Here is a 72,089-nt window from a genome sequence, read left to right as displayed (position 1 = left end):
AAGCTGTGTCAGAATAAATATTCAACTTCTCTCCAGAGGCATAATTTGTTCATTCTCCCATGAAACATTTCTGCCCCATGAACTGTATATAGTCAACTTTTTTAGATGGAGGAAAAATTCTTTCACTCTAGCAAAACTTGTATAGAGCTCAGGTAGGGCCCCATTTTAATGAAAACACTTTAACATCCAGTTCTTTGCAAATGGACCATTTTCATAAGCCAGATGCCCAGAAGCAATAACCCTTTGTTATTTGTTCACAATCAATTTTATTAAGGGAAAAATTCCAAGTGACAGATATCACCAGTGAATGTTTACATCAGTTTGATGAAGACATGGCTTTGAAATGTATCATTGAAGGGTAACTGTTTCAATGTAAAGCCTATCCTGTTACAATCTGACAAGATGAGATGTGCAGATTTACAGAAATAGGCACTGCCCATTTCCTAGTGGTAGAGAATATACTGTATCCTTCTTCAACTCCAAACCTCCCTAACCCCACCATAGTGCTTGAATATAATAGCTACTCAGGAGATGCTTGATAATGAAAGAGATGATGACTACAACCCAGTTCTTTTTATGGGGTCATTTGGCTGACTGAAGACAAAAACTAGGGTGATTGGTAATGAGAAGTAAGAACAGGCTGGAAGGTACTATCGAGAAAAAACAAAACTTCTCATGAAAATGTGAAAATCCATTTATTCCCTCTAATAATAGTATCTCTAACTAGGTATAAAAGTTCTAAGTGATAGAAAGTCACTCTGTGATGACTTGGATTTCTTGATGTGGCTTGGACTATGGATGGTGGCATTGTCTTTCTCTGTATGTATTGAAATTTAAGGTCTATCAACTATGGGCTTCCAGTTAACAAAAGGTCTTAATATTGGCTTATAACAATTTGTAAATGAGGTCATTAGTGTTGTCCCTAAAGTGGAGCCCTTTGGTCTGGCTTCTTCCATTGGACTGAGAGTTAGGCAACAGGAATCCCAGGATATTAAAGATGATCTTGGGAGCATTTACCTAGGTCATTCTCAGCACCACCACCACTATGTGTGTGAAAAGTAAACACTGAGGGTGTTTAAGGCTTATATCGTATTCCTGTGTCCATTGACTCTGTTTAGAAATGTCAATGCCATTATTTGTTTGAGGTAGCCACCATTTGTACATGTCAAGCTGGGACACCCTCTCCTGTGGGCCTCATAAAGTAATGCTCCTTGTCTGAGACACGTCTCCTCATTTCCTGTGCTTGACTAATTCCATGTCCTCAATTTGAAGTCATCAGTTAGAAACATGTCTAGTCCTTTTTCTTTTCCTTTGCCCTGACCCGCTGACACAGATATTCCTATCTTTTAATAGAGATTATTTTTTCTCTTTAAACTTTCTAATCTTTTAAACATTTAATGTATTAAATTGAATGTTACAGCCTAGCTTGATCTTTTACTGGTATCCAGGGGTAATACTAGGATAATACTGGATAGTGTTAGAAATATCTCCTTTTCAAAGAAAAATTTCAAATATCTTTGAAATTATTTACATATTAAATTCAGTATCTGATTAAATCAGTGCTTCCAATTTATCATACCACATTGGTAACGAAACCAGTCAATTTTAGCCAGGACCACTCCATGTTCTAGTAAAGTCTCTAGGACACAAAGAGTGCATTTATCACGATGGGATTATAAAGGGTCACTTTGACATCCCAAGGGAGACTGATTATATGTATTCTTTTCATGAGATACTGAAAATCTATGTGTCTATCAGTTATGCCCAAGGAACTATCAGATTTTGACAACTTTCCTACCTCCAAAACTAGAGTCTTGGCTCTCACAGTTAGGAGTGTTTTTCACTTTTCAGTTTGCTATGAACTGAATATTTGTGCTCCCCGTTCCCAATTCATATGTTGAAACCTAACACCCAAGGTGTTGTTATTAGGGGGTGGGGTCTTTCAGAGGTACTTAAGTTGTGAAGGCGGGGTTAAGTGCCTTTATAAAAGACACTACAGGGATCAAGATTGTTTTCTTCCACTGTGTGAGGTTACAGTAAAAAGGTAAAATCTATGAACCAGGAAGTGACAAATCTGTGTATAGTAAAGAAGGGGTGATACCAAATTTGCTGGTCCCGTGATCTTGGACTTCACTAAATCCAGAGCTGTGAGAAATAAATGTTTGTTCCTATGAGCCACCCAGTTTATAGTGTCTTTGTTATAGCAGCTCCAATTGATTAAGATGTAACTTAAATATGGTTCTTAGAGCATTGTAAAGAAAAGGAATTTTGAGAGCTTTAAGCACATTTATAATATACAGATAACAGGGAAAGTAAACTTTTTAACAATTTTTATTATAGAAATTTAAAGTTGTCAAAGGTAGAGAATATAGTATAGCAAACCTATGTGTACTGCAGCAATTATCCACACTTGGATAATTAGGCTTACTTCCCTTCACCTTTCTTTTGCTGTAGTATTTTAAAGCAAATCCCACTGTTATTTCGTATCTAACACTTTAGTATGCATTTCTAACTAAGAAGATCTTCCCATTTAAAAAAAGAAGCATAACTATTATATCATTATTATAGATAATAAAATTAACAATAATTTCTTTAATTTTATTAAAATGCAGACAGTATTTGAACTTCCATGATTATCTCAACAATGTGTTTTAACAGTTGGTTTAGCAGGTTCCACACAAGGTCCACACTCTGCATTTAATTAGATGTTTGGTCTTTTTAATCTTGTAACCATACACACCCCCTCCCTTTCCTTTTGTTCATGCCATTAGGTCATTAGAGAAACTGAGCCATTTATCTTTAGAGTTTCATATTCCGGACTGGGCCAATTGCTTCCTTATCATGTCAACTAACTTGCTCTTCTCTCCTCTATACTTCCTGTAACTAAAAATTAGGTCTAGAAAAATGACTAGATTCAGGTTTAATTTTCTTAGACAAGATTACTTCACAGGTGGTGCACAGTGCTTCTATTGCCTTTTGTCACAAGGTATGTAAAATAACTGGTTGTAACAGTTATTTTCCCACTGCTAAGGCTATGCAGTATGTTTAGGTGGTATCAGTTTAATGTCTCTACTATAAAGTTAGCCATCAACCTTCCTCCAAATGACAAATGAATGCCTTTTAATTATGTGTTTATTGACAACAGATTTATTGTCAAAAAGTAAAGTACTCAAGACTTCTTGACCAATGCTCCCTTCAAATGCATCCTTGGCTCCTATGTCTCTCCTTATCCCTAGTTTTGACAATAATTTTTGTGCTCTAAAAAAGGCACTGTTTTTTGAACAGTTCTTTACTCTCCATCCCCCCCCCCCACCGTGTGCTCACACAATTCTCTTTTTCATTGCACCTTTTTTCACCCCCTTCTTTACTATACACAGATTTGTCAGTGTTTTAGACATAGATCCTTCAATAAAGTCTAGGATGCATTTTAACTTACTCTCTGCTGCAAAATTGCAAAATTTCAAAGCAATGTGGTATCATCTATTTGATAGGCCTGGCAGGCTTTCATATGTAAGGTCCTTCAGTTCCAATAGGCTATTTGGAGGAACAGCAGTGATTTGCCAGTGACCTGGCAATATAGAACCACCTAGAACTTTCCAGGTAATGAATGTTATTGAATGAATAATTTCTAATTAATTATGCTTGAATTTTCAAATTCCCATTGTTTTTGTGATAAACAGTAAATGCCATATATTCTTATATTACTCACTGAGTCCCAGTCTTGGGAACAAATGATTCCTCTGCAAGGAAAAATATTTACAATGGATACAGAAGATATTTAGGGTAAAGCAAGAAAACTTTACCCTAAATTTACTGAGGAAAATAATTTCAAGTAAGGAGAAATGTTCTTTAGGCAGAAATTCAACAGAACAATATTTATTATTCAACTAAACCCACAATTTTTTTTATTAAGTTTTCCCCACCAATCCATGAAGAAATATTCTCAAGAATTAATGGTAATAGCTACCATTTCTTGATTGTTTATTGGATGTCACTCACAGTAGCAGATTCCAGATTCCCATGGCTCTGAGAGATTATATAATTTCTGTAAAATCACACAGGCAGTAACTGTCAACAATTATGAAACAGAATGCAACCCTACATTGTTCTCTTGCTGAAAAATCCTGAGAAAAATCTCAACTTTGCCAGTTTCTACATTGCAAAGATTTGTGCAATAGTCATTAGTAAAAGCAAGAACTCTCAAGGCATGATTGTACTCTGTGGGCTAAACTTTGGACAATTGCAGATAATGAAACAGAACTATTTGCAATGACATATCAATGACAGGGCCAGAAAGCCGCCAGACCAGCGTTCCTCAGTCAGGCATGTGATTAAAGAATGTGAGTTGAAGTGCTAGCTGATGTGGCTCAGTGGATTGAGCGCCAGCCTGTGAACCAAAGGGTTGCTGGTTAGATTCTCAGTGCAGGGCACATGCCTGGGTTGCAGGCCAGGTCCCCAGCAGGGGGCATGTGAGATGCAACCATACACTGAGGTTTCTCTCCTTCTCTTTTTCCCTTTTTTCCCCCTCTCTAAAAATAAATAAATAAAATCTTTAAAAAAAAAATAACCAGAATGTGAGTTGAGGATGGGGAAGCAGGGATAGAAAATGAGATGGGGCAGTGAGGACACGACAGTCTACACTCCTTGACCTGCACTCCTCTTGGCCAAGGTCTTCACTAATGTGAGTCGATTATCTCACATGTAGGCTGGACTTTTACTGATGTTATTTGTAATTTTCTTCCTATATTTGTGGTAACATAATTAGGTTTAATTATTCTTAACCAAAAGTTGTTTTTATACATTTTCATATTTGAAGACTCTTCAGCTGTGAAGGGCAGTGTCTGGAGCAGGAGAACTTGACCCATCACTGTCAGTGCTCTAGTAAGGTAATCAGGTGAGTTGCATTTAAAAAATAGTTTCCAAAAAGGGTTAATGTTTGAAAGTACCAACTGTTACACCCCCATTAGACCAACACACACAAGACTTATTGAATTGCTATTCTTAGTATTAACAAACAATGTAACCATCACAAAATGTGCGATTCACGATTCACGTAAAACTTCCTCATGTGACTACTGCAAAGACAATCCTGACTATGTAACTCCTACCCTTTTAAAACCAATGTTTAATTATATCTGTGATAAAGAAATATGTTCCACCTCTAAAAAAAACAAAGCATGATTGACAAGGCAAAAATTTAATATTTATTCTGGGGTTATAAAGTAATTTCTTCTGCAAAGTTCTCCAAAAGTAAAGGAAAGCAAATAATTCAAATGAGTTTTCTCTTTGTGGCCATTAAAGGGAAAGTGCTGAGGATGAATCCTCTGGAATTTGCCCAATTGTCTGTTTGCTTCTCAGGGGAGCCCGACCTTGTGTTGCATTAGTGAACAACTCTTGTCTGAGGCTCCCTGAAAGGAATTTCAGGGGTCACTTAGTTTATCACCCGTCTGGAAGCAAGACCCAAAGGGATTTCATTCCTCAGGGGTTTGGCAATGCCACATACATAAAAAGAGAGCAAAGAGATATTTTGTTTTGTTTATCTAAGATTATTTCCCTTTCTGCAGATTCTATAACCAGAATACTATTCATTCTACTATTTAAAAAACAGTAAAATTTCTGTCATGATTCTAAAAACTGTTTTTAGCTTTGTTTTTGTTTTCTTTTCCTGTAGGACTCCCATTAAAGCATGTCAATAAGAAGAAAAACAAAATTAAAAGCTGTTCTGATAAATGAGAAGTTAACATTTTTCAAGGCATTTTTTTTTCATGTGGAAGAAAAATTAAGGATTTGAGGTTATTTTCATATTTCTTTTCAAAAAATCACAAATAGCTTTTACCTTTTTCTCTCTTTTTTAAAGCAGGTCAGGCATTTTTATTTAAAAATAACAATCATTTTGGAAAAAAGGCAATGTTAGACTTCAGTATGACAGAAGAGCCTAGAAAATGTATGAGGGCAGTTATTCCCTGGGGAGATGGAACACTAGGATTAGCTCCTATATCAGAATTACCAGTGGGTTTTTCTAAACTGTGGTTGCTTCATATGGGCAAGACCTAATTTGAGGAAGTTGAAGGTGATGTAGATGGGGCAGTGACCCCTTTCACGTGGAAACTGGTCTGTGCTTCATTTTACCAGAATTGTTGAGAGGTTATCAAGTAGACAAACATTTGCCCAGATCCTGCCATCTCTTATTTCTTTCCTCCTTTCTCCTTCCATTCACTCACTCACTCACTCACTCACTCACTCACTCACTCAGAGATTGTGTTGATGAGTATCTAAACTCACTTTCTTTACACAAACAAAACTGAAGAAAGTCGGGTACTTGCTGCCACCCCCTACCCAAACAAAGTGAGACTATGATTTGGCCTGACCCATTACATTTTCTCATTGGAGCTTTGACTAGGAGCCAGTGACATGCAGAAGCAGGGCAACTCCAGTTCTGAAAGGCAGTGCTGCCCATAATGGCTGGGCTCAGTGTCCAGAGCTGGGGAAGAGTGCACAGCAGAAGCTGAGGAACACACACAGATTTCCAGTCCTGGTTCCTTGACCTTGTTGGCCAATTTAGGGAATTACTCAGTGTGCTTCCAGCATGTTCTTTTACTGCTTCAGTCACTCAGAGTGGGTTTTTGTCACTAAGAAAACAATCCTCATTGACACAGTTTCTTTCTGAGAGTTGGACCTGGAGATCTAGATATTAACCCGAAGTCCTGCTGTATAGCACAGAAAGATTCATTTGTGGAGGTGACCCTTGTAACACCAGACCTGCTCCCTCCCACCTGATATCTCTCAGGGCATTTTCCTTGCCCAAGTCAAACCCCAACAGAGAGTGGTGTAATCACCAACAGTGCACAGAGAACAGAGTCAAAGAAGCATAATTTCGAGAAAGAGATTAATGTCATTCTTTCCAGCCCTTTTAACACTGGTTGAATTCCTATTCTTGCATGGAGAGTAATAGCTAAGGAAAAGACACTGGTGTCTTGAGGTATCATATTGGGTTCACTTAGCTAAGTCTTGTCAAAGATAAACTTATCAGTACCTAACAGCTACCTTTTCCTTATCCCTTCCCACCCACCCATTGAATTCACTTATGGGTGCTAGCCAAGAGCTAAGGACAGCTATTACCTTCTAAGACATTCTGAGATGGAGCCTCTGAAAATGAGAATATAATTTATCAAGCAGTGTGTGTTCAATGATTCAGAAAGATCCATATGTGTTTTTGTTCCAGCCGCTGTAATGAGAATGTGTCAAGTTCAGTTATATTCTTCTATTATCAGGCTCATTCCTGAATAAACCCGAGTGGCTGCTTTCCAGGAAGACATGGTCTTACTGCAGAGATACGCTAGCTTTGCAGGGAGGCATTCTTCATCAAATGGGATTTTTGGGTTAGGACCAAGCCCCTTCAATTGTCAAAAATAAATATATTATTTCTAGAAGGAATTTGGCAACATCCCAGCATTATTATACACTACTGATTTTTAGAAAGGGAATAAAAAAGGCTAAGGCTATATCTTCAAGAGTGAGTGGTTTCTAGGGGTGTGGGGTGGGCAGAAGCAGAGGCCAGTGCAGGACAAGATGTCTCATTATCTAACAGACAATGGCATTCCTTCCAGTTTCCTGTTGAAATGAAGGTCAAGTCTTCTGCTTTGGAGACAACTGGTGTACCAAAGGGACAGAATATTTTATGGTCACAGAAATGTGTTTTCCAACAAGTAGGTTGTGAAATACCTGAACAGCCAAGGCTTAGGATACATATTCCACTACAGGAAAGTGATCCTCACCAAATCCAACCAAACCCTTATGCTTTTGTATAGAAAAGGAAACACTGAAGATAAAAATTAAAATTTACTCTAAAGAAAATAATCTGTTTGTTTTTTTTCCCACAACTCAGTATTCCATCTGCCTTAAGGGCAAAAATCACATAAGCAGCTCTGTGGCAGTGGGAATTAAGCAGCGTTTTACCTTTAGCTAAAAATGCTCTGTCTGGGGCAGAACCTACTGCCTTATTTGTAAAGATGATCGAGTAAGGAAAGGGGTATATAGAAAGTAGAAGACAAGGTAACCGGTAAGCATTACTGAGAATTAATTTCTATACCATCACTCTTGAGGTGTCTGAAATCAAGATGCTTCACCTGCTGCTTTGGGCTGAGATTTTTCATGCTGATACCTTTACAGTCAAATTTTAATTCAGGGACAAATCTTCACAAATGAGCTTTGTTTTACTATTTGGTGGATATCTCTCCACCCTGTCATCAGTCTGTTGGGAAACTTTAACTGGCAGCCTTTATGAGGACAACACAACTGACAGCAAAAGCTTTGAGTTCTCCTTGGAAAGAATAATCCCACAGATTCTTGGGTTAAAATTTTATCTGTAATTTACCACGCTTGTTCCTTAACTTTCAGTGATGTCTGTGTTTTCATTGACTAGTTCCTACTGTTTGCTATTTAATAACACCTTGAAAGAAGTCTTGAAATTGTTGACAATTTCAGCAAATTAATAGAATTTTGGTGGCATTTTTGTCACTCAAGTTTTATGTTTCAATAACAAAAAGTTCTATTTATTGAGTACTTACTATGTGCCAAGAACTATGTTTGATACTCTTCATTTATTATCCTTAATTTTTATAATAAGCATGCTCAATGTAAGTGCTATCCTTCTCATTTTAAGGATTATGGAACTATGGTACAGAGATGAGCTAAATAATTTCTGCACACTAGCTGATTTTTTTTGTTTGAAATTATATTTCTGTAAGTTTTTATTGTGTGTGTTGAGGGACAGTCATGCTGGTTTTGCAGGTTAATGCACATTCACTGCTTCATGCATGTCTTCCCTCCATGTCAATAGCACCTTTTCAAGTTAAAGCTGCTTAACTCTCCCTTCAGGAGGTTATCAAAGTTGGCTGCTGGTGGCTGATAGGCATAATCAAAGGCTGCATATCAGAAGATGTTTCATCAAATAGAGTGTGCTTTGCCTGTGAAAACAAGCAACTGGGCATTTCTTCCAATCAGAGTGATGGACTATTAGTAGGAATTAACTAATTTGTTGTCTAAATGGGTGTCTGACTCGAAGCCTTAAAATTATGCTAATATTGCCTATTATCTACTTGAAACCTTGTACTGAAATTTCCAGAAACTTTAAAGGGTATTGCCTTTGAGTGCACAAAAACTGTACTCTTTCTAAATGCTGAGTTAAGTAAGAGTCAAGATACACAGCATACTCACTGAATTTCCTTGATATTTACCAACATGCTATCAAATAAAGGGATACATATCTAAAGTGCATGAAACAGAAATTTAAAAATATGAATACAAAGTAAACAATTTAGGAAACAATGGTAAGATTTCCCAAGTGATGTTAATGTTTCCCAAGATATGTTCCTTGGGACACTAATTTCACAAGTTGCTCCTTGGGGGCGGGGGAGGAGTTAAGTGGTTAAATAAGTTTGGAAGATAGTATGTATGATGTGGTCTGTCCAGAAAGTATCCAGCCACACAATATGAAAAATAGAGACATTTATTTTATTATTTACTTATTAGAGACATTTACTGAAGATACAAGATACAAGAAACATTGTACATAGGACAATGACGCCTCAGTCCCCTTCAAAGTAGGCATCTTGGGACCTCACACAGTTCTCTCAATTGCCATCAGCTGCCTTGTAATAGTTTCCTGAATCTCATCAATGATCTGAAATCTCTTCCCTTTAAAAGCTGATTTTAGTTTTGGGAAAAGCCAGAATACATAGGGCACCACATCTGGTCTGTAGGGGGACTGAGTCACTTGGGTGATGTGATGTTTTGCCAACAATCTCTGCATGAGACATGATGCATGAATGGGCGCATTGTAGTGATGAAGGTGCCAGTCACCAGTTGCCCATAGTGGCGCCTGCTCAATCATCTGAATAATTTCCATGGAGGAATGTTCAAGTTTAATGCAAAATTTGATGCAGACTCATTGCTCTTTTCACTCAGTCCTTTTGAATGAAATGGTCACACAGTACACATGCTCACTCACTAGCATCTACTGCCCCCACTGACTAGTACAGTGAAGTCATCACTGTTCATGCATGTGTATTCTAGTCCACTCTCCTTGGCTGCTAGGATACACTGACGTTGTGCAAACTGTTCTCAATATATTAACAATGGTTGGACTTTTTCCAAAAAGACCTCATACTTCAGGTCTTACTTGGAGGATCACAATGCACATTAGCATGTTGTAGGAAATCTATGTCCATTTCCCCTCAAATGTACTTGAGTATGGAAGATTATATTGGGAAATTCCTTTTAATATCCCAGAGACCATCCTTTGGGAATTGCTGGATGGCAAAAATCAAAGAAAGAGACAAGCTTAAGATTTTCATTTGTGGAATCTCTTCTCTGACCCATGTGGCTCAGCTGTTTGGGCACTGTCCCACAAAGAAGTAAGTCACTGGTTTGATTTCAGTTGGGGCACATGCTTGGGTTGCAGGTTCCGTCCCCAGACAGGGATCATAGATGAGGCAACTGATCAATGTTTCTCTCTCACATCATTGTTTCTATCCCTATCTTTCTCCCTCTCTTCTCCTCTCTCTAAAAATAAATAAATAAAACCTTTTTAAAAAAATTGGAGTCTCTACCACAGAGATCATAAGAATGCCAATCCCATTGCAGATGCAAGCTTCTGAAACAAAGTTTTGTGTTTCTCAGCAAGGGCAGATTTGTATAAATATGCACATGGTCAGCTGAAGGCCACCCCAACAGTCTGGCATGTAATTTGACTAGCTCTCTGCTTCCCCCTTCCGTTCCTGTGGCACTGTCGTCCATAGTTGGGGAGGGGATCCTGTGTCCACTGTACTTTACAACCAAATGCAAGAGAGAGGATGAGACCTGTGGAAATGGGACAATCACCCTTATTTATTTTTATAAGACATTTAATGCATCAGAGTTTTTTTCCCCAAAAGAATGTCACATCAGTACTTTTTCTAAAAATACTACTTTTGAGTATTCTATAATCAGTCTTAAGGCTTTAAATTTTCTATGTGCTAATTTCTTCAGATCTGTTGAACAAGAAAGAAATTTGCATATGTCACAACCTATGGCATTATATTTGGATGTGAATATTGCATTTCATGTCCTATACGCTTTCCCAGGCCCTATTGTTAAATCATTAGTAGAAACTCTTCCGATTAGACCATGGCCCTTTAATGCTGGCCAAACCTTTTCCAAGAAAGGTGCCAGCATCAGTTTTCATTTGCTCTTTTGCTTATATAACAGCCTTCCAAATGGAAAAGGTAAGGGGGAGACTGTAGGATGGCTTTGCTAACCATAGATCAACAACTTGAATTTTAAAAGAGATTGCATGTCTTTCATCTGTCCTTAGGGGAGGGAAATGGATCAGGGTTTCACATGCTTGAATTCTGGTCCATGGCCTCTCGCCAGCTTGCTTGCAGGACCTTGCCTGGCCTTTGGTCATACCAGCAGGCTTGTGACATGCTACATCTGAAGGGGGCTTTTTAATTTGGATGACTATTGTGTCCCCTTGATAAGATGCTATTTGGAAGGATATTCACGGGCCTCTTAAAATCTCATTCAGTCTAATGTACTTGGAAATGAATTTGCTCATCAGTGAACAACTGACAAAAGAAAGAAAAATCTCGATTAAATTTTTGGTCTAAAAAAAGCTGCTTTTAATCACTTCTTAAAATAGCAGCACTCTGTTTCATCACTGAACCCATGAAAATGTGCAAGCATGAAATTTGGTCAGCCTTGTTTCAAAGGTATGCTTATAAAGTCTATGTATGCAGCAGTCTGCTACCTAAAACAAATCAAACACACACATAAAGTAACTATTAAAAGGTCTTTCTTCATAAGTCCATCCTTATTATTCCAAGTATTATTGTCTCCAGTGAAAATATTTTAAGTACTTTTTAACAGTTAGAGAATTCTTCAGCCAAGAGTCAGTAATGACTATGGTATCATGTCTGTGTCTTCAAGAGAACAGTCTTAGGAGATGGGCATTTAATACCTTTATCAGCTAGGACTGCCAAGTGTGACCCAAGTCCGGGGTTGCTTCTGTTGTCACTTCTACGTGGTCAAGTTAATCAGTCACCTCAAGAGCTCCCAGCCTAAGGGAGAGATTAGAAATCTGCTTACAGGGCCTTGTAATTTATATGTGTATATACTAACACACACAGGGACAGAGAGAGAGAGAGAGAGAGAGAAAGACAGAGAGAGAGAGAGAGAGAGAGAGAAACAATAGTACATCAAAAAAACTTGTTGCAAGTTGAGTTTCCTTGGAAGAGACTCTGAGATGAAGAATAGTTTTAAAAATGCTTATTAGTGCACTTGTCATCAACACCTGCTGAAGGGACAGGACAGCAGCCCGATTGGGCTGAAACAAAGTCTCTACAAAGGCCAACCCCATGGACACCTCTGATGCTGGGTTGGTCCTTCAGTGTTGTCCCAGTTCTTCCCTCTCACCCAGTTCCCACTCCTATTTTTTTTTTTAAATCATATCCCCTTGAAGTGGTTTTCCATTTTCCAGTGAACAAAACTTGCTGTTCTCAGAAATAATCCAAACCAGAACTTCTAACTCCCATGAGAATTCCCTCTGAAATGTTAGTTTCATTTTGTTTCTGTTCTACCATAAAACAGAGTAATGGCATGAAAAAATATGACTTGACAACATCATTTATATCATAATCTTTTTCATATTATGAAATTCACCCCTAAAACAATATCTTTAATGGCAAAAATTAGCTTACTTCTGTTGTATTGCTACCTACAAAAAATTACCCTTTAGTTGTAGGGTTATTTGTGTTCAGATAACTCTTGAGCAAATATCTCTACAGTGAAGAACACCCAAAACTGACACAATTAATTCATAATAAGTCAAATTTTGATGCTAAAATAGTTTGATCTGAGATTACCATTGACTACAAGTTGCCATCTGTGTTTACTTGCTAAAGATGTCAACTGTAATTAATTTCCTGGACCTGCTATTTGATAAACTCTGTTTAGAGGATTTGCAGAATACATAATGGTATGTTAATTTTCAAATTAAACCTGCCAAGTGGTTGTTGGCTTTGTGAAAGTAGCTGCTTCCTTCTGACCAAACTTACAATTTCTTTAAAAATATATTTGTTAAAAATTTCACAGGATGGGGCTAGCTCACCGCTGAGGAAATTTCGAAAGGACAATCAAAAGAATCTAAGAAATTTTCCAGAATAGGACTGTAAAAATTGATGAGTGAAATTAGGTATGGCTCACAAGAGAAGTCATTAAAATTGACCAAAATGGGGGGTGGGGGTGGAGATTGCTTTACTTTCAAACAATGAAATAATTTATAAATTAAGTTAATGCTCAAATTAACTACATTGTTTATTAGTGTTTATCTCAGGTAACAAGTATGTGCCATGAGGTAAAATACACATCAAATATATGAATTTATTTATTAATTTATTTTATTTAAAATTTTATGTATTTATACTAAATACATGTATATGTGCATTACAATTTTTTTCTGAAACAGATTTATACTGGCTTAAATATTGTGTCAAAGTTCTTGAGCTACTAAAACAAATCTCCTATTTTGTATAGTTTTGCAATATCTCACTGGACTTTAACCTTTGTAATTTCTAGTACTGTCTAAACTTATGATTAGTGAGGGTTTTCTTCTATATTCTTATTTCTGGATGTCTGTATTTTATTGGACCTTTAATTTATGTATAGTCATAAACTCAAAAAAAAATTCTTGCATACTTCTAGGCAAGGTTTGGTAGCTGAGAAAACACTTGCTGTTTCTTTAATATTTTTCCTACCTAATTGGCCCTGTTTTAGCACTCTGAGCTATTGCAGCTATTATGAACTGAACAATAGAGAAAGGCCAATTATTCCAAAGCTGCATTTAACAGCTGTTCACCTTGCACAGATATCTCTATTCAAATTCAACTACAATGCAACATGCATTTTCTGAAGGATTCAAGAGGCAGGCTTGATCAACATTATTAAATGGCATCATTTTGAAGTCTAGTGTCAGACACTGAGAATCTTGGAACAATCTGTACTGTTACCTTAGCGTTCTTGGCCAGTTGCAATCTTAACTGTCTGAAAAAATGCAGATTGATGGTTAGGAACTATATCAAAGACTTTTTGTTCATAAAATCTATATGAGAGGGATGATCTCACATGTCCTGTGTTCTTGATATAGATGGGTTCTACCAAAATTAGTCTTACTATTGGTTTGAGAAGCCTTAGGGAAATGTGGCAAGATTAAAATCCAAATAGATGGTAATAATTGGGAGCATAAATTTGGAATCAGATAGGTCTGGGTTCAAATTTTGGCTTGGCTACTTATTAACTGTGAGAAATTTGTGAAGTATTTAACCTTTTTGAGCATCATTATGTTCATAAATAAAATGAGTGTAATAGTAGTAGTATCTGATAAAGTTGTTTTGAGGATTAAAGCATAATGTGTTGTAAATGGCTAATATGTCAGGGGCTCAAAAATTGAAGATATAACTTGTTTGATAGCTCACTAAATTTTTTTTATATTAGTGAAAAACTTAGCAAAAATATACAAAAACTTATAAGGAAAAATATTTAAATAAGAGAAAGTAAGGAAAATCTGAATAAATGGAGTGATATGCCAATATACATGGACTGAAAGAGTCAATATACTAAGGGTTTAAATTTTTCTCAAATTTCCTCAAATCAGTCTACATACTTAATGTAACCCCAATAAAAATCTCAATAAACTGATTTATAATTGGTCAGCTGATATTAACATTTATTTAAAAAGCACAAAAATCACCATAGTATTCAAGGCATTCTTGCAGAAAAGTAAGAGAAAGGATTTGTTCTGCTAAATGTCAAGACTTAACATGAAACTATGTCAGTCATGACTGTGTGATATTGCTACAAATAAAAAGACCCATGGAAAAGAATAGAGATGTCCACAATGGACTCATACATATATTGATATGATTTATGAAAAAGGAGGTATTGCAGAACAGTTGAGGAAATGATGACTTTCTCATTATATGATGCTGGAATAACAAGGCATCTAAGTGGGAAAAGAATGAAACCAGACCCGGCCTTATACCATACACAAAAGTCAACTCTAAGTGGGTTATGCACTTAAATGTGAAAAGAAAAAATTTAAATTGTTTTTATGACTATCAATATCTTTATGACATTGGGCAGGACTTTAAAATATGACAGAAAAAGAAAAGATTGCAATGATATTAAAATTAAGTAATTAAACTAATTAAAAGTATAAAAATACAAACCAAAGAATGAGATATTTACACACATAATCAATTAAAAAACTTGTATTCACAAGTCAATTAGAAGAAGACAGACAATACAATTTAAAAATGTATGGAAGATTTGAAAGAGCACTTCACAAAAAGGAAATCCAAACAACTGATAACAATGTGCCACCATACTCAAGTTCATCAATAATCTGGAAGTACAAGCCAAAACCATACTGAGATCCAGTACATACACCAGATTGGTAAAAGTAACAATTTGAAAATAACAAGTGTTGGTTGGGATGTAGAGTAAGAGATTGCCCCTACATTATTGATGGCAGTAGAAACTGGTACAATTACTTTGGAAAACAGTTAGCATTTCGTAACAAAATTAAAAATACTCATACCTCATCATACAGCAGTCTCACTTCTGTATATATCCCCAAGAGACAATACAAGCATTTTTGTATGAAGAGGCACATATAAGAATCTTCTAAGCAGAATTTTGATAATAGTAATCTTAAATGATAAATCAACCAAATTTGATTTGATTTGATATCTCCCCTATCAAAGGTAAAATGGTCATAATTTTAAGTGGATGAGTAATTGTGGTCCACTCATTAGCACACTGAAATTATTACAATGAAAATGGAGGAGACAGAGTTTTATGTTGTTTTGTAAAGAATCAAACACAACATTGATCAAAAGAAGGAAGGCACATAGCATGCACGCAGTATATTTCTAATTGATATTAGACTGAAAAATAGGAGAAACCATGTTTCCTAGTTGATAAAACTTTAAAGAAAATCTAGGAGAACTAGGATGGTACCACCATAAGAATCGGGGTCATGGCCACCTCTATAGAGGAAAAGAGGGTTTTAATTAGGAAGACACAAGGGATGCTTTGGAGGAGTAACAAGTATTCCATTTTATATCTTGGATATTGGTTATGAACATATTTCCTATATATATATTACACTGTATATTTGAGTGTTTTTGCATTCTTCTATATGTGTGTCATATGTCAAAATAAAATTTTTAAGTATACCCACTAGAAAGAGAATCATACTGGTATCATTTTAGATTCAAAATAAAACAGTTATTTATCCAGCCTTTGTGCCTTGAACATAAAGCCAATGTCACACTGACATCGTAAGTGGCCTCTCAAGTGTCATTGACAAGATGTATTTATTATTAAATAATAATATAACATATCAATGGAGTATTTGCTATGTCCTAGGCAATATGCTAAATGTCTAGCACACACTCCTCAGAACAACCCTGTGAGGTGATCATTTTACAACTAGAGTAATACAAGTGCACCAGGTAAGTACTTGTGTAAAGTCTTACACAGATTAAAGAAATAGATGGACTCCAAACCAGCTCAGGTTGACTGTCCACAGGGCATATTGAGTGGCAGTCCTGTTTTAATCTGTTGTTAATGGTTTGACATGGTCATTAATTACAAAATGTTAAATATACTCAGATGACTAGCATACAGAGCTGGTTCCTACAGCAAAGCTTTTATCCATCCCATAGACCTCTATGCATTATGGTTTCTTTGGACGATGTTCTCTGGGTGCACCTCTCCATTTTTCTTTGCCTCCTATGGCACCGATGCTCCCTGAATGTGTCACATACAAACTCTGTAACAGGGCTGTAAATCGGTGTTTTGTATGGTGCTCTCTCTTCCAGAGAGCTTTCTAACTGGACCCTGGAGGACTGTTGACCAGCCTAGAAAGTTCTGTGGAGTTGGGTATTTGGCCCTGGTTCAGCCATCTACAGCCAAGGCAGCAGTACTACATTTTAGAATGCATGTCATCGGTGCGCAGGGAACCATGGGTGTGACAGTAACTGGCAGGAGCCATGCATGGTTCAATACATGGGTGATGATGCTCCTTTCCTCAGAGTCATTCTCTTTCAGGTTGCTGCTTGAGTTCTGACTTAATCCTTCTGGATCCTGATTCTTTCTTTCTCATATGGTCTTCTACTCCAAACACCCCCCAACCCTTCAACCGCAGAACCACAGTTTATGTACTAAGCCCGCAGTAGGGAGGCCCCACAACTTTTGTCTTCTAATATCCCCTGTAAAGAAACATTTTGTTTGATTCTCAGCTGGTCTGCCCAAGACCCCTGAACACCAACCCTAGTTCCCTATGCAGTCCTGTTTCCTCTCCAACAAGATGAAGGAAACTATCATGAACCAAGAGAAACTCACCAAACTGCAGGCTCTTTTGCAGGAAAGGGGCTGCTCGTAGAAAGATGATGGTTCACAGAACAGCTATAGTGGAAAATAAAACCCTTCAGTTCTCCTTAAAGAGATTAGGCATTAACAGTATCTCTGGTATTGAAGAGTAAATGCATATGTTCACAAACCCAGGAACAGTGTTCCATTTTAACAACTCTAAAGTTCAGGCATCTCCGGCCCTGAAGACTTTTATCATTACAGGCCATGCTGAGACAAGGCAGCTGACAGAAATCCTACCCAGCATCTTAAACCAGCATGGTGCAGTCTGACTGGTTTAAGAAGACTGGCAGAAGCTCTGCCCAAACAATCCATGGACAGGAAAGCACCACTGGCTGCTGGAGAGGAGGGTGAGGATGAAGTTCCAGATCTTGTGGAAAATTTTGATGAGGCTTCCAAGAATGATGCAAAGTTGAACTGAGTCCACTTCTGAAGAAGATAAACTTGAAGAAGTTACTGGGAGCTACTATTTTACAAATATATTACAACTGCTTTTCAGATTTTGTTTATGGACCAGATAAAATCTTGATTTCTAATATTTTTAAGCCCAAGCCCCTTGGACACTGATTGTAGTTCTTTTCAGTTTTTGCATATACACAAATCATTCTTTGCAGTTAATTAAGCTGAAGAAGCCTGGGGATAAAGTTGGAAACAAAGGGTAAAAAAAAACAACTTTCATTTAACACACTCTTTGTTAATAAAAGGCCCTCTCTCAAGGAAGGTAATAGGATTTTTCAGGACAATCTGGCACCTCTCAGAGTGAGTGCCCTCTGCACATGGAACCCTTCCCATGAGGTATAAAGGTGGTGCTTTGCCCACCTCCCCCATTTTTGAGAGTTTTAGATCTAAAAGCAACTAATAGCAATAATTTTTATGGTTCCTCTTTCTTCCCAGAGCCATACAGTATATTTCTAATTGATATTAGACTGAAAAATAGGAGAAACCATGTTTCCTAGTTGATAAAACTTTAAAGAAAATCTAGGAGAACTAGGATGGTACCACCATAAGAATCGGGGTCATGGCCACCTCTATAGAGGAAAAGAGGTGGCCGTGACCCCGGCCAGACCACATCCATGGGACCTGGCACAACATGCCTTCACATGTGATGTGTTCCGGAGGCCAAGAGGAAGGGGTTGCTTCTGGGCCTCACTCCACCTGTGTAAAGCAGCATAGAGTGGGAGCTAAGAAAGAGGAGGGGCTCTGCAGCAGACTGCCTGGGTCCATAGGCTAAGCTTGACCATGTGCTCACAGTGTGATCTGAGCAAATTGCTTAATTTCTTGGTGCCTTGATTTCCTCATCTTTAAAGTGGCAATAATAACAGCACCTGCCTCCTAGGGTTATTGTGAAGATTAGTTGAATTAATATACAAATGCTTATGATAGTTAGCATTCAGTAAGTCCATGTTTTTTTGTTTTGTTTTGTTTTTAAAGGAACACTATACTTCCTGTGATTTTTTAGACTTGTAGGGGTTATCACGCTTCCTGCTGAAACAAGAGAAGGTGAACACTGGATAGGTTTTATTACCTCTGAAACACAAGAATAGCAAGCTTTATGAAGTTTGTGGCCTCTGTGCAGGTCACAAAGTTTTAGGTGGCAGAAAGGGGATTTGAACCAGGGCTACATGGATGGCTGTGAAGTCTGTGACCTTCCTGTGCTGACCTATTTTTACAGTGGTGAGGATGGCTCAGAGGGAGAGCCTCTATATGGTGCCTCAAGCATCCAGAACCTTGAGAGTGAAGAGTCTCTGGGCTGCAGAGTCCTCAGGCTTCCAAGGTAGTCACTTAAACTGCCCACTGTCATTCAGTTCCTGCATTTGTCATCACAATCTGGCATTTATCTGAGTAGAATTAAGAGGCAGACAAATTACTGTATTAAATTCAAATGCTTGATGAATGTCTCACCCTAAGCTTGATTTGTTTGACATTTCTTACTTTTGAAAAAATGGAGAATCTAGCTGGTATATCATGCAAGAAGGATCAGGAACTCAAAGATATAGATAGGAAAGCCAGGAAAAAAACTACAGAATATGTAATGGGGGCAGTTAATTTCAAGTTTTTGCAGAATAAGTTAATGTCTATTTATGTTATTGAAACCAAAGGGGAATTTGCAGGAAGCATTATTTAATTAAGCTTTTTAAAAAATAATTAAGATAAATGCTAAAAAATAGCTAGTCAACAAACCTCTTTTAAATATTTTACCATATTACTATATTTTTAATGTGATTTATATTCAGTTATGCCCTGATTTGGATATTTTATATTTCTAGAGTTTATTTTGTAGCTCCCTAATCAAAATTATATAGTGACTATTTCTTCTTATACAGATAATTTTTCATAGACTGCAAAGAGAATGACAATTTTAAAAATAAATGATTTTGTTCTGAATGAATTCTCTCTGAAATAATTTGTTGCTGAGCAATTTGCTGAGATAGTTATGATATAAGGGGTGATAACTACAAGTAATGGAATGAAATAAAGTGGTGGAAAACTTGGGATAAATATGAAAAAAATATAAGGTTTTAAACTTTTAGACTGTGTGAGACTCTCCTTAGGGAATAGAGAAAAGTCCAGGGTTTTTATATCAGTTAAGCTCCAACATAATTATGAGGCTGTTTATTCAGCATGAAATATTCCAGTGCTTTCTAAATCTTATTCAGGAATATTATTGAGCAAACGATCATTGTTACCCCTAGATCCTAAGCAGTTAGAATTTACTGTCTGTGAGTAAACATTGGATTTTAATTCTACCACAAGTAATAATTCCCCAAAGTCATTTTCTTTAGAAATATAAATTGTCTGACCCTATCTACTTGGAAAGAAGGAGATTTTTATCTTGAACTATGATCTGATCTATTGTGAGTACAGAACCAAAGGCAGAAAACTTGACCTCTCTGGGTGGATCCATTCAAGGTTCTCTTGATGACAATCCTTAAGCAACATAAACATAAATACCCCCAACCCAGATAATAATGTGGTCTTATCCAGCTCAGCTGGTCATTATCCTGGACATGAGAGACAGTTCTCAAGTGCAGCCAAGAGTGAGCACCACTGCCAGAACTGCTGAGACCTACGTCCCATCTCTTACCTGCAGTACCAACATGCTTCTAGTCTTTGCTTCTCCTGAAACTTTGATCATTGTCTCTGTAGTTCACCCGAGCTCAGGAAAATGGCCTGCACCACGTCTACCAGGGTTCTGAATTTTATGTGTAATCTTGGATGGGCCATCAGTGCCCAAGTTAGACATTGTTTCTGGATGGGTCTGTCAAGGTGTTTCTAGATGAGACTAGTACTTAAATCAGTGGACTCAGTAAAGTAGATTGCCCTCCCAAAGTGATTGGGCTTTATGCAATCTACTGAGGAACTGAACAGAACAAAAGCACAGGAAGAAAGAATTTAGCCTCTTTTATTCTGGCCTCATGGTTGAGCCAGGACACTTTATCTCACCTCTTGGTGCCCTCAGACTGGGATCTATACCATTGGTTCCTGTGGTTCTCAGGCCTTCAGACTTGGAATGAATTACATCACCAGCTTTCCTTGGTCTTCAGCTTACAGATGGCAGATTGTAGGATTTATTAGCCTTAATAATTATGTGAGCCAATTCCTCATTATATGCATGTATTTCTTATTAGTTCTGGATCTCTGGAGAAACTTAACATTTTTAATTCATTAACTCCTTAGAGAATTTGATAAAAGCAATAAACCCTCTCCTAGTAAAATGTACTTTATCTTGAATACAATTTAAGCATATTTTATAATCCTAGAATCCTAACTCTAAAATACGAGAGTAGAAGATGGAGGCATAGGTAGACATGCTTTGCTTCCTTGCACAACCACAAAAAGAATTACAACTAAATCTCAAAACAAATAAAAATAACACTCAGAGCTGTCAGAAAATTGAACTGTATGGAAGTCTGAAACCAAGGATTTAAAGAAGCCACATTCATCAAGGTAGAAGAGGTAGAGATACAGAAAGAGGTGAAGAAGCAGTGTGGCATGCAGAAGCAGTGTGGCATGGAGAGGCGGCGGCAGTGGCAGAACAGGCACAATAGGTCCCATATTCACATGTGGTAGATAAAAATCAGTAGGGATACCTTGGGAGCAAGTGATTCCAGCCCCAGGCAAGACCGCACAGCCCAGGGTTCCAGCACCAGGAAGATAAGTCTTCCTAACTTCTGGCTGTAAAAACCAGTGAAGTTTGGGACAGCAGAATGAACTGCCTGATTTTCAAGGAACTCTGTTTAAAGGGCCTGCACAGTCTTAAAAATACATATAAACCCACCCACTCTGGAAATAAACACCAGGCCAACAGTTGGGAGGGTGCCTATCACACACAGGGAGTGGGTGAAGTGACTGGAAACAGGGTGAGTGCTGGGTAAACTCCAGTAAGCAGGCAGTAGCACAGTCCCCTCTCTGAACCAACCCTCTACACAGAGACACAGACTGGTGAAATGGGTTGTCCCACCCTCACGATCACCTAGGGCTCAGCCCCACACAATGTACAGGTACCTTTCTTTAGTAGACCATGCTACTAAGACAGGGAGTCTTACCACCTCTACCTAATACACAGACACAGACACAAGGAGACTGCCAAATTGAGGAGACAAAGAAATATGGCCCAAATGAAAGAGTGGAACAAATCCTCAGAAAAAGAACTAAATGAAATGGAGATAACCAACCCATCAGATGCAGAGTTCAAAACATTGGTGATAGGAATGCTCAAAGAACTCATTGAATACAGCAACGACATAAGAAAAAACAAAAAACAAGAAAAACCAACCCAGGCAGAAATGAAGGTTGCAAGAAGTGAAATAAACAAAAATCTACAGGGAACCAATAGTAGAGGGGATGAAGCTGAGAAACAAATCAGTGATTTGGAACATAAGGAAAAAATAAACATTCAACCAGAGCAGAAAGGAGAAACAAAAGTTCAAAAAAAACGAGGTAAGAAGAAGACTGGGACATCTCCAAAAGTGCCAACATCTGAATCACAGAGATGCCAGAAGGAGAAGAGGGAGAACAAGAAATTGAAAACTTATTTGAAAAAATAATGAAAGAAAATTTTATTAATTTTGTGAAGGAAATAGACATACAAATCCAGGAAGTACAAAGAGTCCCAAACAAGTTGGACCCAAAGAGCACCACACCAAGACACATCATAATTAAAATGCCAAAGATTAAAGATAAAGAGAGAATCTAAAAGCAGCAAGAGAAAAGCAGAGAGTTACCTACAAAGGAGTTCCCATAAGACTGTCAGCTGATTTCTCAAAAGAAACTTTGTAGGCAAGAAGAGACTGGCAAGAAGTGTTCAAAGTGATGAAAAGCAAAGACCTACAATCTAGATACTCTATCCAGAAAAGCTATCATTTAGAATGGAAGGGCAGATAAAGTGCTTCCCAGACAAGGTAAACCTGAAGGAGTTCATCATCACCAAGTCCTCATTACATGAAATGTTAAAGGAACTTATTTAAGGAAAAGAAGATCAAAACTAAGATCATTAAAAAGGCAACAAATTTACAACTGTCAACAACTGAATACAAAAAACAAAACTATGAAAATAATCAGAACAGGAACAGGATCATAGATATGGAAATCATTTGGAGGGTTATCAGCTGTGAGGGAGAAGGGAGAGAATAGGGGAAAAAGTGCAGGGATCAAAAAGCAAAATTGGTAGGTACAAAATAGACAAGGGGATGTTAAGATAGCATGGGAAATGGAGAAGCCAAAGAACTTATATTCATGACCCATGGACATGATGAATTAAGAGGGGACTGCTGGAGGGAAGGGGTACCAGGTGGAGGGGGGGCAAAAGGGGAAAAATTTGGACAACTGTAATAACATAATAAAATATACTTAATTATAAAAACAAAATACCAGGTTACAATCCCTATCTTACCCAGACAGTACCTGAAATCAAATACCCCCATCCTTATCTAATTAGGGATATTGCCTCTGAAGACTGAGCATAGGAGACTAGAGAATTGTCATGTTCTTTCCAAAAGGAACAGAGAACAATAGTAAATCCTGACACTGAACTCTACTGGTATAACCACCCAAAAATTATTTGGATGCATAGAGGTACAGATACAAGATTGTTATTCAAAACTAGAGCAGAATTCTAACAAAGCAACCTCATAATTGTTACATAAGAATGCCATGGAATGATTTGCTTTTGTTTGATTACCAGAACCACTCTTAGCAGCAGAAGAGTTAGGATTAGTTTGATTGGATTAGTTGGGTCTTACCCCGGAAGTCGGAAGTCGGGAGAGAGTGGATGGACAATACAGAAAACACTGTTGAAAGAACCACAAAGTCAACATACGTTCTCTCTGGCTAACCTGCAGCAGTTCTAGGTCATGCACTATTCACTGCAGGACCTCTGACCATGTGCTTTTAGACTTCATGACTCCACTGAGATGTCCACATCTCTAAAACAGTGATCATCATTTCTAAGGAACTCAATATCTGCACCTACTTTCAAGCACCTTTTCATTATTTCTCCTTTACATAAGGGTTTAATTTTTATCTAAAAATCTTAAAACTATATAATAAGTATATTTAGGTTTGCCTTATGACAACTTGAACAAAATTAAGTATTGAGCAAGACACATTTAAAACTGGATTGTTTTGTTTTGTAAGTTGGTTAATAGAAAAATGTGATTTGAATTATAGCTCTTCCAAGTATTCATCTAAACTGTGATGTTTTTGTTGTAAAGAGAAAGAATGTAATCTTTAATCCAAAAAAAAAGAAGTGCTTCTCAGTCCATTTATTTGAAATATTTAGTTTTTGTTTTTTGTCTACCATTCTACTTGACAGCTCTCAAAGTTAGAAAATCCAGGTTAAATAAATGATAACCTAAAAAGATATTGGTTTGAAAAGAGAATATTTGTTTAGATTGTTAACAAATCTAGATAGTAGAGGGTGAAAAGTAGACAACTATGAATACCTCAGACATCACAGACATACAAAGGATCACGCTAAAATACTATGAAAGATCATATGTCACCCAATTCAATAACCTAAAAGAAATGAATAAGTTCTTAGAATGGACAGCCTTCCTAGACCAAATCATTAAAAATTGCAAAATCTAAATAGACCAATTAGAAGTGAGGAAATTGAAACAACTATCAAAAACCTCCCAAAAACTAAAAGTCTAGGACCAGATGTCTTCACTAGTGAATTCTACCAAATATTCAAAGAAGATTTGAAACTATATTTCTCAAACTCCTCCAAAAAATTAAAGAAGAGGCATTATTTCCTAACACATTTTATGAGGTCAACATAACCCTGATACCAAAGCCTAGCAGTGATAACACAAAAAAGGGAACTACAGACCAATATCTCTGATGAACATGATGAACACAGATGCAAAAATCCTAAACAAAATACTAACAAATTCAATATAACAATATACTAAAAAATAATACATCTTGATTAAATGGGGTTCCTTCTAGGGGCACAATGATGGTTCAATATATGAAAATTGGTCAATGTGATACACCACATTAACAAAAGAAAGAATAAAAATTAATAGATTTGAAATATTTAGTTTTTGGTTTTTGTCTACCTTTCTACTTGGTAGCACTCAAAGTTTGAAAATCCAGGTGAAATAAGTGATAACCTAAAAAGATATTGGCTCAAAAAGAGAATATTTGTTTAGAATATTAACTACAGTAGATAGTGAAAAGTAAACAACTACTTTGATTAGATACAATGTTTGTGTGTGATTAAAACACTTAATAAGTGGGCATAGAAGGAAAGCACCTCAACATAATTAAGGCCATATATGATGAACCCTCAGCCAATATCATACTTAATGGTGAAAACTGAAAGCTTTTCCTCCAAAATCAGGAACAAAGCAAGAATTCCAACTCTCACCACTTTTATTCAACATAGTTCTGGAAGTCCTGGCCAGAGCAATCAGGTAAGAGAAACAAATAAAAAGCATTCAAATTGGGAAGGAAGAAGTAAAAGTGTCATTTTTTTCAGATAACATGATTCTGTATACAGAAAACCCTAAAAACTCCACAAAAACTTAGAAAAAATAAACAAATACAGTAAAGTTGTAAGATACAAAATTAATGTACAAAAATCTACTGTTTTCCTATATACTAACAATAAAACTTCTGAAAAAGGAACCAAGAAACTCAGTTCCTTTTGCAATTGCAACCAAAAGAATAAAATAATTAGGAATAAACAAAAGATGTGAAATACCTATATAGTGAAAACTACAAAGCATTATTAAAAGAGCTTGAAAAAGACACAATGAAATGGAAAGATATTGCATGTTCATGGCTTGAAAGACTCAACATAGTTAAAATGGCCATATTACCCAAGCAATATACAGATTAAATGTGATACCATCTAAATATCAATGTCATTTTTAAAGAAATAGAACAAAAATCCTTTATATTTTTATAGAACCACAAGAGACCCTGAATAACTAAAACAATCCTGAGAAAAAAGAAAAAAGTTGGAGATATCACATCACCTAACTTCATATTATATTATAATGCTATTATAATCAAAACAGCATGATTTTGCAGAAAAACAAACACAAGGTAAATGGAACAGAATTGAGAGCCCAGAAATAAAATCACATGTATATGGGCAGATATATAATCTTTGACAAAGGAACCAAAAACACACAGTGGAAAAAAGAAAACCTCTTCAACAAATGGTGCTAAGTGGAAAGCCACATACAAAAGAATAAAAGTAGACTACAGTCTGTCCCCATGTACAGAAATTAATTCAAAATGGGTCAAAGATCTAAATATAAGATCTGGAACAATAAATTATGTAGAAGAAAACATAGGTAATAAACTTATGGACCTTGATCATAGAGAACATGTTATAAATTTGACCCTAAAGGCAAGGGACACAAAGGCAAAAAATAAATGAGTGGGTCTATATCAAACTAAAAAGCTTCTGCACAGCAAAAGAAACTAACAGCAAACCTAAAAGGCAACCGACTAAATGGGAGGATATTTTCAAACAACAGCTCTGACAAAGTGTTAATATCTAAAATATATAAAGAACTCATAAAACTCTACACCAAACAATCTAATTAAAAAATGGGCAGAGAGCCTGAAAAGATACCTCTCCCAAGAAGACAAACACGTGGCCAACAGATATATGAAAAGATATTCAACTTCATTATCTATTAGGGAAATGCAAATTGATGAGATAGCAACTCACACCTGTTAGAATGGCTATTATCAACAAGGCAGGTAATAACAAGTATTGGAGAGGTTGTGGAGAAAAAGGAACACTCATTCACTTCTGGCGGGAATGCAGACTGGTACAGCCACTATGGAAGACAGTCTGGTGGTTTCTCAAAAAATTAAGAATAAAGTTATCATATGACCCAGGAATCCCTCTCTTGGGTATCTACCCCCAAAACTCAAAAATATGTATTTGCAAAGATAGATGCACCCCTACATTCATTGCAGCATTATTCACAGTGGCCAAGATATGGAGACAACCAAAGTGTCCTTTGATAAAGGATTGGATAAAGGAGATGTGGTACATATATGCAATGGAATACTACCCAGCCATAAGAAGAGATGAAATACTGCTATTTGTGACACTGTGGATGGACCTTGAGAATATCATTCTAAATGAAATAAGTCAATCAGAGAAAACTAAGACCATATGATTTCACTCATATGTGGGATATAACCCTGAAACTCATGGGCACAGACAGCAATGTGGTGATTACCAGATGGAATACAGTTTGACTTTGGGTACTGGGCACTCAGTGCAATAAGCATATCTTGTGTATCATAGTAATGAATGCTTGAAGCTTATATGATCTTATTAAGCAATGTCATCCCAATAAATTAATAAAAAAGAAGATAACAATAGGATATTTTGCAGAACTAGAACAAATATTTCAAAAATTTATATGGAATCACAAAGACCCTGAATAGCCACAGCAATCTTGAGAAAGAAGAACAAAATTGGAGGAATCATGCCACCTAATATCAAACTATACTATAAGACCATAACAATCAAAACAGCATGGTACTGGCATAAAAACAGACACATAGATCAATAGAACAGAATAGAGAGCCCAGGAATAAACCCACACCTTTATAGTCAATGAATATTTGATGAAGAAGGCAAAAACATACACTGGGTTAAAAACTGCCCATTCAATAAATGGTGTTGGGAAAATTAAACAGATATGTGCAAAAAATTAAAACTAGACCACCTCCCTATATCATGCATTAGAATAAACTCATAGTGGATTAAAACCTTAAATGTTAGGCTCAAAATCATAAAAAATCCTAGAAGAAATATAGGCAGTAAAATCTTAGACATTTCTCATAGCAATATTTTTTTGACATATTATCCCAGGCAAACCCACTGAATGGAAGAACGTATTTGCCAACAATACATCTGATAAGGAGTTAATGTCCAAAATATAAAAAGAACTCATACAACTCAACACCAGGAAGACAAACAATCCAACTAAAAAATGGGCAAAGGACCTGAATAGACCCCTCTCCAAGAAGGACATACAGATGGCCAATGGAGGTATGAAAAGATACTCAACATCATTAGGCATCAGAGAGATGCAAATTAAAACCACAATGAGATATCATTTCACACTTATCAGAATGTCTATCATCAATAAATCAACAAACAAGTGTTGGTTGAAGAAAAGGGAACCCTCATGCACTGTTAGTGGGAATGCAAATTGGTGCAGCGACTGTGGAAAGTGTATGGAGTTTGCTCAAAAAATATTAAAAATGGAACTGCCTTATGACTCATGATTCCACTTCCGGGAATATATTCAAAGAAACATGGAACACTAATTTAAAAGAATATATGCACCCCTATGTTTATTGCAGCATTATTTAGAATAGCTAAGATTTGGAAGCAGCCCAAGTGCTCATCAGTAGATGAGTGGATAAAAAAAGCTGTGTATATTTATACAATGGAATACTACTTGGTCATAAAAAGGAAGGAAATCTTACCATTTGTGACAGCATAGGTGGACCTGGAAAGCATTATGCTAAGTGAAATAAGCCAGTCAGGGATCAACAAGTACCATAGGATTTCACTTATATGTGGAATCTAATGAACAGGATGAATTATCAGGCAAAATCAAGACAGACCCATAGACAGAAAGCAGGCTGACAGCTGGTGGGGGTGGGGTGTGTAGGGGCCTGGGTGGAGAGGTGAATGGATTAAGAAAAAAAGAAAAAACTCATGGACATGGACAACAGTGTGGGGATTATGAGGAAAGGTGAGCAAGGAGGAGGAGGAAGGTATAGAGGGGATATGTGGTGATGGAAGGAGACTTCTTTTGGGGTAAACATACGAAACAGTGTACAGATGTTGTATTGTGGGCTGTGCACCTGAAACCTTATTTACTTTATATGTTTAGGACAACCCTGATGTCAAAATTGGACATACATGACATTTAAATAAGAGGAAATTACAATCCACTTAGAATATGGAGATACAAGTACATAAATATTAAGAAATGAAATCCAGTAGTTTTTAAGAAATACATGATAATTATATAGGTTTCATCTCATGAATGGAAAGGTGGTTCTACATCAGACTACCTATTAATCTAATTCACTATATTAACTAATGAAAAGAAGATCAAATTCTATCTTCAGTAATGAAAATGATTATTAAAAAATAGTCTTTAATAAAAGAATAGGGGGCAACATCCTTAAATCCCCAATAAACCTGGCAATAAAACATTAAAAGCCATTTCCTCTATAATTGACAAAAAGATGTGGAAAACCAGTGTCATGACACCATTCAATATTTTATGGAGGTTCTAATTATTGGAATAAATCAAGAAAAAAATCAAGTAAATTACCTGGAAAACTATTAGGACTTACAAAATTGATGACATCTACAATGATGTGTAAGAAATTGTAATGAATAAAACAATACCATTTACAATTAGCAGTTCATCTTTAAAATACCTAATAAAAAATGTTAGAATATATGAATAAAACTAAAAAAAAGTTTACAGTACATTTAAGGCATATATATGAGTAATATCCTGGATGAGAATATCTAACATTATAAACACATCAAATCTACTTCAAGTTTATTAATTAAATATAACACTAATCAAAATTCCATCAGAATTTTTGTTAGAAATATAAAGTTTCTTTTAAAAATCCCATGAAAGAGAAAAATGCACAAGAGCAACAAAAATATTTATGAAAAAGAAGAACAGCGGCAAGGCAGGTCTCCCCTGCCAGACAGGAAATCGTACCATAAAGCTGTAGTAAATACAACAGCGAGGCAGCGTCAGAGAAACAGAGCCAGCAGTCAATGAAACACAGGGAGGTATCCAAGACAGGCTCCAGAAAACATGCGGATTTAGTTTTGATACAGGCAGCACTTCAAATATGAGATAAAGCCTGGACAATTTAAAAAGAGCTACTGCATAATTTCCCACACATTCGAAAAACATAAAGCTAGAGTCACCACTATGAAGTCCATGCATTTATCAGCGATATATTTAAGAAAGAAAAAGATCCCTCTTAGAAGCATCTTGTCACTATATAAAAATAAGAAAACAAAATCACAAGAAAAAATGATAAATTGTTAGAAGGAAATATAGGAAAATGTCTTCAATTTGCAGGCCAGCACTCAATCCACCGAGCCACACCAGCCAGGGCTTGAAAATGTCTTTATAATATTAAGTTGAACTAGGCCTTCCTAAAGAAGACAAGTTTCTAGAGACACAAATTTAAATCAAGGAATCTACTTTAAAAAATTAATACAAAAGACAACATAGCAGAATTAAAATATGAGCAATAAGATCGAAAAAATATTTACAATATATTTAATAGGAAAAGGTTATTATCGATAATATATATAAGAGAACATAAAAATTAATAAGAAGCTCAAAATAGTTAAAAGATATAAATAATGTATAAACAATTCATAGAAGAACAGAAACAAATGAAAAGATTCTCAGTGCCATAGGTAATCAAGAAAATACAGATTAAAACCTTAAAATATAGGATAGCCATCCAACTGTTAAAATTAGAGAAAATGCTCATTTTAACTATCGCGTGAGGATGCACAAAAACACATTTCTATAAACTGTAGGTGAAAGCATATCTTGCTTTAGCTTTTCTGGAAGGCAATTGCCACTCTGTGTAACTGACAGAAAGTTCCTCTTATTTGGCCCATGCATTCTGTTTCTGGGATTCAAGTTTCCAGAAATATATATACTTAAATCTAGAAACACATGTACACAGGTGTTCCAGCATTGTTTCTTCACATGAAAAATGGGAAATAATCTAAATATTCAGCAAAACATAGTATTTCTGATACTAGTGAATACTACATAGCCTTTTAAAATCATCACAAAACATATAGTAGTATGATCCTATTTACAAATTTTTCACCACCTAAACATATGTGTGCTGGTGTAAATTCTTTGGAAAGCATTAGGAAGGATTTACCAAGTATTGACAGCCGAGATTACATCATAACTGTAAAAGATGGGAGTTGAATTTTTTATTTTCTTTATTTATTTCTATTTCATTTCAGGTTTTATAATAAAAGTATATTCATATATTTCAATATGAAGAATTTTAATCATACCACATAGACCAATGACAATGGATTCCCACCTCCCACCCTTTTCCACTTGAACCAATAGATATTCTTGACTACCTGGCAGGTGAACCAAAGTGGTTAATCCTCCTGTACATGATGGAATCATTCAGTGTGCGCTGAAGTACAGGATTAGATCCCCAGAGTGAAAAGGCAAGACACCAACTGAGAGAAGATAGTCACAAGGCATGCATTTGACCAAAGAATTGTATCCAGAATTAATTAAAAAGTTAAATGGAAAACTTATATAAATCAATAAGTTAGAATACGAAGTTAAAATGAAATGGCAGAAGCGCTTTTGGAAAGGTAAAGTAAGAATGTCAAAATGTTCTGAACTCCATAAGAGCAGTCAGAACACTGGCAATAATTGTCAAAAATAAACTTTTTCAGAACATTGGAAAATAACCATGGGTTTATAACAACCCAAGGAACATCTATTAAAGAAAAATTGTTTAATTTTGGTAAGAACAGTGAGCTTTGTGGCATTGTAATTCGCCCTATACCCCTCTCCCCAGTTCCACAGTAAACTTAAAAACTAAAAGCCTGTAATTACAATAACTGCAAAAGCCAGCAGCCCAGCAGCCACTGGGGAGATGGGGGTGGAACAAGTTTGGAGCTGCCCCAATAACCCTCTCCCCAGAGAACAGTTTCTATTTGACCTGTCTGGCCGCTCTCTAAGAAAATCCCATTCTCAAGGATTGCCTATATTTCACTAGCCTTAGAGCTTGCTCTATATAAGCAGCCTATCCCTAGGGTGTTTTTCGAAAACAATCAGTGGAAATCATTTAATACCACAATTATCTCAGGTGGAGATACAAGTTGGGATACGCAAGAGGCTGACTGAAAGACTTCAAAGGAAATGCATGGGAATGAGATGTCTACAAGGCACCTGGAGAAACATATTTCCATCCATCTAGAAGTTCACACTCCTGTGCATGGCTCTGCTCTTGCTCTGGGGTAAAAAAAAAAGGACTAATCTCTCACTTCTACCTGACTTTGTGCAAATAGGAAGTGAAGATTAAAGCAGAGTTGTGAATCACTGGAGCACTGAAGGTGTGCTATAACATATACCCTTGAGCGTTTGGCAAAAGCAAAGGCTTACTGGTTCAAAGCTTTTAAGGAAATTTCTGTTTAATCCTCAGGGAACTCAGCAGAGACTTCAGTGGAAACTCTGGAAATCAGGTCACCCTTCACTCACCCCCAAAATTTTGTCATCATTGTTGGTGGTTGTAGTCATTGCTTTTGCAGTTAGTTTGCTTACCAAGTTTTCTGAACTAATTCTGTAAGCCTGTATTCTTTGTTGCAGATATAAAAAAATAAAAATGATATAAAACATATATAATAAAAAGCAAAATGACAGACATAAATCCTACTTTATAATTATACTGAAAGAAAGTAAAACATCCCAATCATAAGGCAGATATTAGAATAATGAGTTTAAAATATATGATCCAAGCATATGTTGTCTACAAAAAACATGCTTTAAAGACTTAAAAGAAACAAAAAAATTAAAAACAAAGAATGAAACAACCTAGATTAGGCAAACAGGAACCAAAAGAGAGCTGGAATGACTCTACGCTAATATAAAACAAACTACCTTTTAAGATGAAGAATTGTTACTAGAGACAAAGAAGGACATTGTATAATGATAAAGGGGTCAATTCATTAAGGAGATATAAGAATTAAAACAACAGAATACCAAAATATAAGAAGCAAAAACTGAGAGGATTGAAGGGAGAAATAAACAATTCAAAAATATAACAGCTGAAGACTTTAACTGAGAGAAGAACTGGGCAAAAGATCAACAAGGAAATAGGACTTGAACAACAGACATGTTCCATCACTGTGAAGAAATGAAATTAGAAATCCGGAATATAAGGAACCAAAATCAGAAAAAAAATTGAGAAATTCACAAATATGTGGAAATTAAATAACACAGTCCTAAATAACCAAAGAAGAAATCAAAAGAGAAATTTTTAAAAAATATATTTTTAGTTAAATAAGATGTCAAAGTTCATGAGCTTAAAGGGAAATTTAAAGTTGTAAATATATACTTAAAAAGAAAAAATTCAAATCAATAATATAACCTTCTACCTTAAGACATTAGAAGGAAAAAAGGGCAAGGTAAACATCAAACAAGCAGAAATAAGGAGATAACAAATATTCTAGTAGAAATAGATAGAAAAATGGGAACAAAACCAACAAAACCAAATGTTGATGAACATTTACTTAGTCTGACCAAGGGGGAAAAAATTCACTCAAATTACTAAAATCAAGAATGAAAAAGAAGATATCATTACCCAGCTTACAGAAACTAAAAAGGTTGTAAAGAGATAGTATGAGTAATTCTATGCCAAAAAGTAGATAACCTAGTTGAAATAGACAAATTCCTAGAAAGCCCAAATTAACTTAAGAATAGAAAATAGCCTTGTCTGGTGTGGCTCAGTGGATTGAATGCGAGCCTGAGAACCAAAGGGTCACTGGTTCAATTCCCAGTCAGGGCACATGCCTGGATTGCAGGCCAGGTCACCAGTAAGGGCAAGCACAAGAGTCAATCACACATGGATGTTTCTCTCCCTCTCTTTCTCCCTCCCTTCCCCTCTCTCTAAAAATAAATAAAAATCCTTAAAAAAGAATAGAAAATAAAAATAAGCCTATAATAAGTAAAGAGATTACACTAATATTTAAAAACTTTTCCAAAAGACAAGCCTAGGACCAGATGGCTTCACTTGTGCATTAGTCAGGGTTCTCCAGAGAAAACAGAACCAATAGTGTGTGTGTAAAGAGGTTTATTATAAGAAATGATTCATACAGTTACAGAGATGGTCACATCCCAAGATTTACATTGTGAGTCAGCCAGCTGTAGACTTAACAGAGCTGATTTAGTTCCAGTCTAGTTTAAGACCCAGGAAGAACCAATGTTTTAGTTAGAAGGCAGTCAAACATGAAATAATTTTTTCTCTTATTTGGGGGAGGGTGAGACTTTTTGTTTGATTCAGGTCTTCAACTGATTGGATGAGGCCCATCCACATTAGGGAGTGTGATCTACTTTACTCAGCTTGCTGATTTAATTGTTAATCTCATTCTAAAATACCCTCACAGAAAGACCCAGGATAAATGTTTGACCAAATATCTGGATACACTGTGGCCCAGTAAAGACACGTAAATTTAATCATTACAACTGGTAAGTTCTACAAAATGTTTAAAGAGGAGTCAACACTAATCCTTTACAAACTCTTCCAGGAGAAGAGCTGAGTATATTATTTTTTACTTTATTCAATGAGACTAGTATTACCCTGATATCACAACCAGACAAAGACACCACAAGAAAAGAAAACTATAGACCAAAAAACCTTATAAATAAGATCCTCAAGAAAATATAAGCAAACATATAAAATTTTACATAATAAATATAAAATAAAAGCAACACATAAAAAGGATTATACACTATGACCAGATGAGACTAGAAGAAATGAAACTATCTCTATACATAGATTTTTTATATACAATAATGTGTCATCTATGTATAGAGATGGTTTCATTTCTTCCATTCTCATCTGGATTTGTCTGGATGTTTTCTTTTCTTTCCTCTTCTTTTCTTTTTTTTAAACAAAATACCTTTTATTATGAGTTACACAAAATCAAAGCTCAAACAAGAACGGCTTATAAGATCCACTGACACTGTATTTTAAAATAACACTATATTTTTTAAATCTGAGTTAGTATATTATTTGTCTTTAGTAATACCAAAAAAACCACCACATTAATACTTGATAGAATTTTGATGTCTAATGATCCCTGTATACCAAAAAGCATCCAATTAAAATATCAGTACAGCTTTCTTTCATCAAAGAAAATATTTTATTCAAGTTTCCAAAACAAATTTGAAGAGCTATGTTGGGATTGAATTGAAGAAAAAGGCCCAGTTAAAATGTGGAAACAAAGCTTTCATTTGGTAGAAGCTGAAATCAAGTATATATATTCTAATCAAAGATCTGTCCCATGTGGCATTTTTCGTTTTTAAAAGTCTACCAGGCCAAACCATTAGCCGCCTTCATGTCTTTTGCTTTGCTTTCCCCCTTCTTTTTCTCTAGCTTTGCCTTCAGCCCTTTTCTCTGCCGATGCTGGTCTATAAGACTCTTTTTGTTTCTCTTAGAATCAGTCTCCATTTTGATTAATTTAGGTTGCAGGTTTGTTCCCCAGTCCAGGCACATATGGGAGGCAACCAATAGATATTTCTCTCTCGCATCAATGTATCTCTCTCTCTTCCTCTCTTTTTCATCTTTCACCGCACAGTGTGTCTTTGCTTCAGAATGTTTGGGCACCACCACAGTTGCTATCTCTTAAACGTCTTTCATTAAAATGTCAGTATCTATTTTAAGAATACTCTTTAGTCTGCTAAGTTCCGTTGGGGCATTCTTTTTTCTCTCTTCAGCACACATCTTACTTTTCCACTTACTTCGTAAGCTTTTAGCTATGTTTTATCTGAAAAGGCTCACCGCTCACACTCCACACTTTCACAAAGACCAGAAGCCTCCTCCTTTTCCTTTTCCTTTTCCTTTTCCTTTTCCTTTTCCTTTTCCTTTCCTTTCCTTTCCTTTCCTTTCCTTTCCTTTCCTTTCCTTTCCTTTCCTTTCCTTTCCTTTCCTTTCCTTTCCTTTCCTTCCCTTCTCTTCCCTTCCCTTCCCTTCCCTTCCTTTCCCTTTCCTCTCCCTTTCCTTTCTTTTTCCTCTTCTTTTGACTAATTGCAGTGACTCAAATCTCTAATGAAATGTTGAATACAAGTGATAAGAGTGGATATCCTGTCTTGTTCCTGACCTGAAGAGGTGTGATGTTAGCTGTGGATTTTTCATAAATGGCTTGATGTATTTTTACATAATTGTGATATTTGTACAGTAAAACTCAAAATTTTGTTGAAAAAATTAAAAAGGACTTAAATAAATAGAAAGATATCCTATGTTTATGGGTAGGGAGTCTTAATACTAAGGTGGCAATATCCCCAAATGGACCTAAGATTCAACGCAATCTCTATCAAAATCCCAGCTGAATTAACAAACTGATCCTAAAGGTCTGACAGAAGTGCCAGGAATCTAGGAGCCAACGACACAATTTTGAAAAATTAGAGGAATTATACTTCCTTGTTTCAAAGCTGATACAATATCACAGTAATAAAAAAAATGTGGTACTAGTGTAAGGATAGATATATAAAGTAATGCAGTAGAATTGAGAATATGGGCCAATTAATTTTTGATAAAGACACTAAAAAAATTCAATAGTTTTTTTTTTTCAACAAATGGAATTAGGGCAGCCAACTGTATATCCACATGTAAAAAATAAAGTTGGATCCCTCATTACACCATATACTATAAAAATTATATCACAATGGATCATAGATTGTATATAAAACTAAAAACTTTAAAATTCTTACAAGAAAAAAAGTCAATTTTCAGACCTTGGATCACACAGTGCTTTCTTAGATATAGTACTCAAAGCACAGATAACAAAAGACTAAATAAATTGGACTACATAAAAATTAAAAACTTTTGTGCATTAAAGGACACTATCAGGTAAGTTGAAAAGACAACTTACAGGATGGGAGAAAAATATTTGCAAAACATTTATTTGTCAGAGGAATTCTATTGAAAATACATGGAAAAGTTTTATAACTCAACATTGGAAAAAAATAAGTTAAAAATAAACAATAAGTTTGAACAGACATTTTTTCCAAGAAGGTATACAAATAGCCAATAAACATATGAAAAGATTCTCAAATCATTAGGTTGCTGGGGAAATAAAAATGAAAATCACAATGAGGTATCAATTCACTCCCACAAGGACGGCAACAATTTCTAAAAAGAACAGGCAAAAAAGAGTGCTGATGAGTACATGGAGAACATGGAAACCTTATTCACTGATTGTGACATTTTAAAATAGTGCAGTTGCTTTGGGAAAACTCTGTGATAGTTCCTCAAAATGGTAAATATAGAATTACTATATGACCCAGCATTTTTTCCCCTGGGTATATACCCAAGAGAATTGAAAATATATGTTCTTTAAAAAACTTTTACACAAATGTCCATAGCAGTATTATTCACAACAGCCAACTAGAGGAAACAATCCAGATGGTCACTAACCAAGAATAGATATAAAGGAATGTGGTATAACTATATAATGGAATAGTATTCCACTATAAAAAGGAATGAAATACTGATACATACTAGAACATGGGTAAAATTTGAAAACATTATGTTAAGTGAAAAAACTTAACATAACAAAACTTAACATCTACTCATGAAGTATCACGTATTGTATGATTTTATTTATATGAAATATCTATGATAGGCAAATGCGTATAGACTGAAAACAGATTACTGGTTACTAGGGGTTAGGGATAGGAGTGAGGGAGATACGGAGTCAGAGCTTAATGGGAATAAAGTTTCTTTTTTGGGGTGGTGAAAATGTTCTGAAATAAGAAGATATCTTTGGTTGTAAAAGTCTATAAAACTCTAAAAACCAGTGAATTTATAAATCAATAGGGTGAAATTTAGATGTATCTCAATAAAATATTATTTCACAAAGAAATGGACAAAATTTTTACAGTCACTTTGGAAAAGAACACATCTAAATGGCAATAAGCACATGAGAAGATGCTCAACATCATTAGTCATTGAGAAAATGAAAATTAAGACTAAAAGATACCATTACATATCCACTAGAATAGTTAAAATGAAAAAGATTGACAACTCCCAATTTGGTAACCCAACATGAACCAACCGGAACTTTCATATATTGCTGGTCGGAGTTGGTACAAACACTTTTTAATACAAGTTAAAATTACATACTAAAACTAAGTATATGCCTACTTTAAGATTCAGTAATTCCATTTTGAAGTATATGTCCAAAAGAAACAAGTAGAAAACATCCACAAAAAGACATGTACAAAAATATCCAGAGTAGGTTATTATTGTTATTTTTTGGTACCCTATTTCCCCCACTCCCCAGCCCCAGGCAAGCACTTTCCTACTCTGTGTTTCTGAGTTTGACTTTTTTAAAAAATATTCTACATATAAGTGAAACTATAAAGTATTTGTCTTTCTTTATTTGGTTTATTTCACTTGGCATGATGCCCTCCAGTTTCATCCATGTTGTTGCAAATGACAGCATTTCCTTTTTTAACTGAATAATATTCTATTGTGTATGTGTAAATATCATTATGGTTTTGATTTGCATTCTCCTGGTGATTAGTAATGCTGAGCACCTCTTTATGTATCTGTTGACATTTTTTATGTCTTCTTTGGAAAAATGCTTATTCCAGTGCTTTGCCCATTTTTTAATTGGGTTATTTGATTTTTTGCTATTGAGTTATTTGCATGAGTTCCTAATATATTTTGGATATTAATCTCTTATTGGATATGTGGTTTGGAATTTTTTCCCAATCCATAGGTTGCCATAGCTTTTTAGTTTGATGTAGTCCTACTTGTTTATTTTTATCTTTATTGTTTGTAATTTAGGTATCAGATCCAAAAAATTATTGGTAAGATTAATGTCAAGGAGCTTAAACTCTGTTTTCCTCTCTGTGCTTATAGTTTCAGGTTATCTGTTCAAGTCTTAATTCATTTTGAGTTGGTTTTTGTGTAGGTATAAGAGAGGGGTCTGATTTCATTTTTGTGCATGTGATTGTCAGTTTTTCCAATACCATTTGTTGGAAAAAACTGTCCAGAAGGGTTAAACCATTCTTTTCTGATTTTTTGCCTCAAAGACAGAAATAAGAATTTGTTTTGTTAAGCTCTATCAGTTTTTTAAATATTGGAACAGTTTTATATTCTGTTTGAAATCTACTCTGCATTCCTAGCAAAGCACACTGGCGTGTTCTAGTCAGATGATGGACTGCTATTTTGCAGTGTGAGTGTGACATTGTTCTTGACCTTTTTTCCGGGGTCAAGTAATATAATAGATTTCTGGGTCTAAATGCTTATTTAAAGTAACATTGTTAATAGATAATTTACAGTAATATATAATTAGTAAAATTCACTTGTAAGAGTTTTGGTTCAGTAAGGATGACATAAAAGGTAATCCATTTGTCTGAGAGTTAATCCATTGTGGAGAAAAGTAATATTTTTTAAAAAATTGTTGTAAAAACGTAATATATTCTTAGAAGCATTACTGGCAAGTAAAATGAGGAATAAGAAGAAATGATAAGATAGGAATGCATCTAAAGCAATAGCACATAGAGAATTAGAAAAAGGATCTAATGACAGAATGTCAAACTAGCAAAAAAGCATATGAATATATAATCTCCTGAACACAATAAAATACTAATTCTCTCTTGTTTTTACTGATGTCATCTAAAAATATAGCAGTTTTCTTTAAAGTAGGTTATAGTTTCCATGAGTTTGTGCAAGTGCAGCAAACCTTGGCAGTTACAATATATCACACAGGTAGAATTTACCCCCTGGTAAAGTGAGACAAGTTCTCTGGGTCACATTTCAGGGAAGTGATTGAGCCTGTGGAAGATAGGAGCCTCTGGGATGATGCTGGCATTGACTTTTACTGAGTTTGAGATTGAATAAATCTCGTAGGTGCTGGGGGAGATGCTTTCTAAAGGATGAGGCAAAGGTTAGAAAATAGTAATGCTGCAAAGCTGATGAATCTTATTTCTAATGAAAAGAAAGGGAGCCACTACTTTTCCTATTTCAGCAGTGCAGAAAATACACTTAAGAATTCAAAAATGTTGAGTTCCTTCACTCAAAACATTAACGGTTGAATGTAAGTGCTCCACTTTACAGTGCTCTGGATGATTACCTACAGACATGGAATGCGCAATTTAAATGGCTGTATTTGTTTCTCCTAGCTCCCTGAACACGTACCACAGACTGTGTAACTTAAAACAACAGAAGTTGATCATCCCACAATTCTGGAGGCTTTAAGTCTGAAACCAAAGTGTCAGCAGAGCCAGGCTGTCCCTGAAGGAACTGAGGAAGATTCCTGCCTTGCCTCTTGCTGGCTTCTGGCGGCTCCCGGCAATCCTTGACTTGCAGCTTCATCTCCCCAGTTTCCATCTCCATCTTCTCATGGCCTTTTCACCTATGTCTCTGTATCTTCAAACCTCTCCTTTCTTATAAGGATTCCTATAAATGGATTTAGGGCACACTCTAATTCAACATGATTTCATCCTAATTATATCTCCAAAGGCCCAGTTTACACATTGGGTCACATTCATAGGTACCCAGGGTTAGGACTTTAACAATTTTTTTGGAGGGACACAATGACCACAGCTTCCATTACTATGTAGAAGGTACACAAAGTAGAATATAAACCTTGCCTTCAGGCAAGTTACATAATATGAAAGATGCAAGGCAGACATGGATACAATTTAAGTGCAATCATATGCATAAATAAGGAGAATTATCATTTTACAACTTGAAGAGATCTTTAAAATCATCAATCCAAGGCTATTGTTTTCCATATGAAGGAAAGTGTAGTAGTCATTTTTGTTTGTTATCATGTAGGATTTTTTAACTAAGATACTAAAAATAATCTAAGTGTTTGATCTTTTTCTTTTTCTTTGCTATATCCAGCAAGGTATTTTGCAGCCTAGAATTACAATACTATGAATAACTATTACTTTATGATTTTGTTTTTTTACACTTAAACTTCTGTGTAAACCACTATACAGAATATTAATTAATGTTTTTCTCCAAATTACCATTGTTCAATTAACTTGTTACTATGCAGACTATAAATACCATGATATTTTTCAATCTGTTTCTTTAATCTCTTTTTTTTCATGAATTTGTTTCTTACTGAGTCAGAATCTGTTTTAAGTTTCTGAGGTTTTACAATATATTGCAATTTATTTTATTTTATATATATTTTTAATTTTATTTTTGATTTTAGAGAGAAGGTAAGGGAGGGAGAGAAGTATTGATGTGAAAGGGAAACATTGATCAGTTGCCTTTCCTATGCACAATGATCTGGGACCAAACCAGCAATGCAGGCGTGTGCTGTGATCGGGAATTGGAACCAGTACTAGCGACCTTACAGCGTGCAGGATGACACCCAACCAGCTGAGCCACACCAAGTGGGCAATATGTTGCAATTTATGATGAAAAAAAGTACGCTCAATCTTCTTTTTCAATTATATTTTGGCTCATCTCAAGTTTTTCTTCAAGTAGAATTTTAGCAGCATTTAAAAAACATTTCTAAATAGATTTCATTTAGAATTATATTTGAGATGGCAGTATATTTACAGGATCTTGCTAAGGGGTGTCAGAGCCAGGTCAGGATAAGGAGGATGTTCTTATGGAGGGGAAATCTGGAATGGGGTGTCAGAGCCCAAGGAGGGTGAAGAGGGAAGCTTGGAGATCTGTTGCTTGGTATTGCGTGTCCAGCCTGAGTAGGGCCTGGTGCGCTTCTGCCAAGTGGAGTGGCAGCCCTCCTGAGAGGGCAGGGGAATCAGCAGCACGTGCTTCACGTCTATGATATTGTTGCCAAGGATGCATAACTTGAATTCAATTATGAAGAAACATCAGACAAGCCCAAATTCAGGGACATTCCACGAAACAGTTGGCCAATGGTCTTATGAAATATCAAGGTTGTGAAAGTCAAGGAAAGTATGGAAGAGACATGCCTAAATGCCATAATGACTCTGAACTGAATATACTTTTGCAATAAATTATTGAGAGAATTAATGATACTTGATTATGGGGTTTAATGATTAGTGGCAGTAATATAAGTAATATATCAATAATTTCTTGACTGCCATTATATGGAACATCATTGTTTGTAGAAAAGAACACACTAAAGATAGATGAGGGGGAAACAGAAAAGCAATGTGCTGTCAACTATTTCAGAAAAAATCAGATCATTGTATTGTACTTCCCATACTGTTTTATAACTAAGTGATTGCTTAAAAAACAATCTTTTAAACAGGACATAATTATGTACTGAAAATAATTTACAGACTAGAGAATTGAATGATTTCAAGATTGAATCTTCAGGAACATCTAATGTTTGTCCATTAATTCAAGTTTTTTTATTTTAATTGTCCAGGAAACTGTTGTTTCTTCTGTATTAGCCTTTGAATATTTCATTCTTAGGCATTTTTTACCTTATTTTTGCTATTGTGAATTTTTTTCTTTTTCTTTCTTTTTTTTTCGCTAGCACATAAGAAATCTCTTGAGATTTATGTTTACTTTGTATCTTTGGCACTCAGATTACATCTGACCTTTGATTAGTTCTATTATGTTTTGAGTTGTTTCTCTTGTATTTTCTTAGTGCTAAATCATGTATGCAAAACTCTTCAGTTTTGTCTCATTTTACGAATTTGTACCTAGTTTTTTTTTATATTATTGCTAATAATTCCAGAATGATGTAGCACGTAGTTTTAAAAACTGGTATCTTTACCTTAATCTTGGCTTCAGTGGGAGTGCCACTAATGTTTTACTGTGAGCTGTAATATTTGCTATTTGTTTTTAATAGGTACTCTATCACAGTAAGAGTATCTTTTTATTCTTTAGTTTGCTAAAAATTTCCCCCCTAAAGATTGGGTGTTGAATTTTATCAAGTATCTTTATAGCAATATTCACATGATTTTTCTCACTTAAGCCATTTGAGTAATGAATTACCTAAGCAGGTTTCCTAAAGCTGACCCATTCACAAATCCTTAGAAATATTCAGCTTTGGAATCAATATAATGTTGAATTTAATGTATTAACATCTACATAAAATTTTTACAACTATATTTATCAACAATATTGACCTTTATTTGTTCATGTCTATTATGTTTTTCTTGTTCATTTTTAACTTTAGGGTAAAGTAAACCTCATAGAATTAATGGGGGAGTATTTTCATTTTTCTATCTTTTATAATTATGCAGATAACAGAGGACTTAAATCTTTTAACAAATACAGAGAGCTCTTTCATTCAACATTTTTTCTTTTTCTTTTAAAAAACTTTTTCAGTTCATTTCTAGGAAATTTGCTATGTTCTTGAGTCAATTTGGATAGTCTATATTTCCCTATAAAATTATCTCTTTACTATGCATCCTTTTTTCCTAGTGACTTGAAAGTTACATGTCCAGTATTGTTCTATTTCTGTTTATCTTTACATTAAAAGTACACTTGAACTTAAATTTCTCTGTCATTCTCAAGTAAAAAAATAATGTCTATGTACTCTCCCCACACCATCTTCCTCTCCTTCCTAAAGAAGATGAAAACCACATTTTTTACAGCCCTCCTTCTTCATTCTCTCTAGATTTTGTTTAGGTAGCTCTGGGTTATTCTAGGTTATTTTAAAATATTATATATTTTTATATTAAAATCTTTTTAATTGCTTTACTTGTCACATCCATAATTAATTATCATTATTCAAAATTTTAATTTTTTAAATAATCAAGTAATATAGGAATATATTCTAATTTTAAAATTTCAATCATTATACATAAAACTAACATCTTCCTTTATCAACACTGACAATGCCAGTGTTTTCCAAAAAATTCACTGCTGTTATGGATTTGGCATATATCCTCTGAAGTATAAAATGAGGCTAGCATATATATGCAAACCATGGTATACCCAGTATTAAGGATAAATAGTTTAATATAGCACAAATCATGTCTTTTTTTTTAAACTGATAGACAAAACTTGGAGTTTTTTTCATGTCAGCATATATCAATTTACTTCATTCTTTTTCACTGCTGCACCCCATAGTATGAATGTTCCATAATTTCTTCATTGATTCTCCTATTATTAGACATGTAGGCAATCATTTTAGAGCTATTGAAAGCAATGCTGAAGTGAAGTGAGCATCCTTTTACATGCCTCTTTTTGAACATATACAAGTATATCTCTAGGGTTATATATCAATTGGGCTTTAATTCAGGAAATAGAATTTACTTGTTTCCAATTATAAAAAGATTTAATGAAAAATAAGTTGTCAATAAAATAGTCAGTACTGGAAGGGTCAAAATCAGGGTTTTCCATGGGAGGAATGTTGACTTTAATTTCTACGTGATCCCAGGACTACGTGATTCCTACTGCCACTGCAACCAGCACCCTTGCTGCCATCCACACCCACGGAGCTGGGGACTGGACAGTGGGTTATGAAGTTTGGCTGCTGTAAACTCATACTTTTGAGCTTGCTTATCTGTCCACATTGTTGTAGAAAGATGGTGTAATTTCTTCTGCCTTCAAAAAAGTTCATGCAAATATTTCTAACTGACAGAAACAAATTTATACCCAAAATCTTAGCAGCAATAGAGTCTGAGGAATGTAGTTTTTAGCTTTCTAATCTCACCAAATAGGAAAAAAAGGATGAACTAGAAGTTGGTGAGTTAAACAATCTATCACACTCTAAGAGTTTGCCTACTCAATATCCATGAACAAGTTTTTATGCATGTGGAGTCTTCTAAAGGGCCCCAACAGCAACAACTTACTCCCACCTAACGTTATGCATCTATGTCTCATAAAAATAAAATATATCCATTTACTAAAGAAAAGACTTGAATCTAATTAAACACGGTATCTATCCATGAAGATGTTCATTCTTTTTCTAGTTCAGTCGCAAACCAATCTATGTATCTAATAACCTCAAAACTAAGTCCCAATTAACTACCACCTCACAGAAATAGAAGTGAAAAGAAGAAGAGATAATAGAAAATTAATTAATACATGCAAATATATATATAACAAAGCAAGAAAAAAAGGTGTAGCTATGTTGATCATCAGTCTTTCAAAAGGTCAGAAAAACATGGTTGGTATTACATCTTCCTTTGTCCAGTATCAATTTAATGGATCAATTTGCCTTCAGTCAGCAATTCAGTGGTCAGAATTCTATATCTAATGGGGTAACCCAAGCCTTTCCTTGATAAGTGCTTGAGCTCTTCTTGTTTTTGCCTGTGTTGGAGGGCTGTGGTCTTCTGTTAATCCTTGCTATTGGATATAGAAGTAGTAGGAGACAACACGGGGGGGTTCTCTGTGTTATAAATTCTACTTCCTGCCTTTGTTATGTACGAGTAACTTTATTTCTGCTTGATAATCAAGGTCAGTCCCTCAGTCTGGAGTGTTAAATCCCTTCTTTGTCTATTAGTTCAGTAGCATAAGAATGCTAACATTGTCAGATGGCTAATTCATCTTTTAGTTCAGTGTAATCACTGTTGCATCATCGGTGGAAGTAGCCATCCATTGGGAAATAAGACATTTAAGCCAGCAGAGTTCAAAATCATGGTAATGAGAAGCAAACATTTTCAAGTGACTAGTTAGATATAATAGTGAGAGGAACTACTCACACTTCAACCCCTTGATTTCCAGACTCTCTTATTTTATTGACGGGAGAATCAGCACCATATTATAGGGCTACCCCTAGTATCATGGGGAGCTTTCAGTTGATACATAAATAAGTTTTCAATGGACCATTCCATTGTTGTATAAAATTGAGATAAAGAGTAAGATCCATAAATCACATTTAAATGAGTCCATTGTCTAATTAAAAAAAAAATCGGTTCCTTGGTCCAAAGGTATTGTGTGAAATATTATGACAATGAAAAAGACATTCAGTAAATCCATGGATGGTGACTGTAGCAGAAGCACTTGGACAGAGAAGGTAAATCAATACCTAGAATTAGATTACTTCCTGAGTCATATAGAGGAGATTAGGTCCAAGCAGGTCCTGTGCAAATTTCTTGACTCCATTTGCAGAATGCCCACTCATGGATCTGATAGCCAGCTGGTATGAAGAGATAAGGCCATACCAGATGTGAAAACATTCAAATACCTCTGCAGTGGTTAGTAAACAGTACTTCCTTGTGGTCCTTAACTCTTTTCCTTTTCTGAGTCCCTCTCTGGCCCAGCTTATCCCTTCAGATCCAAGCAGTAGGGTGAGGAAAGGTGCTTTTATAATTGTGATTGTTGTCTTGGGGACAAAAAAGGATGCAGGCAAGGAATTTCACTTTTGTTCATATACTATCCTTGGAACTCCAAACTCAACTTTGAGACCTTGCCCATATCAAGTAAAAACCTCTCTTTTTTTTTGTGATCTATGTCATACATATGACATGTGCCTTACATTATGTATATGTCATTATGTAATACATAAATCATATGTCTTGTTATGTGAATATATAGTAAACCCTCACTATATTTAGTTTGGTACATTAAAATGTCTTAAACTGATTTGAAACTTTTCCCCTGTGAATTCCAACCTGAGACTGAAGTTCAGTATTCAGCCTTACTTTTTCTGGGTTTGTCCTATATCATGTTCTCAAAGTTGTGGGGAGGGTAAGGTGGGGACTGTTTACTGACTTGACTGTCAGACTCCAGGGCAACAGATAACAGTAGTAGATTGGCAGGTGGGTTATCATTCATATCTTCCTATGTCCTTCTCTTTTTTCACCTGCAAACATCTCTCTGAGAACTCCCTAGTCCTCATGTAGGTGCTGGTATTGTGCCCTGGTTTATGTCAGAGTCATGGAATTTGTTCTTCTCTAGAGTTGCTTCCGTCAGTGGAGACATAGGAGGGGGAAGGAATGAGACATACAGGCTCAGGGTGCCATGCTTGTCTCAAAAAGTCTCCAATGAAGTTTCTTTTAAAATCTTTAACATTCATTCTGATTATAAAAACAATACATTGTGTTAAAATGATGTCATATAAAAATACATGAGAAATGAAATTCTCCTTTACCTTCACTCTCTTCTTCCAATGATAACCATCAGTTATCAGCTATTAGGCATCAGTTTTGTATTTTGTATGCACACATATACACAAATACACATCCATATAAACTATACTATAATAATATATTAACATTTTCTGGGGAAGGGTCAAATCAAGGAACATGTATGAAGGACCCATGGACAAAGCCAAAGTGGGGAAAGATTGAGGGTGGGAGGTGGGGGTGGGTGGGGCAGGGGAAAGTGGTGAAGGAAAAATGGAGACAAATGTATTTGAACAATTAAAAAATCAAAAATAAATAAAATTTAAAAATAATATATCAGAATTTTTATTAAAAATATTAGTATACAGTTCTACAGTTTAAAACATTTAATAATATATTCACTTATCCTTGATGGATCATCTTATTCATCTCCTTATTTTGAATGGTGGGAGGGTATTCCATGATGTATAAGCTGGCATCATAACTTATTTAATCAATGAAATATGTATAGATATTTAGTGGTTTATAATTTTTGTTTTTTTTATATCTGTGCTCATACAGTGATAATTTTCAAAAGGAGAAATTTTACTTTTTTTCCCTTGGATCTTGGACTCTTCACCAAAACTAGCAAAATATAAAGGCTGCCTAAACTTATGGATTCACCAATCCATTTGGAAAGCTAGACTTGCTTTTGGGTGTTAATTCAGAATCATTTCAGAGCAAAATAGGCTTCTTTGTTTATTTTTGTTTGAAGAGGCAGGAACTGGAGTGTGTCATGTCGATGAGCACAGTTTGCATAATTGCTCTTTAAATAAATGCGTGGCATAAAACGCTTTTTAAAAAAAATGTATATATCTACAAAGTACATTAAAATAACCTTTATGTTTGTCTTCAAAGAAAAAATGCACTTTGAAAAAATAAAGGAAACAAACCAATGATATTTTAACTGAAAACACACACACACACACACACACACGCGCGCACACACACACACACGCCCCAGAAGTTGCAGCTGCTTAGATTAGAGAGGTTTTTATACTCTATTTGTAACGATTTCAAATTTTTTGGTCACTGAACCATTCTATCATTAATTTTCATTTCTTTTTATTTTACTTTGAGGTGGACTGGTCCCAAGTTGACTAAATCACATTTAAAATAATTAAAAGTTTCATATTTGCAGAGGAAAAATATAATCTTTCTTCCACCTTGGAGTGTGTCCTTTTCTACATTCATTTATCACCATAATACTGAAAAATAGTAAACCAGAGCAACATTTCATATGTAACCTTCTGATCTCAAATATCAAGATAAAACTTGCAGGTATACAAAACTCCAGCATGTGGGGTCTATACTCTTTAAAAAGACATTGCAAGAGCTAAATGTTTCTGAAATTACATTTACAAGTGATGTTTGTATATTTATAATATTTAAAGAGAATATTTCATGCTCGGAATGTGCCTCTATATAAAGGATAAACCAAAGCGAACAAAGAGAAGTGCTATGTACCGCTAAGAGCAAATGTCTCTTACTTGAAGACAGAAGGTTATGCCCACTGGGCTTAATGAGGTCATACCGCCCTGAGTTACTTCTCTTGCAATCTATTCCTTTCACATTCCTCCACTTCCCTTTTCCATAAACTGTTCTGTAGATGCATTGCACTCACATTTATTTCTCTGATTTTAGGTGATGAACACTCCAGAATTTCTATGCAGAAAGAATTAAGTGCTGAAAGAATTAAGGCAATCTTGTAGGGGAGAGAAACTTAAAGATAGATTTACAAGTCTTCTTACATAAAATTGAGAAAAGATTTCTTGTATTAAAGAATACCTCTCCCCTACCCACAACCCAGCAAAACCATTGCTTTTACAGCAGAAAAGAAACTTAAGAGAGAAAGTGCTCTAATGTTATGACTTCACACCACTTCACACCAGAGAAGGAGGTCCAAGAGCTGAAGCTAATTGCTAATCTCACAGCCAGGTAAGAGCAAAGTGAGGCTCCCAGCTCTCACTTAGGTCCTGGTTTTTATGAAGTATACTCACACTGGTAAGTAATTATCACAAACTTGATATTTGCTTTTGGAATGTGTTTTATATTGGTATGTAAATGTGGCTATTTCTGCTCTTTTAGCAATTCACTTCAAAAGAAATAATCAAGTCATACAGCAAAGGCCTAATTTACAGGGCTATGAAGACTCGTTTTAAAAAATGACGTTTTTTGGCTTATATGGAGATTTTATTTATTTACTCTTTTCTGTACTAGAGTTACCTCTAGTACAGAAAAATGATCTTCTAAGTTTAAAAAAAAGAAAAATTAAACAAATCACTTTTATACTCTTTCTCACTGCAACTTCCCTTAAGCTTTTCCTTAAATAGTGTTGAGGTTGAATGTCCAGGTGTTCTGTCTGCTGCATGACAATTGAACTGTTTTGATGCACTAAAAACAAAGGTTCAAATAAGATAATTAGGCAGTTTATTGTTGTTTTCTTTGTTAAGAAATTGAAAAAGATTTTCTAAGGAGAAGCTACAATAAGCTTGAGTGTCAGATGTCTGCTCTATTTCCAGTGACATTGGTTATGAATTACATGGAGATTTTGGGAAGATTGGCATGGTGTGATCAAAAAGCTCTCTTTGAACCTAGAATGTTCCATCTCTCCAGTAGAAGTATGTCTTCCTAGTTTCTACTTTTAATAAGAGAGAAAAAAAACATAGGTGCTGTAAAGGTACAATAATCACCATAAACAGTGCCAGTTCTCAATACCACCAAAAGTTGTTTCTAGAAGTGGATGTCTACATAATAATATGTATAGGTTGCCAGAGTTGGATCCTATCGCCAGTTAGACATTGTGACACAGAAATACTGTGACATCTTTGTGCAAAGGTTCAGAGACTTAAAAACTTTTGGTCCTTTAGGAGAAGTGCAAGATTTTCTATAAAGGTGACCAGTGCTAACAGAACTTTCCTCAATTATGGAAATGCCATATATTTGTGCTGTCCAATATAGTAGCCACTTGCCACATGTGGCTATTGGGCACTGAAGGAATGGATAGTGCCACTGAGTAACTGATTTTTAATTTTATTTAATTTTAATCAATTTAAATGTAAATAGCCAAATGTGGCTTGTGGATACCACATTGGTCAGTACAGTTCTAGAACACAGAAGAGTGGATGAGACACAAAAGATGAAGTTGGAACAAGCCATGATAAGAAGTGTGGACTTTGTTCTGAAGGTAGCAAAGAGAAACAGAAGATGGATGATGGCTCAGGGCCCTAAAGTTAGCATAGAAAAATAAGGTCAAGTGTGTAGCTACAAGAGTTGGCCATAGACTTCAGCTAACTGCCTGGGGTCAGAGGAGATGAGGCAAGAATGAATGTGAGCGAGGCTACAATTTATAAAGGGAAGAAAAAATTAAGGACAGTCATATCAGATTCAATTTTTTCTAAGTGGAGAAACACCAGTTTGCATACCGACTCTGAGGAAGTGAAAGATGATTAGAGAGAGTGCTTGGGAAATGTAAAGAGGAGAGTAAAGTTGGTCTAAAATGATGGTGTGGGAACCAGCCCATGTTAAGTTTTAGGGTCTCCTGGTGGTGAGACTAAGGGTACGGGTGTGGTTGAAGACCGTCACCTTGAAATGGCTTGAAGTTTCAGTTTTAGAATGGTTTATTCATCTGCGTATGGGACTAGAGAAAGTGTACTATAGTTAGAATCCAGGATTGTAGTCCCAAGCATACCTGCAAAAAGGCTAGGGTGCAAGAAAATTGAGTAAGCTAGTGAGGCAGTACTTCAGATGGTCAATAACTTGAGGTCAAGGAAGACCTAGATGAGTAAGTTAGGTCAGAGTAAAGAATTGGAGTTCAAGACATCAGAGGCATTTTTCTAAATGACCACAAGATCCATGATATGGCCATGTTACTGTATGATTGCAGAGGATTAGAGGTGAAAATCATTGCAGTTGAGGTGTGGAATGGGTCATCTACATTAACAATAGAGAATGTGGCAAGACTTGGAATAGAAAGTGAAGACATGAGCCAGATGTCATTAATGAATGGGAGAAGTTATCAGGAGCTCCGAAATAAACATAAAGAGGTAGGAGAAGGAAGTGGCAAATAAGGTGGCATGAAAGGAAGGCATTTTTATGTAAAGGTAGAGAAGTGATGTTATTTCTACTTCCTGACCTGCAACAACACTATTGGGAGATGAGCAGTGTCCAGTGGCTAAGGCTGGTGCGTAAGCGCTGCCCTTTAGAGAAGAGACAGATTTCAGTTAAGGAGGTAGGTGGAGTAAGTGCTCAGTGACTAAGTTAATGACATCATGGAGCTTATTTACTGGGCACTGAAAGTTCCAGAGGACCTGTGGGTTAACTAGCAGTGAGGAAACCAGCAAGAGGAAGATTGGGTAAGAGAAATTATAGGGTAGCAACACAAGCAAGGTCTTTTACATTGTGATAATTTATTAGTGTGATATATAGCCATTTTTGCTGACTTTGAAAATGGTTTAAGGAAAAAACAGCATTTGGACCCTATCACTAGTTAGATATGGGGCAAACAGGCTTAACCACAAGTGTGGGATGACTAGGTCTAGAACTTTATTTTTCTCTCTTTCAGAAGATAGCTGTGCATTAAGAGGGAGGGTGTAGTGGAAAAAGTGTGTTTATATGCTTTTCTGACCATCTTCAGAAATAAGATAAATTCTAATTAGTCTGGAATGATTCAGATGTAACTGCCCACCTGAAAGAGAAGAAGTTACATTACCTTAAAGGTGCTTTACATTCCAATGATTTTGTGAATGTAAGCTAACTTAGCTCAAATCCCTGAGTATTGTGTAGTGGAACATCACTACAATATTTTTAAGGGTTCATTGTGAACTTATTTTATAAACTTAAAGTCAGAACACATGGGTCAGCAATAAATATTTTCTAATCTTTAAAATGAATAATATGAAACCACATATTTTGTTAAACATTGCATATGCCACCATTATAGAAAAGAATAAAATAAATTTATATTGGAATTGTCCTAGAAAAGTCTAAGATGCAAGATACTTTTAAGATACTTATAAGTGAGAATAATTCATCAGGTGGATATTTCAGTAACTGTGTCTTTTTGGACATAGTTTAACAAATTCTAATCAAGGGTACAGAGTGTTCCAGTGAGGTTCCAGTGCAGTTGTCCAAACCTAAGAAATGAAAAATATAACTCTTATTGAGTAATTTAGACCTTTTTCTCTATCTACTACCTACTAAGCTATTCCGTTCTTATTTTCCTAAGCATCCATGCTTTAAAGAGGTTCCTCACTTCACTCAACTACTCAGAAACACGTTATCTCACTTAAAATGGGGAAATGAATGAGAATAATTTGGCTCTATTTTCAGTGTTATAACTCAAAGAACATTCCTCCTCTTGCAAAGAAAAAAAATTCCTCATGTTTAGCCACAGCTAATCTTATTCCTTTGGGTGCAATGTGGTGCTGTACATTGGGATGTTTTTAAGAGCATTACCCAGCTAGGCAATAAACACGCTTTTAAGGGCGTATTGGTAGTGTGCTGACTCAAAACAGAAATAATATCATCTTAAGTTGCCACATCCTCCTTCATTCTTTCTAATGACGCTTGTAGGCTTTTCAAGATCTTTTTACTCCCCTGTGACAGTTTGCTTCTGTAAGAGGACAGTTTTCAGAATTTAGTTTGTTCTGTGATCATAAAACAGAGCAAAACAAACCAAACAAGAAACTATTGACGGTTATTTGAAATTTCATGAGGTGAAGACTTCTCTGTCAAGAGATCAAGTCCAGCCTCTTATGGGTAGCATACCTGGTATCACCTATGAGCTACAGCTGGGGCCTGCCCATGTCACCTTAACCACTCTTTTGGCGAAAAGAACTTCAGTTGGCTTATGGGGACTGAACAAGGGGAAAAATCAAGGAGTGAGAGGGGACTAAGAGGAAGTGAGCAAAGGAATGGAGACCCTCAGAAATCTGTTTTATTTCATCAGTCATTGTCCTGAGGGTGTGAGGTATCTTAGGCCAACCCTGTGGTACCTTGAGCAGTTTTTCTGGGTTCTATAAAAATGATCACTCAAGCAGTCATTAGTACAAAGCTCTCCTGGAGTACCATGGCCCTGGGTACAGGACTTCGGCCGCAAGGTGTCATTCTGGGGCCTTTCATGAGGGCTGAATTCTTTCCTGAAGAGCTGAGCTGCTTTTACTAAAATCCAACTCCACGTTTTCTTGTCTATAGTGATAGTTATGTCAATTTCATAGTATTAGTGCTGATCTTATTCTATAGGCTGGTGGTCAGTTGTCTAGGGCAGCAAAATATTACTGGCATTAAAGTGCTGAGCAGCTATGTTGGTAGGGAAAAAAATCTATTTAAAAGACTACAGAAAAGAAAATGAGTTAAAAAGAAAACTTTAAAATATAGGCATTCTTATCCCTTTGCTTCCTTTAAAGAAAACAATCTTATAAGAAAAAGATCTAAAACTTAAATATCATGCTGTGCGTTTTTCCCTCCTATGAAACTCACAGCTCTACGTCTGGGCAGATTTGCAAAACAGAACGCAGCTTCCATTTCCTCCAGAAATATTATCCTGCAGCCTTCCATTCTCACTGACATCGTCACAATAGGCAGTTGTGTTTAAAATGTTTAAATTCTATTTTTATCAGAGTAAAATATGCATGAAGTTTTTAAAAATCCATGCATCTTGTAAAGAACAGTATTATTCTCTTGCTTCAATACATGAGTTGGGTATCTCAGAAGCACTTTCTTTATTTCTTTTTGTTATTTCTTCTGATAATTACCTATGTAATTCTAAATACTACTCTCACTCTGATTTTTCAATTTTAGGTATTGTCTTTTGACTTCGCGATATGTAGGATGAGCATTTGGAACTCTTATGAAACTGCCTCACCCTTCAGCTTCCTCCTTCTTCCACTCTCCCATGTATACATAAATAACTCTTTAATAAAATCAGTAATCAATGTTACATTTTAATGGCTATGAAAGTTTTATCACTGCCAAGCAAAGTCTTGTTCTACGGTTGTATTTTCTTTTCTTCTTTTTTTAATGAAACTTTTTGTTTTTCTTGGAGTTGACACTAGCTTTAATTTTATCTGCTAGTTTTTAAAAAATTCTATTCTTCTTCTTCTCAAGAAGAAGAAGACAGATTCTTCTCAAATTCTTCACAAGAGCTATAACACTTGTGGTACTACGTTAAATATTTTTCTGCATGGTAAACCATAGCAGGTAGTCTATCCATTCCAGTTTGTTTCCTCCTAGAGACATATTCCCTGAATCTGTCTACCCTCCTTTTCCAACTGAGTGATGTGATCTGCCTTTTTGCAGAGAGTATGTTGGGACTCCCCTTCCTTCTATTTCTGTATCAGGTCCCCCTGTTCCTTAGTTTTGCTCTTTGTTTTACTTTCTTATCCTCTTATTTTGCTGCATATCATCATCCTGTAGCTTCCTGAGAAAGTGCGTGGTAATAGGCAAGTAACATTTCTGAGACCTCAAATATCTAAAGTTGTATTTATATCACCTTTGTGCTTTTGATGGGCTGGCTGGATATGGATCCTAACTTTTGTTTCACAGTTCTGAAGGTAATGCCCCACTGTCTTCTAAGCTCTTAATGTCTCTGATAAGCTGTTTAATGTCTTTCTGATTCTTTATCCTTTGGATATAGTAAGTATTTTTCTCTGGAAGCTTTTTGGATTAAAAAAAACTTTGGTGTTTTTAAAATTCATAATACCATATTTTGCTTTGCTTGGGTTCTTTCTTGTTTATTTGCTGGGTTCATCATTTCAATTCTAAGAAATTATTTTGCCTTTTTTATCGATCAAATTTCTTTTCCTCTGTTTTCATTTTCTCCTTTGTTTGTATTACCTATTATTTGTGAAATTTTGAATCAATCATGCAACTTTCCAGAATTTTACTTTTCTGTTTTATATCTTTTCATCTTAGGTTCTACTTTCTGAGGTTTACTCCTCAATTTATCTTCCAATCTTTCAGATATTTTTTATTTTGTGTACTTCATTTTTAATTTTCAAGTATTCTTTATTCTCTTGCTATTTTTTTTTATGGAGCCAATATCTTTCTTAGCTCTTTGAGGATATTAAGTTCAGGTTTGAAAATTGTTCTCAACTTTCTGGATTCTCTCATTTCCCCTGAATGCCTAGGCTTCTTGGATACCTCTTAATATGTGTATATGCAGGAGGACATATCTACTGGGGCTTCATGAAAGTCTCATAGCAGAGGCCCGGCTGTTTCAGTGAGTATTATCAAATGTCAGCATATGCAAATGTTCCCTCATCCTCCACTCAGTCTTTTTATATCTCAAGAAAAGAGGAATATCCAGTCTCCAGCTTTGGGGAATATGCCTTAGTTGCTTAAATTTTTGGAGCTGAGTCATGGAAAAGTAGTGGGTGTTTCAATATTCGGTACATAGATTTTTAAATTTTATTTTTTAATTTACATACAGTAGTGTTCACTCTTTTTGGTTTACAGTTCTATGAGTTTTTGGCTAATGCAAAGAATCACAAATCATCACCGCAATTGAGAAATAGAACAGGTCCATCATCCTCTAAAATACTTTCATGCTGGTGCTTTGTAGTCAGTCTTTCCTCTAATCCCTAACCACTAAAAAACACTGATCTTTCTACCATTCCTAAGTTTTTACTTTGCCAGAATATCATGTAAATGGAATCATTCATTCTTTTTAAATTGATTTTTAGACAGAGAGAGTAGAGAGAGAGAGCGAGAGAGAGATATCAATTTGTTTTTCCACTTATGCATTTATTGGTGGATTCTTGTAAGTGCCCTGACCTCGGACTGAACCCATAACCTTGGTATATCAGGACAACATTCTAACCTCCTGAGCTAACTGGCCAAGGCAGAATCATTCATTCTTTACATTTTTGTGTCTAGTTACTCTCATTTGGCATCATGCATATGAGATTCATCCATTTTATTACTTACATCAGCAATTTAATGGCCTTTTAAAAAAAATTTTTTGCTGATTAGTATTCTGTTACATGCATGCATTGTGTTTCCACTCTTCTGCTGAAAGACATCTGGGTTTGTTTCAGTTTTAGGTGATTAAGGATAAAGCTGCTACAAACATTTGCATACAGGCCTTTGTATATAGATAGGTTTTCATTTCAATTATACCCCACAGGAATGAGATTGCTAAGTCACATGGTATATGTATGTTTAACTTTCTAAGAAACTGACAAAGCTATACCATTGTGCATTCTCATCAGAAGTGAATGAGAGTTCCAGTTGCTCTACAACCTCAGCAGGATTGGTATTATAATTTATATGTTTTTAAAGTCATTCTAATAGGTGAATAGTTGTATGTGTTGGTTTCAGTTTGCATTTTCCTAATGACTAATAATGCTGATCATCTTTTCACATGCTTATTTATATCTTATTTGATGGAGGATGTTTTGAAATATTATCCTCATTTATATATGAGGTTTTTGTCTTATTGAATTTCAAAAATTATATATTCTTTATATATTCTGGATATATCAGTCCTTTTTCAGATGATTCACCAGCAAATATTTTCTCCCAGTCTGTGGCTTACCTTTTCATTCTTCAAATAGTGACTTTCAGAGAACAGATGTTTTTAATTTTAATGGGGTACAACTATTCATGTTTTTCTTATATGGATTGTGCTTTTATTATCATAACTAAGATTTCTTTGCCTAAGCAAGGTCATAGAGGTTTTCCTCTATGTTTTTTTATAAAAGTTTTATTGGCTTATATCTTATATTTAGACCTATAATCCACTTTGAATTAATTTTTGTGAGGATGTGAGATATAGGTCAAGGTTGATTTTTTTTTCATGTTTGTATGTCTAATTTTCCAACAGCATTTGTTGAAAAGATGATGCTTTTACCATAAGATTTCCTTGCTCCTGTGTCAAAAATAAATTGAGTATACTTGTGTGAGTTTCTTTCTGGACTTTATATCTTATTCCATTCACCTATTCTTGAATCAATATTTCACTGTGTTATTATAGTGAAAATTAAGGTCAGGTAATATGTGGCCTCCAACTTTGTTCTGTTTTTTCACAATTGTTTGAGTCTCCTCTTTCTTTTGCCTTTTCATGTAAATTTTAGATCAGCTGTTGATATCTATGAAAATACCCCTGGGATTTTGAGTGGGATTATCACAGGTAAGATAAGTCCTTGGTGGAGCAGCACAGATAATTGTGGAGGACACATGTGAGATGCTTCTTAGAGACTCCTAGAGAGAGTCAAGAAATCTTTGCAAAGGCATCCAAGTCAGCATGCATTATTCAATAGACTAGTGACTAAAGACTTCTACTTCTGGTCAAGATGGAGTAACAGGCATTATTTCCTTGTAGAAACAACTTTAAAAACCCGTATTGAATAATGGTTTTCCAGACATTGGATATCAGCCAATGAAGAACAATTTTCATTGAGAAATGAGGTGAGAATCATGCATGATGGAGTTGGGAATCAGGGGATGCGGAGTCTGCTAAAGTGTGCGGAGCAGAATACCAAAGAGGAGAATGCTGTACAAAGCAGGGACACCAGAAATCTCCAGAAAATAGGTATTCAGTATTCTGTAGGTTACTGATCAATACATGCATGTAAGGAAACTATTTGAGGTAGGGGAAAGGATATAATTTAAAGAGATTAAAGTGAATATACTTGTTGTTCACATGGGGCATGAAATAGTGTGTATTGCTATCAGTTAAAATGGGAAACATAATGGGAAACTCATAATGAGGGCAATGGGTAAAACATTCACTGAAAGGAAAAGAAACCAACAGAGACAAGAGGGAAGGAGGGAGGGTGGGCGGGGGAAAAGGAAGGGAATGGGAAAGTCAAGGAACATATAGCAAGGACTCATGGACAAAACCAAAGGGGAAGAGTTGAGGAAGGGAGGAAGGGAGGGAGGGAGCAAGGCAAAGTGGTGGGGGGTAGGCAGAGACAAATGTATATGAAAAAATAAATTAATTAATTTAAAAAACATTTAGAAAGATCTTTCCTATAAAGTGGGGAATAATTAGGCTTAGACTGGGCACTACTTTGAACCTGCCCCCAAAATCAGAAAAGCCAAATCCAAACAAATGAGTTTTACAATAACTTAACTGCATCCAAGAACAAAGCTTGAGAAGATGTACAGAAATACAAAACTATTCAGCACCCAACAAGGTAAAACGATTGCTATCAAATGGAAAATCACCAGGCATACAAAGAAGCAGGAAAATATGATTCATGAAGATAAAAACTGAACCAATCAAAGTGGACCTAGAGTGGAAACAGATGCTAGAATTAGTGGACAAGGACATTAAGACAGTTATTATAACTGCATGTCAGATGTTCAGAAAGCTGGAGGAAAGATTAAATAAGTAGAAACAGGATATAAATAAAAACTGAAATCATACTTCTCAAGATAATAACTAAAATCTAGGAAATGAAAAAATTCACTGATAAGGTTATTGGCAAATTAGACATTATAGAAGAAATAATTATTAAACAGATAAATTGAGACAGAAAAAATATTCAGAAATAATAACTGAAATTTTTTCAATTTTGATGAAAACTAAAATGATATATTCACAATGATTAGTGAAACCCAATGGGAAAAAATGAAGGAGAAGGAGGAAGATGGGAGGAAAAGGAGGGGGAAGAGAAGACAACTGCACTAAGTTAAGAAACCTAATAACCAAATTCTCTAAACCATGAGAAGGAGAAAAATCTGAAAAGGAACCATAGGAAAAAAAAGAAATATTAAGTAGAGAGGAGCAAAGATAGAATTTTAGAAGATTTTTCAAGGAAAACAAAACAAGTGAAAAAGCAGTTGAGCAAGATCTCAAAAGTAGACTGGAAGAAAAACTGTCAACTGAGAATTTTATTCTTGGTGAAAATAACTCATAAATACAAACATGAAATAAAGACATTTTAGTATACAAGAGCTGAAAGAATTAATCACCAACAGAGACACAATACAAGAAGTGTTAAAGGAAGTCCTCCATACAGAATGAAAATACTCAAAGGAAATATGAATATATATAAAGGAATGAAGAGCAGTGAGAACAGAATTGACATGTGTGATATAAAAGGACTTTTTCCTGTTTACTTAAATCTCTGCAAGTGATAACTGACTTCAGAAAAAACAATAATAATGTATTGCAGCATTTAAAACATTAGAAATCAAATGTTTGACAATAACAGCACAAAAGATGGGGGGCTGAAGTAAGATTCTTTTATAATATGTGATATAATATAACATCATTTGAAGTTAAAGATAAGTTAAAGATGTATACTAAAGTAAAAGATGTATACAACAGTAAGTTAAGGATAAATGCTAGAACCCCTAGAGCAACTGTTAAAATATCAAACTAAACTTATATCTAATAAGTTAACAAAGGAGATAAAATAGAATAATAAAAATATTTTACTAATTCAAAGAATGCATGAAAGGAAGATAAGGGGCATAAGCAGATTGGACTAATAGTCAGATGATAGATTTACATCGAACCATAAATGAAAGGATCTAAATACCTTAATTAAAAGACAGAGACTTTCAGATTTGTTCAAAAAATGAGACCCAACTATTGGCTGTCTATAGAAAATCCACTTTAAGTAAAAGGACACAAATAGGTTAAAAGTGAAAGGATATATAAAAAAGGATATAACATGCTAATACTAATCTATAAAAAGCTAGAGTGGTCGTATTAACATAAATCAAATTAGACCAGAACAAAGAATATTATGTTGGATAAATGAGATTATTTCATAATGCTAAAAACTTCATTTCATCAAGAGTACATAACACTCTTACATTTTTAGGTATCTAAAAAAAAAACTTCAAAGTGCATGAAGCAGAAAACTGATAGAACTGCATGGAGAAAGAGATGAATCCATGAATGTAATAGGAGGATTAAAATCTAATTGATAAAACAAGTAGATAGAGTATCAGTAAGAGATAGATTTGAATAACACTATAACTGACCTTGACCTAATTGATATTTATAGAAGATTTCATTTAATAACACCAGAAAACATATTTCTTTCAAATGCACACAGAACATTAGCCAACATAAATTGTGCTCTGAGCCATAAAAACATCTCAATAAGTTCTCTGACCACAATGGAATTAGAGTTAGAAAATCAGTAACAGAAAAGTCTCTTTTAAAAAATCAAAATGTTCAGAAACTAAGTAACATACTTCTAAATAACCCATGAATCAATTAAGAGATCAAAGAGAAATTAGAAATATTTTGTATTGAATAGAAGTGAAAATAGAAAATATAAAAATATGAGGAATACCATTAAAGCAGTAATTATTAGGAGATTTAGGGTACTAATTGTCTATATTATTAGATAATAAGAACAGTCTCAAAAGTTCTCAAATCATTGATCTCAGTTTCCACTTTAAGAAACTAGGAAAAAAAAGTAAACAGAAGATGAGGCATAAAGATAGAGTGGAAACAGAAAAACAAAAGAAAACAAGTCATTAAAACAAAAGTTGGTTCTTTGAAAAAATAGGTAAATAATAACCCTTAGCCATATATATATATATATCAGAAACAACAAAAAAAGAGAAGACACAAATTACCAATATCAGGAATAAAGAAGGTAATATACTACATATTTTTATAGATATACATAGATAATAAAGAATATTATGAACAACTTTTTGACAATAAATTTGACAACTATGAGGCAATAAACCCCTTGAAAGATACAAACCACTGATGTTCACTCAAGAAGAAAGAGATAACCTAAATAGTCATACATCTATCAAAGTAATTGAATGGGTAGTTAAAGTAATTCTTAAAAACAAAATTCCACTTTCATTGGTAAATTTTACAAAACACTTAAGGAAGAAACAATACCAATTCTGTATGAACTCTCCCAGAATGCTCCAGTATAGGGCATACTTTCCAGCTCATTCTATATGGATAATATTACCCATTCACCAAAATCAAATATATGACAAGAAAAGAAAACCACAAAGCAATATCCCCAGTAGACATAGGGGCAAAATTCTTAACCAAACTAGCAAATCAAATATAAAAATGTATATTAAAAAAGATAACATTATGATCAAGTGAGGCTTATCTCAGGAATGCAAGGTTGGTTTAACATTTGAAAAATCTATTGATACAACTCATTATACTAACAATCTGAAAAGAAATACCATATGAAAACCTCAATATACAAAGAAAAAGTTTTGAAAAAATTTCATTCCTGATTGACTTTTCTCCTCAACTTGATAAAGAGAATATATGAAAAATCTGTGGCTAACATCATACTGAGTGTAGAAGGACTGAAAACTCTCCCCGTAAAGTAAGAAACAAAGCAAGACTGTCCACCCTCACCACTTTTATAAAGCATCATTTTAACTTTTTAGCCAGTGCAACCAGGCAAAGAAAATAAATAAAAGGCAAAAACATCAGAAAGGAAGAAGTAAAACTATTTTTATTCACACTTGACATGATCACCTGTGGGAAAAATTCTATGGAAACATGCAAAAAATTTCTAGAACAAATAACAATCTAGAAAAGTTGCAGAATACAACACCAATATACAAAAGTCAATGTGTTTCTATATAGTATCAATGAGCTATCAGAAATTAAAATTAAAAAATAAGAACATTTCAGCAGTACCAAAATTATGAAATATTTGGGATAAGTCTGACAAGCAACATTCAAGACCTGTATATTGAAAACTATATACTATGCCTAGAAAAATTTTAAGATTTAAATAAAAGGAAAACCATATTGTATTCAATAGTTGGAAGACTTAAAATAGGCACATGTACACACACACACACACACACACACACACACAGAGTTCTTTCCCAGTTAACCCATGGATTCAACATAATCGCAATACAAAACAAACTCAGAACTAACATTCCACTAACACTTCTAAACCACACCATAGAATTGGCTAGAGGAAAAACATGGCTGCTGTTGCCTTGCAAAGATACTTGACTTTGCAAGGCTGATTGCAACTCAACTTGGCTTCAACTGATCCTTCTGCCAGTGCTGATTCCACTTGCAAAGACTCTGCCTTGCCATCACAGCTTCTGCTAACAGCAGAAAGTCTTTGTTATTCTCTCCAGTAAAATGGATGCTTCACACAGAGTTTATTTCTCATGTTTCTCACTTCTGAACTGGTGTCTCCTGAGGATGTAACAGACTACTGATGCCAAGTTACCTGTCTATGTTTGAGCTGAAAAGGAGGTTGAGCAAGTGAGATATTCATTTTTTTAATCTTGAAAAGATAGTAATTTACAAAGTGGAACATTTCCCAAAAGTAGGAGTGTGTTTAAAAGTGTCGGGCAGCCAGAAACATGACATATGTCCCATATATGGGCCAAATACTAAAAATAAAAAACATAAGATAATTGCACTTCAGCTGTATTTTAAAAGAAACTCCCTAAATTAGAAGTATGTGAGTCCTTTTGTTAGTCCTCAAGACAAGAAAAGCCTGTGTTTTAATCCAGGATATATGTCTATCTACACGTTCCTCAGATTCCCTTGAAAAAGAGTTCCAAAACTATGTGTCCAGGTAGCAGCCAGAAAGGAAAATACAAAACCAAAAAATAGTGTAAGGAATGTACAAAATCTTCATCAAAAGTCTAAGAAGGAATGACCTATTTCCCTTTGCCTAAAGTACATTTCTTCCCAGAGAGTCACAGGAAAAATGAAGGGGGACCACATCTGATTAGCACATGAGCAGACATTAGCCATCTCCTTAGAAGTCTTTCAGGATGAGTTGTGCTTGGGTTTTGGAGCTTTTCATTCATCTTGTATCCTGTTATTATAGATATTGTAGTTATTGTTTTTAAAAGATTTCAGAAGTTCCAGGGGGAAAAAATCAGACACCAGAGTTACCGTTAACATAACTGTTGTAATTTAAGGCACTACGGGCAGTTTTGGGGAGGTAATAAGCAAGTAAGCTTTGAAAGAATATTACATTTTTTCATAGGTGTCTTGGATTAAAAAAATCTTTTCGTATAGCTTCATGTGGACACAGTCTAAAAATATGCAATCTGTTTCTCTAGACCACCACAAGAGCAGGGAATTAATAGGCACATGTACACACACACACACACACACACACACACACACACACACACACACAGAGCATTTATATAACTCTACCCCCACGCTCTATTACAGGACTTTAATCTTTCACATAAAGAGCAACCCTTGCAACCCCCTCCCAACCCCCAAGAGCCCAGCTCCAGGCCAAAATCTTATATGGGATCAACCCTATGTAATTATAAACATTTTTCCTGCCAGGCTGCATGGGGTGGGGGACAGAGGGGTCCTCAGCAGACTTGGTGCACAGCCACTGAGCGGCAGTTTTCTGGAGGGAATTGAGTCCTGCAGGGCCTTGGGGCCAGCCAGGCTCACCCACGTCTACATTCCCAGCCCTGGCCCCTCCATTCAGAGGCCCAAGTATGGTGGCCTTCACTAAGGCGATTTTCTCAACTCCAAGTCAGTACTTTTCCATTCCGAGTCCTTTCCCCCTTCCCTCTTCCTCATCCATGGGCGCATAAACAGCCAGGAGCCTTTTCCTCAGGGCTCAACAGTAGACCACCCCTCTCCCTAAATCTGCGCTGATCCACCTGACCCTTGCCCAGTGCTATTCCATGGGAAAAATGGAATATTGGGCAGCTGGTACCACTTTTTGCCTCTTGTTTGACTGTTACTTTCAGTTTTGCTTGTTTTCCTAACCAGTCATCTCCACACCTGGTTGTTCAGCAGCCCCTGCCCCAACATGCACCGATTATTTCTGAACCTCTGCAGGGTTCCTTCTTGAAAGGCACACTCAGCTACTTTGGGGAGCATGTGGTTTCCCTCTTTTCTGGTTCCTGGCTGGTCCTGGGGGCTGACAACTGGGGATGTGTCCTCTGAACTGCTATTGCTGTTGGCACTGGTACAGTCTCTCAGGGACGTGCTCTCCCATGGAGCTGGCCTGTTGTGGCAGATCTGCCATGCTGCCACCAGGGCTATTGCTGGTGTTGTCCCTTACCGGTCGTCTTCAAGGTCTTATCTACATGTGCCGTGTGTTCTTTGAAGGAAGATTCTGTCCCCAACATGTACACACCTCATTACCGAGGCTCAGAGCAGGGCTGCTTCGGGACTTACTTAGGGACTTGGAAAGCTTTCTGTGAAATGGCTCACTCAGTTTTACCACTATTTTATCTCTAAGACACTAACACAAGGCCACAGGAGTGAGAGGGTCATCAGGGTGGTGACATATACTGTTCTCAAAATTACCCCATCCCCCACTACAGCCCAGCATCATTAAACCCTCGGTATGAGAACGAGGTATTCCTCTAAGTTCTCATTTGGGCACTGGTGTTCAGTGCTGTTCATTGGCTCACTCATTGATCATCCCCATCCAGAGCTGAAGAGGCTGGAAAGCTAAAACTTCATTTCCCACAGTTTCTTCATGAAACGTTGGGGACTCAAGGTAGAGCTCACTACTCAGGTACTCTCATGTAAGATTCAGATGCAGAAGTGAGGCAGGGGTCACACTCCTCCCAGCTTTGGCTGCTTCTGCTGGCAGAGAAGCTCACAGGAATTGCAATTGCCCTGCGTTGGCAGTCTGCTGCTTTCTGAATGTCCAGCTTTCAGATAGATTTCAGAAACAGCCACAGCAGTACGATGTATGTTTGAACTCATAGCTCCGGAGTGGCAGCCTCAGAGGTCATGGCTGGCCTGGAGGATGCAGTTTTGTGGGGGTTTTTTGTTTCTTTCGCACGTTATTTCTGGAGTCTACTCTCTCCTGCCAGAACTTTCTCCTGTGGCTCTTCCAATGATTTTTGTGAGCCCCTATTTTGAGACATTGAATCACTACTTTCTTAAAATACGCAGAGCAATTACTCTTTTTTATCTTACATCCTGACTGAGACACCCCTCTTGGAAGTACACCTCTGGGGTGCAAGCTTAAACTCCAGCTGCAACATGTCTTCTCTCACCTTAACCCCACCCACCCCTCACCACCAGAAGTATTACTCCTTTGATATAGATTGTTTTCCTTGCCCAGCACTGAGTAGTGTATGTCTTCTGATGATGCTTAGCTAATAAGATGTCTAGTCTAAAACTTAGAAGTAGCTGTTAGAGACCAAGTACAGCCACTGTGCATTTCTCCTTTCATCATTTTAGTGGGGATGTCCTGGAGGGCATGTGGACTTGCATTTCTCATTTGCCACAGTCTTGTACACACAAATCTAAAAATTAGGTAAAGGCAGTTTTTTGTTTTTGCTTTTTTTTAAGGGGCTGCAAGTGAAGGCACATACACCTAATGATTATTTTGGTGGGTTGGATAATGTTTCAAGTGATAACATCCTCCAAAGTCAGCACCATGTACTGTAAAAATCAATGGGTTTTTCTCTGCTGGAGAGAACATGAAAGGCTGGGATTCCCGAAGTGCAGATTCGTCACCTCTGCCCATGTGTCAGCTCCGTGGCCTGCCAGCAGGTCTTTCTGGGAACTACGCCTTAGATATTTATGTAGCAGTGTCAGAGGGATTTTTACTCTTTGGCGCTTTATCCAATTAATTCAGACGACTAAAAATACAGCCTGAGAACCTGGAATTTTTGACAGCAGTAGCCTCTGGCCAAGATTTCTATTCTGGCCCATAAAAATAACATTGCTGCATCAGAAGAAAACCCCTGGGCAAAAATCAGGGAATGCAGGGAGCTCCCCCTTCTTAGATAGTAAAATGGTGGGAGGTTTTCAATTTTATGTAGTAGTGCTCTTTCAACACGATATATATCCAAATATCATGGGTATTTTGGGCATGTAACCTGTCTGCTTCATGATTTAAGCAGCAGCACTAACTTAATTACTTCAATCTGGCAAGTTTGTTGCAGGAGGAGATCAGCAGTGCTGCTCATTAGAAACGGAGAGGCATTTATTGACTGCATTTTCAGCAATTTCCTTGCTCTTTCCTCTGCGTTTGAAAGTAGGAGGCAGTATGCCCTTTTTACAACAAAGTCAAGACTCAACCAGCTTTCAACTGTGGCTATTGGTAGTTAGGGATGGTTAAAGCTTATATAAATGTCTCTAGGCCCCGCATTTCCTGTGATAAGTGAGTGGCAATCTGTAATTCTCATGCTGTGCTTTATGTGGGGCAAATTATACACTGCCATCTTCTTGTTCAAGTTACTTTTTCAGGACACAGAGATCTTGACCATATTTAATGCTGACAGGCTTTCTAGATGGAAAAAGATGACAAGACAATGACTTTGAATAGTTTGCAATATGAATACAACTTAAGTATTACCCTGCCATTTCTGTATCTTAGATGTGGCTGAAGAAAAACCACAGGTGCATCTCTGCCAGAATATATAAACGTTTTTGAAGACTGTATAGTGTTGTGCCCATTATACCATTGCTTTCATGAGATAATTAGGAAGCACTAAAGCAAATCAGAATATTAGACTGGTTGAATATGCTAATATTCTAATTTTGTATAGAGGGTGATTACTGTTATTATTTATGGAGTGCAATAAGTGTACATAGTGCTTTATAAACATGTAGGCAGACAAGGGCTCTACCCAGAGGTTCCTAGGTTCTAATTGCCTGAATTAGACAATGTAAATGAAAATCAGCTACAAAAGTGGGTGGGGAGACCAAGCAGAAAACGGGGTTAAAGAAACAAGTGTTTGTGATGGGCCAAATGATAAAAGCAAGTGTTGTTTTAGACTTAGGTTGAAGTTGTGCCGTACAATTCAGGGAGAATCAAAGTACTGTAACTAAATCCACTTCAAAATGCTTTGTGAAGCTTTTTAAAGAATACTAATTAGTTCCCATAAATTTAGTCCTACCCTTCTTGTCCAGGCCTAAGTATCTGAAAACCCTAGGTCTCAAAGCGTAATTCACAGGGAGTTCATAAGGAAAGCAGGAAAAGAGAAAGGGTACCAGACTATAGGCTCTTCGAGGCCAGGAAGGAGTATAATAGGAACTTGATCTTTTAAACCCATTCTCTTGGCTAGGACTTTCTTTGACTTGGTGCTAGTGAAAATGGGAAAAACGAAAGCTGTAACTAGCAGCATTATTTTCACATATAAGCAAATCTACTTAAGTCCACCCCTTATAAAAACCCCTAAAACCTGCCCTTTGAAGAAACCCTCTCCAAAATTTGAACTAAAAACAACCACCACCTCTCTCTTTGCCATTACTCAATAGGTTTTGTAATGTGACAAAAATATTTTGGTTGTTGGTACAGTCTGTTTAGGATAAGTGCTCTGTAATACACAAAAAAAGCAGGTGCAGAGAATGATCTAAGCCCTTTTTGAAATTCTGTGGTGAAGTATAATTATAACATATGAACACATGTATAAGTAAAATGTTTTAATATTTTTAAAATAACACCAGGCAAATCTAATTTTCATCACAAAATTATTGCTAACCTGTACTAGTACCTTTGGAGTACTATCTATAAATATATTATGCCAACTACTTATTTTGGTTATTACATTTTTAAAATTTGAATTTATCAGTTTAGGACTTTAACTTCTCTTTTTTAAAACTAATTAATTAATTTGTATTGTTGTTCAAGTACAAGTACAATCATTTCCATTTTCCCCCCACCGCACTCCCCTGCCCCGCCCACCCCCACCTCCCACCCTCAATCCTACCCCCTTTGGCTTTGTCCGTGGGTCCTTTATACATGTGCCTTGATGACCCTTCCCCTTCTTTCCCCTGTTAGTACCCTCCCACCCCCGGTTACTGTCCGTTTATTCTTTATTTCAAAGTCTCTGGTTATATTTTTCTTGCTTGTTTGTTTTGTCGATTAAGTTCCACTTATAGGTGAGATCATATGGTATTTGTCTTTCGCCCCCTGGCTTATTTCACTTAGCATAATGCTCTCCAGTTCCATCTATGCTGTCGCGAAGGGTAGAAGCTCCTTCTTTCTGCTGCGTAGTGTTCTATTGTATAAATGTACCATAATTTTTTGATCCATTCATTTAGCCAAGTGATGGAAGGACTCTAACTTCTTAAAATAAATCGGCCACTTAGATTTTGTCTTTGGGGTTAATTCTACCAGAATTAGAGTATACCACACAAGCAGTGCAATCAAATGCAAAGCTATTAATATATCATGAAGCATAAAATATTAAGAGCAAATCTAAGTCCTGAGAGAAGTTGCAGAAAAATTTCAGTGTTTCATACTAGGTTTATTATGTTCTAAAAACAAATGACTAGAATTTTTGATATTTTCTTTATTATGAGCTATTTTAGGCTCTTTTTAAATGTCTCTCTAAAAATGTACCTACATAATTGGACAGATTTATTCAAATCATTTTGACCATAATCTATAAGCTATATATATACACTCACATACATAAATATACTACATACATATACTATAAATATATACCAGATATATATGTTAACTGATTTTTAGATAAGTCCTCTGTGAACTCATTTTTTATCCTTATTTTTGTCTTTGCTTTTCTTTTTTCATTGCAGAAAATGAGTATCACAGAGCTTGTTTTGCTTAGGGGATAGCTCTGGAAGGACAGAATTATGAGCCTCCATAGTTCTGCCAACATGTATTTGTTACAGGATTTCGTTTAGATGCTTTAGTGGCTAGGGGGTGTACGACGAAAAGCTGCCGCTATATTGAAGTAGTCCCTCCCTTACCACCGCCACCACCAGTCCCACCCCCCGACTCCCAACAGAGCTATTCTTTCTTTGTTAGCACGATGTTCTGACTCTATCATAGCTATGACTGGTCTGTGTGTAGCTAATTTTCCACTTGGTTCCTGGGATTTACCGTATAATTGAACTGCTTGGCCATAGGTGTCCTGCGTTTGTGAGCATAGTCACTCAAGCATTGGCCTGAAGAGTTTAGGGTCATATTGGTAGTGCTGGGACCAGTGCAAGCTGTCTTCACACTGATCAGGGCAAAGTGCAGGGCAAGTTGACCTAACAGTATTTCTTACTGATCAGAAATGCATATACCAAACGTTAATAAGATGCTGCATTCTAAGCAAAGGGAAACAGTCAGTAATGCATTTTGGACAGTGCTTCTGAGTTCCAACACCAAACTTTTAAAGCATGTAAATGTCAGTTAACAAACATGAAAGGATTCTTATAACATAAGAGTAGCAAGTGATTTTTCCATGGACATTTGAAACTCCCACTCAGCCACTGACAGTTAAAATTTGAGAACGATTTTCTGTCTCCTCTTCTCTCCTTTCCATTTCATATAAAAATATATATACATAATTACATACATATATATGTAGTTTGTTTCACGTAGATGGCATATGAGTTGGTCTAACACAGGTTTTAAAATGTAGTTATTTTTTACTGGCTGCCATTTATTTACCAGGCACTGTGCTGGGTCCTAGGGAAAGCAAAACAGAATTCCTGTCCTGGAAAAGATTATAAATTTAGAAGGGAGACAGACATACAAACAACCAATCACACTAGATTGTAAAAAAGTTATCCTGGAGGTATGAACACAATACAATAGGAAGTTAAGAAAGGGGTGCTTGGGCCTGCACGTGGAGCCTCAGTGGCTAGTTCTTGTAACTGGGCGGCTCCTCTGAGGGCGACAGCACTCGGGGAGCATTACTTATAAGGCTATGCCAGCCAGGCCATCATACCGGCTAATATAGCATCACTAACTAGAATTTGACATTGAACATCTGGAAGCAAAATTGTGACCCAACTTGGAAGGTTCAAATATACTAGCAGAGTACACTTCACAGTCTTATTTTCAAACCATTCTGTTGTCAACGACTTGCTTATTCCCACACTATGAATCAGAATTAAACTTTTCAGGAACAGTGATTCCTACCAAAGAACTGTTCTTTCTGAAAGATACATAATAACCAGGGTCTAGTTATATAATTTCTTGGTGATGATGGAATGTTTTCAAATTTATATACTAAAAATAGGACATTTGCAAGAGGACCTAGGAAGTTGATATGCTATGTTCTTCTCTGAAATTCCCTTGTTCCATGTTGTAATTAGTAGCATTCTGTATCTTTATTTATTGTAATTATTCTATTTGTTCAATCTAAACTGTAGTTAAGGATATCCATATCATTGCCTAATTAACTAGAATTCTAATTTTCAAATATGGGTAATTCCTAAGATTACTAAACCTAAGGCAGGACACCCATATCCCACACTTGCATCTATTTTGTTGAGTTGCCGTTTGAGATTCAAGACTGCAATTCAACTTTCTGCTGTTTCAACCATGGTTTAATCCTACCTTTTAGCAACTTTAAAAAGTTGAAGTTTAAAAATACTTGTGGACAGGTTATCTTTTTCTCCCTCCCATTCTGTTTACTTCTTGCTTACCATCAGTTACCCTCTCTATTTTAGACAAATATTTTAATGACTATGAGGCATCTCTGCAACCAAAGTGGTCTGATTCAGAAGGGAAGACGCTTGCAGTTAAAAACCACTGCCACTCAAAATTGCTGGCAGCTCTGGGAGGTACTGCATTGCCGCCTGACGCCTGACTGCTGCCAGCAGATCCAGACCAAGCAAGAGCGCATTGCACATTTTGCTACTGCCGAGAGGCGGCGGGAGGCCCCAGGCTGGGTGCAGCTTCTGGGTGCAGACCGCCGCAGGCGCACTAAGCTGAACACCCAGCCCTAAAGACGACAAAAGCGTCGCTGATGAGGGACCGACGCTCTAGGAACAGCCGTAAGCCTTCCTAGAACCTCTTAAACACCCTTTATTTGGTGCCTCTGCCGAAAGGCTCTTCTATCTTTGGCTCCCAGGACTTCAAAGAACTAGGAAAGTTGGGTGGCTACTTAAGTCGTTTTGAGAGTAAGGTTCTGGAGGATGGCAAAGACTCAAACTGTAACCTCACCCGGATGATCTCAAGGAATTCTGCTGAGAGTGTTAACTTAGGTGGCCTCAGACCCGGAATCCATGGGCATGGTATCGAGCATCTGGTTCCGGGTGTCTTAGTCCAGCTTCTGGCGGAAACTCCCCCAGACTGACGCCGCGGGGGAATTAGGAGGGGAAGGCACAGCCCCTTTGATCCCGTTGCAGCAACTTCTCTTTTCAGAACACAGTGGCAGAGGGCTGATGTCTGCTCTGATTTGGCGAGAGGCACCTTTGGTGCATCACAGTAGGCTCCCTCGCAAGACCTTGCGGTAGGAGTGAAAGCCAAGGACCCTGAGAGTGGCACTCCAACCCCATTCCTTCTTCCTACAGGAGCGTGAAAAACAACACTCCTGAACGGTGTGTTCCTCTTTACCTCCTGAATCTCTAGCTCAGAGATTGAAGGCATCGAATGCATCCTCCAACTTTGGGGAAACAGTGCACAACTCCAGCTCTCCCACTGCCCCAAACGCATTAATCCATTTCCTATGGTCGCGAGGAAAGTCTGTCTCCCTAGTATCCCCGCCCCAACCTGGAAGCGAGCGCCCCCGGCTGTTCACGGCAGCCCCTAGGAGCCAGTTTGCAGGAAGCTTAATTTCTGGCTCGTCGCAGGATCCAGCTGCGGTTCCGACCGGTCCCCAGCCTTTCGAGGCACGCGCGCACACACACGCTCACACTCTCGTCCACACTCCCGAGTCCTCGCTCCCTGCACCCCACCCTCCGCACCGCTCCTCCGCTGGTGGGGGGTGAGTGACGTCAGGACTGCAGTCCGGAGGAGAGCGGCTGGAGAGGGCTGCGCGCTCCTCGCCTAGGAAGCTGGAGGCGCACTGGGGCAGCCGCTGCTCTTGCGCTCCTCCCTCTCCTCTGCACCCGCTGTCACACTGCCCGCCCGTGGGGGAGCATCGCAAGCCTCCAGGTGAATTGAAAGTCGTTGCCCGAGGAGGACAGAAAAGGTGCTGCAGTCCTGGCATGCACTGAAACTGCAACTCGGACAGAAACCACCCAGCGAAGGCGCTGGGCGCCTGGCGCCGTGCGCAGCATTCCCGGGCTGCTGGAGACGACTACTGCTCAGCTCGCAGCCGCACGGGGCGGCTGGACCTCGGCCCTGGGACTCTGGCCCTGGGTGCGCCCGCCGGGAGAGACCCCCGGTTTTGCGCATTTCGCAGCTGCGCGGGCGTGGGGAATGCAGGCTTGGTGGTTCCAGGTCTCCGCGGAGCAGCTGCCTGTGGGAGAGCGAGGAGAGGCGAGGGGGCGACACACTCGGCCCGAAGTAAGTGCAGCAGAAGTTTGCGTCGGTTTCCTCACCGCTCCCCCTGAGCGAGTGGGAGGCACCTGTCCTCCCCTGGTTCTCAGAGGCTGCCGAAGGCAGACTAACGAGAGAACCTCACTCGGGAGAAAAAGTGAGCGTTAAGAGAGGGGCAAGGACCGGGAGGGCGAAGGCAGGGCGGTGGGGTGAGGGGATGCAAAAGGAGGCGAACCCCAAGTGC

At 36.5% G+C, this 72,089-nt stretch overlaps 2 pseudogenes; one reads left to right on the top strand and one right to left on the bottom strand.

The window, feature by feature from the left end:
- Window positions 1-17,410: 17,410 nt before the first annotated feature.
- On the top strand, window positions 17,411-17,893 carry LOC129087693 (transcription factor BTF3-like; annotated as a pseudogene).
- A 17,219-nt stretch (window positions 17,894-35,112) lies between these two features.
- Window positions 35,113-40,149, bottom strand: LOC129087690 (protein LLP homolog; annotated as a pseudogene).
- Between the last annotated feature and the right edge of the window lie 31,940 nt (window positions 40,150-72,089).

This window comes from Pteronotus mesoamericanus, unplaced genomic scaffold (assembly GCF_021234165.1).
Source record: "Pteronotus mesoamericanus isolate MK-2021 breed Mesoamerican mustached bat unplaced genomic scaffold, CSHL_Meso_final contig_130, whole genome shotgun sequence".
Lineage (NCBI taxonomy): Eukaryota > Metazoa > Chordata > Mammalia > Chiroptera > Mormoopidae > Pteronotus > Pteronotus mesoamericanus.
The sequence above is the reverse complement of the archived record's forward strand: the minus strand, read 5'-3'. Positions and strand labels throughout refer to the sequence as shown.